The sequence below is a fragment of the Eleginops maclovinus genome, chromosome 10, assembly GCF_036324505.1.
Source record: "Eleginops maclovinus isolate JMC-PN-2008 ecotype Puerto Natales chromosome 10, JC_Emac_rtc_rv5, whole genome shotgun sequence".
In the NCBI taxonomy this organism is placed as follows: Eukaryota; Metazoa; Chordata; class Actinopteri; order Perciformes; family Eleginopidae; genus Eleginops; species Eleginops maclovinus.
Window position 1 is genome coordinate 19,113,089 of NC_086358.1, and position 60,948 is coordinate 19,174,036.

The 60,948-nt window shown below is 40.2% G+C and overlaps 2 protein-coding genes and 1 non-coding gene across 3 annotated transcripts; 1 reads left to right on the forward strand and 2 right to left on the reverse strand.

Moving 5' to 3' along the window:
* Positions 1-35,987: 35,987 nt before the first annotated feature.
* egr2b (early growth response 2b) lies at positions 35,988-38,548 on the forward strand. Its single transcript, XM_063892604.1, has 2 exons — positions 35,988-36,344; positions 36,665-38,548. Exons 1-2 carry the CDS (start codon positions 36,176-36,178, stop codon positions 37,831-37,833), a joined length of 1,338 nt encoding a protein of 445 aa, XP_063748674.1. The 5' UTR covers positions 35,988-36,175; the 3' UTR covers positions 37,834-38,548.
* An 8,081-nt stretch (positions 38,549-46,629) lies between these two features.
* adoa (2-aminoethanethiol (cysteamine) dioxygenase a) lies at positions 46,630-50,099 on the reverse strand. Its single transcript, XM_063892485.1, is given in 3 exon segments — positions 46,630-48,075; positions 49,521-49,729; positions 49,732-50,099. Coding segments are annotated over 3 exon segments (786 nt in total). The 5' UTR covers positions 49,856-50,099; the 3' UTR covers positions 46,630-47,622.
* A 7,651-nt stretch (positions 50,100-57,750) lies between these two features.
* On the reverse strand, positions 57,751-57,823 carry trnak-cuu (transfer RNA lysine (anticodon CUU)). Its single transcript has one exon. It is a non-coding gene; the product is annotated as a tRNA-Lys (tRNA).
* Between the last annotated feature and the right edge of the window lie 3,125 nt (positions 57,824-60,948).

Below are 60,948 nucleotides of genomic sequence, written 5' to 3' on the forward strand. Positions count from 1 at the left end.
CCATTATTACAGCCATGATGCTTTTGGGTAAAACCCCTGGTGACACCACAGCTTTATATTTGTCTTTCTCATGACTTTTGTCAGCTGCGGACCCTCTCTGTTTTCCCCTCTGCCAGCGCAGACTGACTTCCTGCTGCAGCAGAAACTAGAGGCATCATTATTGCTGACATGTCGTCATTCCTGTCTTGTTCTGTCAGAGAGACAAAGAGCTGGGAGATGGACGATACGACTCTGAGTCTGTGTGACGACACACTGACAGCATCTTTCTGCATCTAGAGAGCAACAGCACCACCGGACAGCTCTTTACAGAAAACACAAGACTTTAGTCTCAGTCTCTGCTCTTTAGTCTCATAGTTTTCAGTCTTAAACACAGACATAAACAGGGATCACATTTGTGATTAATTATGACAGGGTAAACCAATTTAACTCCATGCACCACAAAATTAGATGAACTCAAAACATGTGCCAAAAATATAGATTAATGCCATAGTTTGGCATATGCATATTTAAGTTTTTTTTTCTTTCTACATTTTAGGACCAAAGGACTAGCAAACAAAGCAAGATGAGCTGATTTACTCTGTGAATAGCAGTCCTGGGGGATAAGAAGAAAAGACACAGCAGGGGGCCAACACAGTACACTGGTAACTGTAAGGAGGCACACACACACACACACACACACACACACACACACACACACACACACACACACACACACACACACACACACACACACACACACACACACACACACAGACACACACACACACACACACAGTAATGTGCCTGAACAGAGGTGTTTTCAGTTATAAACCATAACCAAATCCCTCAAAGCATTAATGCATTAAAAACCTTTGGCCAAATCTTTATAAGGCTAGGTCCCATCACCACAGTTAGCCTAGGACAAAGGTTTGGGGTTTATTGAAGTCATCAGGGTTCATCCTCTGGGAACAATGAATATCAGAACCAAATATTATGGCAATCCATCCAATATTTGTCCTAGACTTTTCACTCAAAACCATGACCGTTGACCATGTTGTGGTGCTAGATGAAAGGTCATTTAAACAGCACAGTTAAGATATGCATAAATGTCCTAACCATCTAATCAGTCCATGTAATAGTTGTACCCCCAAAAGGCAATAACTGCATTTAAAAAATACATATTCACCCACCCTGTAGCAACACAAATTTCCTGGGGTCATCAAAACATTTCGAGTCATCCTCTGGGGATCATGAATACCCCGTCTGTCCAGTAGAAGTGAAGGTATCTAGCTCTGGGCCAAAGTGTAGGTCAGCAGGATGGAAAGAGTGCCTCTCAGGGGAAGAGAAAGAGAGCAGCAGGGGGTAACAGGACATGTGGAGCTGCAAGCTGGAGGGAGGCATGGTGGAGTAATACTGACTGTCACCTGGGAGACAGATGGATCCCTCAGTTCTAACAACACTCCCATACAGGTTGTCAGCGGGGTACAGTGTGCTGCTGAAATTGCACTTGAATCAAATTAGTGTGTACATATACACTGCCGGGCCAAAAAAAAGGTCACACACTCTTATATGTCGTTGGATCGCCTTCAGCTTTGATTACGGCACGCATTCGCTGTGGCATCGTTTCCACAAGCTTCTGCAATGTCACAACATTTATTTCTGTCCAGAGTTGCATTCATTTTCTTTTGATCTTGTAGTGATGACGGGAGATTCGGACCACTGCGCAAAGTCTTCTCCAGCACATCCCAAAGATTCTCAATCCATGTGTGAAAATGATGTCTCATGCTCCCTGAACCACTCTTTCACAATTTGAGCCCGATGGATCCTGACATTGCTATCTTGGAACATGCCCGTGCCATCAGGGAAGAAGAAATTCTTTGGGCACGTGAACCTAGACCAGACCAACTGCAGCAGCCCCAGATCATAGCACTGCCCCCACAGGCTTGTGACCCTTTTTTTGGCCGGGCAGTGTACATAGATGTTGTTATAGCATGTGTGTGTGTCTGTATGTGCAAGTGTAAGAATATTCCCATAGGCTTCTGTTAGATTCATGCACAATAATTGAATGATATGTTACACCATTAAAAGGTTTTGATAAAACTCATTTTTGGGAAGTCCTATATATATGGTTACATTTTTTGTGTCATGGTTATGTATTTTAAGCTTTCCCCGTTGTTATTACATGGCACATACAGATGCAATTGTCAGTTTTAACTTGTAGTTAATTTGCTTGATTCAAACAAAAATGCTATCATGTTTGAGATGATGTGTAAATACAGATGAGGAGGTGTGATGAAGGGCTGTATGGTTCCCTGGCAGAAGCACTGCATCAGTTCCTGTCTGTGGTTGAACATTAACAGGCCCTCCATCACTGCTGCCACTGTGAATGGGCGTGAATGTAGCTCCTGCTCCCTGCTGCATCCTGAGGCCCTGCTGGGGCAGACAGGAGACGTCCAGTGTCTCATCATCACAGAGCCGTTCAACAGGATCCTCTGTCTTTGTTTGTCTGGACGGGACAAGACAAGGATGACGACGCGTCAGCCATAATGGCCTTGTCTGTAGTTTTCTGCTGCAGCAGGAACTCAGTCAGCGGACAGCAGAGAGGAAGGCAGAGGAAGTACGGAGGAGGACGAGAAGCATTACGCTGAGCTTTCAGGCACTTTAAATCATACATCATCATCGTCAGCTGCCTATACTGGAGGTTTGAACCATATAGGGTTGATCCTAGGTGTTTGTAACTTTAACCGGTTTATTGTGTCATTATTTTGTTCGCTGTAGAATTAAAATAAGACTTTAAGTGGGTTTTTTCTTTCTCATGACATGTTTCTCCTCTTTTTCCATTAGATATATATATATATATATATTTATTTTTATTTTTTTTGAAGTTATCCAGTTAAATGTTAGCCTTCTCTGAATGTATTGCATTTTGTGTAGATATAGAATACAGTCTTGAGATCGGTAAACTTCAGTAAAAACAAATCGATTTCAGATCCAAAAAACAAGCATTTGGAACTGCCCTCATCTTTTATTTGTGCTGCTTTCAGGACATATTTGTCTTGTCACACACACACACACACACACACACACACACACACACACACACACACACACACACACACACACACACACACACACACACACACACACACACACACACACACACACACACAGGTTATCCATCACTAGGACAAGACAGGATCGACAGGACATCAGCCATAATGGCCTTGTTTGTAGTTTTTTACTCCACTGAGGGAGGAAGCTGTGTGGGGAAGACCGAGTATGGAGGTGGAAGACATGAAAAGTCATAGAAATCCTGTCAACAAAGAGTATGCTGAGCCTGCATTGAGTTCATGTTGAATTGGAAAAAAATATAGTGGTTATTGGTCAACAGAAAGAGAAGCCACAAAGACTAATTTTCATCTGTCGTCCCTAACAGATGTGAAATAAGCAAAAAGTCACTGGTTGTTTGCTGTAGTGGCACAACTTTTTGAGAAAAAGTGAAACTCATCGATAGTGAAACACTAATGTTTTAAGTGTGTTTTATTATTGATTTGATGTTGTTCATTACAGACCTGTATTCACGACGTAGTTTAAAGCATAAAGGCTGAAATCGGGAGGAAACTGCTAGACTGTTCTTTCCATTTTTAACCAAAGGCTTAACCTTTTCTCAGTTTCTAGTGTTTATGCTAATCAAGAGTTCAAATTTCACACACAAAACACAGGCTTGATAGATCTATCTGTCCATCTATCTGTTGCTTTGGACAAAACTGTACACAAGCTTGACAAGGTCACAGCAGGAGAAATAATAATTAAAAGAAAAGTCTCCTTAAACTTGTGTATAGATTACCTCACCCACTAGTAATTCAGCTCAGTATGACTGAATCTTGTCCAGATAACGTCTCATTGAGTTGCCCTTAAAGAGTTATCCTTCAGGAGTTTAACACTTTGTCTGTGCAGCTTCCTGATACACTGTTAATGTGTATGTGACTGTATAAAGATCAGAGCTGAAAAAGGTTCAAAGGTTTTATTGGTCATATGCACAGCATATACAACGTATATGTTGGCAATGAAAATCTTATATCCCATGCTCCTCCAACAACTCAACATACATGGTGCAAATAAGATAAATAAAATAGTGCAAAAAGAGAGAAGAATATTTACAATAACAACAATAAAGATTTAAGGATGTGAAATATATACATATGTGGAATACATTGAGAGTATTTAAACACTTTACACTGTTGAATGAGGAGGTATGGACAGATGCATATATTACGTATAACAGATACAGTGGGGCAAAAAAGTATTTAGTCAGCCACCAATTGTGCAAATTCTCCCATTTAAAAAGATGAGAGAGGCCTGTAATTTTTATCATAGGTATACCTCAACTATGAGAGACAGTATGAGAAAAAAAAATCCAGGAAATCACATTGCAGGATTTTTAATGAATTAATTTGTAAATTCCTCGGTAAAATAAGTATTTGGTCACCTACAAACAAGCAAGATTTCTGGCTCTCACAGACCTGTAACTTCTTCTTTAAGAGGCTCCTCTGTCCTCCACTCGTTACCTGTATTAATGGCACCTTTTTGAACTCGTTATCAGTATAAAAGACACCTGTCCACAACCTCAAACAGTCATACTCCAAACTCCACTATGGCCAAGACCAAAGAGCTGTCAAAGGAGACCAGAGACAAAATTGTAGACCTGCACCAGGCTGGGAAAACTGAATCTGCAATAGGTAAGCAGCTTGGTGTGAATAAATCAACTGTGGGAGCAATTATTAGAAAATGGAAGACATACAAGACCACTGCTATTCTCCCTCGATCTGGGGCTCCACGCAAGATCTCACCCCGTGGGGTCAAAATGATCACAAGAACGGTGAGCAAAAATCCCAGAACCACATGGGGGGACCTAGTGAATGACCTGCAGAGAGCTGGGACCAAAGTAACAGAGGCTACCATCAGTAACACACTACGCCGCCAGGGACTTAAATCCTGCAGTTCCAGACGTGTCCCCCTGCTTAAGCCAGTACATGTCCAGGCCCGTCTGAAGTTTGCTAGAGGGCATTTGGATGATCCAGAAGAGGATTGGGAGAATGTCATATGGTCAGATGAAACCAAAATAGAACTTTTTGGTAAAAACTCAACTCGTCGTGTTTGGAGGAGAAAGAATGCAGAGTTGCATCCAAAGAACACCATACCTACTGTGAAGCATGGGGGTGGAAACATCATGCTTTGGGGCTGTTTTTCTGCAAAGGGACCAGGACGACTGATCCGTGTAAAGGAAAGAATGAATGGGGCCATGTATCGTGAGATTTTGAGTGAAAACCTCCTTCCATCAGCAAGGGCACTGAAGATGAAGCGTGGCTGGGTCTTTCAGCATGACAATGATCCCAAACACACCGCCAGGGCAACGAAGGAGTGGCTTCGTAAGAAGCATTTCAAGGTCCTGGAGTGGCCTAGCCAGTCTCCAGATCTCAACCCCATAGAAAATCTTTGGAGGCAGTTGAAAGTCCGTGTTGCCCAGCGACAGCCCCAAATATCACTGCTTTAGAGGAGATCTGCATGGAGGAATGGGCCAAAATACCAGCAACAGTGTGTGGAAACCTTGTGAAGACTTACAGAAAACGTTTGACCTCTGTCATTGCCAACAAAGGGTATATAACAAAGTATTGAGATGAACTTTTGTTATTGACCAAATACTTATTTTCCACAATAATTTGAAATTAATTCATTAAAAATCCTACAATGTGATTTCCTGGATTTATTTTCTCATTTTGTCTCTCATAGTTGAGGTATACCTATGATAAAAATGACAGGCCTCTCTCATCTTTTTAAATGGGAGAACTTGCACAATTGGTGGCTGACTAAATACTTTTTTGCCCCACTGTATGTATGGCAGATGTGTATAATATATATATGTATGTGTGTACTATGAACAGATGTGAGTAGACATTCACAGAGCTCAGGAGTTCAGCAGTCTTATAGCCTGTGGTATAAAACTGTCCCATGAGTCTGGTGGTCTTGGTCCAGATGCTGCGGTACCGTCTGCCAGACGGCAGCAGACAGAACAGATTGTTGATGGGGTGATGGGGGCCCTTTATTATCCTACCGGCCTTCTTCCTACACCGCTGGGTGTAGAGGTCCTCCATGGATGGCAGCTCTGTCCTGGTGATGTGCTGAGCAGTTTTCACCACCCTCTGTAGAGTCTTACGGTTGAGGGCGGTGCAACTGCCAGACCAGGCGCTGATGCAGCCAGTCAGGATACTCTTGATGGTGCACCTGTAGAAGTTGCAGAGTATCCTATAAAAACATATTGTACCCAGGGTAAAATAAAGGTTGCCCAAAACCCTGCTGCACAGCCCTGAGGTATTGATTGCTGATAAGTTATGACCGGCGTGTATTGATCCAGCAGGACATCTGTCCACAGCAATGAGACGCTGAGACACACCTCAGCCCTGACTATGAATATTTCAAACGAGACTTAAATTCTCTCCTCAACAATTAAGTAATTGTCTGCTTTTAGTAAAAATAAAACATTCCTCAGTTTATGCAGGTTTATAGACGTAAATGACCCATAAGATGTGAAATGTATGTATGACCAGTGTTTTGTAGTGATAAGAAATGATCTGGCCTCTGTTGTGACCACAGGACATTAAGAACAGCAGATTCCCTATCTGTATGCGACGATGGAAGGTTCCCAACAAGATTGAGAAATTACATTCAATGACCTCATTAAGGGGGATAGAGGCAATCCATCCCCCTTCTCATGGATATCCCGGGATCTTCCACACTGAAGAGAGCAGAGATCTGCTACCAGGCTCACATGCAAAACGATGACGATATTGTATCCCTCTAATTTATATTATTGGTTGTTTTTGATGAATAACAAACATGGAATGTACACACATTTGACTGAATCCTACTTTTTATCTTTCCCTCTTCCATACAAACACAGACACACGTCTCCTCCTGCACTTTACAGCGAAGCATGAACAACCAAACATCCAACAGCGAAAGTAGCACTGCTATGCTAGTTAGCAGGCTAAGTGGCTATTTAGCTAATCAGTTGAAGCACATTTTACAAAAAATAATTTTAATGGGGAACCAAAAACTAAAATTAAGTTGATTAAGTAAGATTAGCTTGTTAGTTATAGAACCAGCATACGTTTATTGTCTATATGCCACAGCAAAATCATCTATAGCCTACCTGAGTTCACTCAGAGGCTATATGATTATGGAGCATTTCGGATGTATCACTAAATAGATATTCCCCCTAATTTTCACAAGAAAAAGTGAATGAATTCTAACACTACTTTGATTTACAGAAAGGACCCTTAACCCTACCATTATATGTACATTTACAACAACAGAGTTTACATATAAACAGCATGGTGAGCACAAAAACTGAGGGCCTCCTACAGTATGTGCAGGACGTAACAAAATGTGAATACACACAAACACAAAGACAGCAAAAAGTGACTATTGCCTACTTACATCTTATAAATATATAACAAGGAATTAAACTTCACCCGTAGAAGAAAACAGCGTGGCCCAGGGTGCCGGTTCCAAGGGAGAAGAGAGATTTGCACATCACACAGTTAAAAGTTTCTCAATTACTCCCTCAGTGATATTACAGCCTAAATGTTTCTTTGGATAGAGTATATTATTTGCAAGAAAAAAAGGAATGGAGATTGAATAACCACAAAACCAATAAGGGAAATGGTTTTAGGAGTTTCTGTACATTCCTTTATCCTGAAGAGAGGGAGAGATTTTGCTATTTTGTGCCCATCAACCTCAGATCCCATCAGCAGTAGCATTCAATATAACAGTAAATACATCAGCAGCGGCTCCGAGGCCTCTACAGCAGATACACAACACACACAAAGACGATCAGCCGAGACAGAGGGATTCTTGATGATTTTCTAATAGGGTTTATTCCTCTTTCCTGTCATTAGTCAAACGATGACAAATCCATTGGATCTCCGCTGTGTGATGTTATATGAACTTCACTAGGGAAACTCTCTCCTCTCCTGCCCAGATGAGCCTGAAATCTGAACCCTCACATTCCCTTTTTTGCTTAATTGAAGCATTGAGAGGCAAATTAAACAATAGCCTGGTGTAATTAAATCTCAGCAATACCCTGTTGTGTTAGTTTAAGTCTGTAATGATGTTTTTGCCGCACTCGTCTCTCCTGTTCCCCACCAATTAAAACCTGCTAAAGAGCGTGAAGACAGCTGGATCGAGTTCTGCTTAATGCCAGTCTTGTGGTTTTTGTGCTGTCCTCCAGTGGCACTGAAATCCAATAAATGGTATAATCGTGGTTCCTTAATGACAAGACGCAGGTGCACAGTGATTTGTTTTCCTTGATTTGGCATGCAGGATAAGATTTACACACAAGAAAAAAGTTGAAGTCGGTTAATTGCCACGGAAACGGCCAATGATGTGATACTAATGTGTGAAGGTTTCAAGACGCAGCAGCTAATTCAAGAACAATAGCACATTCTGTGCCTCAGAGGAGTTAATGCTGTGTATAGTAACTGAGACACATGAGCTATGAGCTCCTTAGTGTATGTGAAATGGACGTTTAGCAGCATAAAACCGCATACACACATAACTACCGCATGAAAAAAACCAAAACACCCTTAGGGTAGATTTTTACAGCTAACCCCCGTCATCATAAGCTCATGTTGAAGATTTCTATGTTTACTGGGATAAGATCAAAGCCGGTGCACCAAGTTATTTTATATTTTTTTATTTCGTACGTATGAAAAATGAAAGTATTTATGGTCAAGTTTGGTTTGTCTAGCTATATAGCTTCTGAGTGACTGCACATCTTACAGAATATTGAGTGAAATGCTCCCAGAACGGACAGGATCTCCAGAAGATGTGACAGACAGGAAGTAAATACCGACTCTCAGTAGCCAGAGGTAAACCACAATGACTAACCTGATTCATCAGTCTATTTAAGCACAACGGCTAGACACAGCAAAGTTCAGATTCTTGTTAAGTACAAATAATGAGTCAATTCGAGAAGTGTTCATTTGAACCCTCAGTGTAAAGTTCATGTAAGGAAAAGGCTGCCAGACCATAATTAATATTCTGCAGGGATCCTAACAGAGTTTACTTACTGTCGTTTTTGTAACTTTTTTTTGTCTGAATCCGGTGTCCTCCGTATCCTGTTTTTTGTTTTAGTTGGCTTAAAGTTTGGTTAATTCAGTATATTGTATAGTTGTGGTAAATTAAAAATCTTCTTTTGCAGTTTTTAGTCATCAGAATATATTGGACATTTCAGTCAAGCTAGCCTAGCTAAAAAAACACTTTATTTCTTGTTCCTCCCAAGCCCTTTGTTGTCATTGTTAACTCTAACTTAAGAAATGAAGGTATTCCATGTCCTGCTGACTTTTTTCAATGTGTTCTGTCGGTGTGCTTGCATTATTTTTCAAACTGCCGCTCTGGAGACCTTCAGTTAGCGGCTAGCAACTCCTATTTAGCTAGCACAAACCCTAGGGTTCACAGAAGGCTGGTTAAAAAGCAGCAACAGAAATGTACTGATGGCCCCAGAGCAGGTGTCTATGCTTGCAAAATTAAAATAGGGTGGAAAAAGGAGAAATACTGCCTGATATTACTTTCGCAGCCCAGAACCCAAAACTAACATGCATAGCACACGGAACTGCTCAGTCAAGTTTTTTGTCAAAAGAATTCAAGACAGATTTAGCTAGTTTCTACTATTTAAACTATATTTTAGCATTGTTTTTTAATGGGATGTATTATAATATTCATTATATTCCACATTGTCAATGTCTGCCTCATTCTTTCAGCTCACTTGCCTAGTCATCAAACACAAACTCAGATTTCAGAAGTTCAGATTTCCACAGTTTTGTCGTCATAGTTTCAATAATAAACGTGTCAGGAAATAATCATTGTAATGCTTAAGAAATAACCACATTGACTTTTAGTTGAACATTACAAAATAACTTTTCTCGTATGCTTCAGTTATAAATCCCACAGCCTCTAAATGACTTGGAAAAAAAAAAGAATAGCACTACAGCATTTATATGCCTTGACCACACTCAATACAATGCATGATGGAAATCCCACAATGTCACTTCCATTAAATGTTACGTTAGCTGCATGATCTAAGCTGTATGACTTTAGCTGCATAACGTTGGTTATCTCACTTGCAGCCAAGTAAGACACAGCCTCATGTACCTAATGTGCAAAAAATAGATAACGTAATTTTTGGAACATTGACATGCCCACACTTAGTCTTGACAACTAAGACATTTTATGTTTGATATTTTAGATGTTTTGTGCAGCATTTTGAACACACAGTATTTGCCCTGAATTCAGACATATTTGGAATGATTGGAAACTTTAAAATGTACAATATAATCTTACAAGAAGTTCGATGGATGCAGTATCTTCTCTTTTCTTCTCTTCTCTTCTCTTCTCTTCTCTTCTCTTCTCTTCTCTTCTCTTCTCTTCTCTTCTCTTCTCTTCTCTTCTCTTCTCTTCTCTTCTCTTCTCTTCTCTTCTCTTCTCTTCTCTTCTCTTCTCTTCTCTGGGTTGGTTGTTTAACTAGTGTCTGTACAACTGAGTGGCATTCAATTATGAGCGCTATTATCAGCCTGGAGGTTAGGGCCGCGTCTAATTCACTCCTACTCTGTTGTCACAACATTAAGACCCCCCAACCCACCTGCTCCTCCTCCGTTATCTAAACTACACACATCTGATAATAATGCCTGATTATGATGTCTACACCTCTCCCCTTCACCCTCCCCCCCACAACTCATCCCCAGCTAAATGAAAGCAGGGAGTGGATGAGCTTCTCCTATGCTGCTTTAACAGCATTAAAGTGTTTGGGCAGGTACGGTTTCCTATCAATTTTATCCAGGAGGAAACACAACACTCACCAACATCATTAGTGAGCAGACATAATGTAATCACTCATGGACAGGGTGTGTGTATGTGTGTGTGCTAGGCAGGGGGTTGGTAGGTCTATATTACATCCAGCAGCAGCGGCAGTTATTAAAAGTGAACTTTTTACAATTTTTTTCTGTGATTGTCTCATGTGCGCATGAGAGCACATGTGGTTGTGTGTGATTTGCATGTTAATATAAGCTCATGGTAATTAAAGGTGAAGTTTTCAAGATATGGGCATCAAGAGGTTTGGAGGTCAGAGGTCGCACATTTATCACAGTTAAATGTCAGAAACACAGAGTGGGTGGGATGCAATGGGTGCATTTGTGTATTATAGCATGTGTGTGTGTGTGTGTGTGTGTGTGTGTGTGTGTGTGTGTGTGTGTGTGTGTGTGTGTGTGTGTGTGTGTGTGTGTGTGTGTGTGTGTGTGATCACTGCAGGATGATATGAGATACCTTCTTTTTTTTTTACCTGTCACAAAACAAGAGTGTAGGAGGAGAGGAGGAGATGAAGGGGGGAGGAAAACAGGATGCAAGAGAAGAGAAAAAGAAACATTAAGAGGAAAAAACAGGACAGATGAAAGGAAAAATTAGGGACAGAAAGATTTGAGGAGAAAAAATGGAGAGAAGTTATTATAGAAACGTGGCGCAGAGAGGAATGGATAGACTGAATGAATAAAAAAATCTAAAGAGAGAGGCGCAAAAGTGGAAGAGGAACGGTAAAAAGGAAAGGAGAAAAGATGAAATTAGGGAGGAAAAACAGGAGGGACAAGGTCAAATGAAAGAAAAAGGATGAGAAAAGAAACAAATAAAAAGTCAGAGTGAAGATGGAAGTAGAGGAGGAGGACATGAAAGGAGATTTAAGATTAGGGAATGGTTAAAAGAAATGAATGGAAAAGTATACAGAGAAAGAACGAGCGGAGAGCAGATAGGAGAGGAGAGGGTGATATGGTGCAAGGAAACAAGGAGGTGATACAAGTAAAGGGGAGAGAAAAAGAGATGGGGAGAAACAGAAAGAATTGAAGTGGATGGGCAGAAGAGAGGAGACGAGGTGAGGAGGAATTATGATGACACAAGAGAGGAGAAAAAGTGGGATGGAGAGGAAAGGAGAGGAGAGGGGAAGCGCGAGGAGAAGTGGAGAGCCTCTTTATGTGTGACGCATTCAGTCATAATACATAAAACCAATGCACCATTATACTCCACAATACTCCACAATGTGTGTGTGTGTGTGTGTGTGTGTGTGTGTGTGTGTGTGTGTGTGTGTGTGTGTGTGTGTGTGTGTGTGTGTGTGTGTGTGTGTGTGTGCTGAAGAGGGCTGTTTGCCGTTCGCATGTTCATGCAGTAATTTTGTACTTGGGTTTTTCTGTCCCTGGGGTTGTGCGTCATTGATCAACCTCTAATAACTCAACACGGTTTATTTCCATTAATTTGTTTACCAAGTTATGTTTTCATGGGCATAATGGCGGTCCCCATCTTAGTTCTGGTATGTCATAATCTTGATTGAAAGGGAGCCCGTCTTTAACGCTGTATCCAGTTCTCTTAACCGGATACAGCGTTAAAGACGGGCTCCCTTTCATTTCTATAAAAGTTGCTCAGTGCTCAATGGCCCAACTCTCGAGAACAAAAATACACAGAACAAACTGAAACTTTGACTTTAATGTATCATGCCAACTGTAGGAGCCAAAATGCTTGTTTTGCCATAGCTTATTATTTATGTTATAATCTTCATTTCAGTTTGCACTACATTTAAAACCTATTAGTTACCACTTCCGGCAATTGTCACATGGGTGTGGTTTAATGGTATTTAGGTCACCGGTTTGATGCCGGTTTCGTGGAGGACAGAGGAGAGAGGGGTGAATTTGCTCTGACACTTTCTGTTGACCGTGTGGTCCTGTGATGAAATATTGTATGTTTTGTTTGTCTATTAAACACCATGCCCGTATTCTGATTATGGAGCGCGTCACAGCGAAGATCACACTTTTAGCCTCTCAGCCGAACTCATAGGCAGAACACCAACAGATTTCACATAACTATATTAGGTTAGTTGAAAGTGATAATATTAAAAATGACTATTTAGAAATATTAGGTTCAACTTTATATTAATGCTTTGAACTAACCTAATAGACTTATGTGAAATTTGTCAACATAATACATTTAATTAAATTCAATGTTTCAGTTTATTCAGTGTACCCAGATCTTCCCTGAGATGATCTTCATCCATTTGGCCCATAGAGCATGCACACTAACTTAGGTAATTTTTCCTAGACTTCTATATAATTGGACTTCTTTTGCAGGATGCAGGTCAAAAGCACTTCAACAGTTGCTTCACTCTTTAGACACAGAGTTTGCCACTATGTGCAATCCTATGTGGATTTAGCATGTATTTTTATGTTAACACTTCATCATTTTATGTAACTCTGTTGTTTTTTATTACAGAAGGAATTTGTATCCATGAAAAGAAAAGTTTAGTGACTGTTTTACTGTTTGAACTGCATGGTTTATTCTGCCGCTGCTTTTACATTTTTATCTATTACTGTAGCCTACTGTATGTGAAGTGAACATTATTTTAAAGTATAAATCATCTACTTAAAGATAAATAAAAGCTTGTAACTATTCATTAAAAGCTCAAATTGAAAAGCCGATTATCTACACAAGGAAAGAAAACTTTATGAAAGGGAAAGAAAACTTTCATTCAACCCCCAGCAGATTGAAACAGCTTAAAGACCAAAGGGCATTATCGTTACATCTTAAAACAAAAAAACAAAGACTGTAGACGGGCCCTGGTCTTGCTTCCTTTGCCTAGTTACAGCACAGACAGAGACAGTGAGGAAAGCAGAAGCATTTTAATGGATGTCAGGAAAGAATCAATATGGGTAAAATGATGGGTTATAGACAACCGCAGCTGCCTTAAATGTTGCCCATGAATCATAGCATTAGTGATGGAGGATCAATGCAGCTGAAGATAAACTACTGCCAGATCTGGTCTCTACAATCGTGGCTTGGCTCGTACAACCTTTAACATACTAGTTATTTCCCTGGTGCAGATCCGTCAGTCATGTGTCGCCCTGTGTGCTGTCTAGTATGAATGCCGTCTCAAATTGCTTTTATGAACTAGTCATAAAGCATTACATACTCACTATTGAGCAGCTGTAACACAGAACATTGTCATTATGGAACAAAGTCATCATTTGTCATTGTAGAAGGCAGATATAGATTGCTGATCACCTTTATCTTTATAGAGTATATTAAGACCTATGTTGCAAAATTCCACAGTAAGAGTAATAATAACTCCAGATCCATTTGTTTGCTTTGGATTTATTCAGTTATTTGTACAAGAGTGACAATGGCTGTACTGCACTATAAGGGGATTTTACACACACACACACACACACACACACACACACACACACACACACACACACACACACACACACACACACACACACACACACACACACACACACACACACACACACACACTCAAATACAATGGTAACATATAATTAATATTTATGAGAGGAAAAACCCTCGTTCGGACCAGACGCTGCTGAAAGGGTTAATGTCAGACACTCATAACCAGACCTGAAGAATATTCAGAGGGGATTTCCTTTCCCACCCACCACTGTGATTGTTTGTGTGTGTGTGTGTGCGTGTGTGTGTGTGTGTGTGTGTGTGTGTGTGTGTGTGTGTGTGTGTGTGTGTGTGTGTGTGTGTGTGTGTGTGTGTGTGTGTGTGTGTGTGTGTGTGTGTGTGTTTGTGTGTGGTTACTGAGCTGCACAGTAAGCATCCACGCATTTCAGTGCATCTTGAAATTGACATTCAGTTTGTTGTTTGTGAGTGGATAAAATGTGGGTGGAAAAATAATTATGCATATTATCAGATCTATACAAGTTGTACAGGAAACCTGCTGCAACAACTTAGTCATATCTTAGTTTTTATCAGACAAATTATTTGAAAAAAAAAATGCTGTTTAAAAAAAGCATTTAACCTGTTCCATCTAAAATTGAAAACAAATCCACCCTAAATAAAGTAAATTATTCGGAACAATAAAGGCATTGCGTATATCTACAAATAAGCAATGAAATGCTTGGTGCCTTGTCTGGATTTTACGTTTTACTTAAATAAACTATTACCCGGGTTTTTTTCTTTTCTAGATTAGATGCTAACCAGCTTTATTTCATATCATGTATTATTTTATTATTAAAAGCATTAAAAACCTTCTTTACCATGCCATTTAGGTCGATACATATGAAGATGTGACATTTGCTATATTTATATATAACTTTATTTACTTTTATGGCAATAAGTTTATAAAGGATTTAATATTTAATACAAAAAGGATTTCTGACAATGTGAGAATTGAGGATCCTAGCACAGAAAAAACCTTTTGTTGCCACACAATTGAGCCTTAGACATGTGGTACTTTGGATTTCCATTTTAAAATGGTACATACTGTATTCCGGTAATAATTCTTAAATTCACAAGGTTAGTTGGACAGTGTTTGCATGGCAGCAACGAGCTAGATGTGCTCTTGTGTTTTTGCTTTATTTATTAGAGATTTCTTAATGAGTCATTATGAATAGATCTTCATACTGCTTCAGTGTAAAGAAGATTCTGTTCATTTATGCTTTCATTTGGAACACTGAATATGAAGACATAACCCTCCCCCATCGGTGACAGATCCACCTCTTATCATTCACGTTTTAGTTGAATAATATCTAAACATTCATATTCCTACTCATTCATTCTCATTGAGCCAGAGAATTTGGAGATATGGATTCAATATTTCCTGTGGCGTAGCGACCCCTCCTCCTACCCTCTGTCACCTCCTCATGCTGTCTCCGTCTATCTTCTCACTTCTTACTCTAATATGATTCATACCTCCAATTAGCATACAATCAGCCTTCATAACATTATCTTTATTTCTTTCATTCATATCATTTAACTGTACAACGAGCCCGGGGATATTTGATTTGTCATTTTATCGACTGGGACTAATCGATTTATGTTGAATCATCCAGCTAACCAAAGAAGAACGAGAAAGAAAAAGCGTCCATGTTGGGAAGCTGATGGATGGTCTGTTTGTGCGTCTGACAGTGTGCTTTGGCGGAGCTTCTTGGGAACTTCAACACTGGGTTTAGTTGTGTTTAGAGCCAGTCTTGACATACAGGGGTCAGGGTTTAGGTCCTGGGTTTGGCAGAGGTCAGAGTTGAGTTAAGTTTGTTCACCTTTCGACCCCCAAGTTCAGCCAGTCATTAGTAACTGTCCTCAGCTAGTAAGCTGCTTCAAACGCCTCAAAAAAGGTGAAACATTTTCTATCAAACAGAAGGATGGAGCCATATGCAGCCATATGGACAACATGCAAAACTCAAACAGGAAATAAACTGTCAGACACCTCAGGCCACATTAGCAGCTGTTAACATAAAACCCTGAAAGTGTGGGTAAGTAAGGAACCAGGTTTTTGACAAAGAGGAACACATGGAATAAAGAAGACAATATCTCTGGCTCTGTTGCATTATTATTATTTTGTTATTAAATATTGTGAGTTCAACAATGCAAGTGAAATACAAATTCACTGGTGTAGCCAAGCTTGAATCGCTCATTAATACTTGGGACATCCACATTTTTCCTCACTGTCACCACCAAAAGTTCTGTATGAGTCCTTAGAATCCCCAGAATTTCTAAATAATAAATCAAAATCAAACTCACCTAAATGATAAGTTATCACCCTGAGGCTCGATACAGCAAACTGAATAAATACGCCAAGTCAAACAAAAATGTATAAGGAAGTCTGTGCTAGTTAACATACCAACCAATGAAAGAATGCTAATACTTTGTGTCAAATGTATATAATAAAACATGTGTTTTTCATTAGCCACCGGTTATTTAAACAAAGAGAAAAAAACAACATCACACAGACTGCATGCTACTCTATCCGAAATGTAGATATTCAAAACTGCTTTTCATTTACTTCATTTAGTACATTCTTATTATTTATGACAGATTTTTTATTTGCAGATTTATTTCACATTTGTATACTATTTTTTTAAGTCATTTTACAAATCTTTTTTTGCAATTGTGGAAGGTGTTTTATGTACAGATGGATTGCTGATCTGGTCACACAAATATATTGAGATAAATGAACTTCCATGCAACACGTTCAGTGTTTGAATAGAAATAGACAGTTAGATGAGATGTGTTTGTTTATCATCTGGCTTTTTGTGTATTAGTATTTGATCAAAGGTAACCTCAGCCTGAACATGATCCACCAGTTCCCAAACCAAAGGGTCCAATTAACCAATTAAGTCTCCTCATTAGCTCACATAGCTGTGTTAATGGACTTGTTGAGCAGAGAGAGAGTCAAAGCAATAACTTGGTAATATGATTACACACCGTATCAGAAAGAATAGAGGGGGGGAGTAAGGAGAGTCATCACACTAATAATCTGTGATTATGTGTGTGTGTGTGTGTGTGTGTGTGTGTGTGTGTGTGTGTGTGTGTGTGTGTGTGTGTGTGTGTGTGTGTGTGTGTGTGTGTGTGTGTGTGTGTGTGTGTGATCGTGTGTGTTTCTATGGACGAGATTATATCAGAAGCTAATTTATAGACAGACATTTTTAATAAATATGGGTTGTATTTTAATTTGTAATATCAAGTTTCAATATGGTGATAATGGCCTCAGCAGGAGAGGGTCTCTGGCCTGCACCGTACATGTGTAAAGGAACCTGTCATTACTATTAAAAATACTGGTGTATATTTGAGATTTAAAATCACACTGAAAAAACTGAAACGTAGTCTTAAATTAAATGTATAAAGTCATCACATTTCACATAACTGTATGAAGTTAGTTGAAAGTAATAATATTTTTCTAATTAAAACTTTAAATAATTGCTTTTAACTAACCTCATGCAGTTATGTGAAATCTAATACATTTAATTAAAGACAACCCTTCAGTTTTTTCAGTGCAGAATGCCTTTTAGCAACGAGTCGTTAGGCTAGTTAGCTATCTAACTCTATCATAAATTAGAGGATGGTGTCCATTCATTTAGAAAAAATGCTCAAAGAGAGTTTAGGAAATGAAACTGCTCTCAGATTTATATTCAGAGTATTTCATGCATATCCCTAAACACCATAGCAGTTCCTGTATTCACAATCAGAAACCGGGGCTGATGTGTCTCTTTCTTCAAGAATGATTAGCAGGACGTCATATTTCAAATTAAACAGCACAATCTATCTCTCATTTTAACAAAGCATGAAATTGTGAAAGTTAAAGTTAATGAAGATGATCAGACATCATAACGTTATCAATGATGTCATCAAAGTAACGGTGGAGATACACATGTTTAATAATGCCAGTCTCCCATTTAACAGCCTGTAAAGTTTTACAACCCTAATTCAGAATGCACAGTGTGTGTGTGTGTGTGTGTGTGTGTGTGTGTGTGTGTGTGTGTGTGTGTGTGTGTGTGTGTGTGTGTGTGTGTGTGTGTGTGTGTGTGTGTGTGTGTGTGTGTGTGTGTGTGTGTGTGTGTGTGTGTGTGTGTGTGTGTGTTTACATAGATCAGTGGCTGCTCTCAGGCTATTAGAGGAGGGTCAGGCCTCGGAGGGCTCCAGTGGTTTAATGCATTAATATGTCTGTGTAGATATTATGGTTCTAATGGGCTTTCACTCATTAAAGAATTTGCTCTGAAATATTGCCTTGATAAGACGACACAGTTATAAAATCCCAAATAATTGCTTTAAATGGAATATTAAGAACTAATGCTATATTGTATTTGAAGGTGAAGATCAAGCGAGTCTGGAAACAGGGATGTTGCACTAACCTATATATTATACAATTTCTTCCTGATATCAATGTGTGACTGAAAACATATAGAACATGTGAACCCTACATAATCACACAAGCATTTACATAATAGTAAATGAAGGGTTCATGTTGATATTATTTCTGCTTAGTCTATAATATGATTGCATTAAAATCAGTTACTGTAAAAATCTAAAAGGAGACCGCTGTGATTATGTCATTCATCTTTCATTATTTTCATCATACTCTATTCATTATTCATTTCGTTTGTCTTCATCAGCACTTTCCCCTTTGCTGTAACAATGTAAATGTTCTCGCTGTGGGAAGAAAAAAGGATAAGACTTCAAACAAAGTCAGTATGTCTGAACTGCGCCCACACGTTCCTAAAGTCTGAACTGAGGGAGATGAGAGGCCTTGTCACCAATATCTGTAATATTCTGAGCCAAAGCAGCAGTTCATTTCTTTTGGAGGGACAACCATGGATGTATGAAGAAAGGATATAGCATTGGAGGCTATGAATCCTATATGAAAGTTGCTCAGTGAGGCATGAAGCCAAAATGGCCTGATCTGGGCCCATGCTTCTTTCTTAAGCCCCGCCTCCCAAACACTCCCTCACATCAAGTCTTGGCTCAGTACAATGAATGGTTGATTCATGGTGTATGATTTTGCTTAAAAGCTGTGATATTACAGCAATTTAAGTTTCTGGGTATAAACACCATCTTTTTAGATTGGCTGCTGCTCACGGTGCTGCATTTCTCAGAGGAACTTTCAGGTCTACCAGAGATACCACATTTTATCTCTAATACTAAACCAATATCAGTCTGACCCCGTTAGGAAGTCATTAGACGTAAGACATATACTTTTCAATCATTAATCAATGATCCGTCAAATTGACTTATTCAAATATGATGCTTGCAAGACTTTAAAACCCTCATTTTTATGGACCCTTATGTTGGTGGGGTCATTATTAGTTGCAAAACAACAACAAAAGCACATAAAGGTGAAGACACAGAGCTGATGTGGGACATTAATAACTGCTGCTGCGGTGGTTAATTATTTTGATGGACAGCAGCTTATTGCTGAGAGAAGCTCCACATATGATTAATGCTCCCGTCGACTAATGGATAAACTTCCACCATGTTTGTACAACCTGACACAATACACACAAAACAACACAAACACACACACACACACACACACACACACACACACACACACACACACACACACACACACACACACACACACACACACACAGGACATGGTTAGCACTAAGGCCTCGTGTCTCAATGTGACTGCTGGTAGTAAATTAAATAGCGATTAGTTGAGGCCATTTTTTAGGCTGTCTGACACCAGATCAGCTCCTGGGAGGTGCCTGGAAGATGAATGGAGCGCTCCACAAGTACGAAGTCAACAGGTGAAGATTAACTGGCTTTAATGATGCCATTTGCTTAATGTCTTCACCATTTACTTTCTGTTTGTCTTCTCTTATACCTCTAGAAAAAAGGAAACTGTGATGAATAGTTGGCCGAACGTTCTGAGAGCTGCCTGTTTAGATTCATTTACATTAAATACACAAAAATGATGGGCTAGTGCTGGAACATATATCGCTATTATATCAATATCGTGATATGAGACTGGATATAATCTTAGATTATCAATATTGTGATATCATCTCATTTAATTTTTTTTCAAATATGTACAATGTCTCTTGATATTTGAGAAAACTACCTTACTGATTTAACGAGTTATTATATCCACAAAACAGATCATTTGTCAAAATGTTCCTTGGGTTTTGTGAAAGAATCAATGGTCAACCCTTCAATATTGTAAAAATATCAATATCAAGATATTTCATAAAAAATAGTGTGTTGTATAATGTTCTTGATATCACCTTTAGGATGAACCTTACCATACTGTAACCTTAACATCTTGACATAACATAAGGGTTTTAGGACAGAAGCAGGAATAAAGTTAGAAAAAAGTCCTGCACTCAAAATGTTTGGTAAAAGGTATCAGAAAAGAATAACCTACATAAATGTAAAATGTCAAAAGTCAAATTATAGGGAGATTGTGCTCATGTGAGGGATATATTATGGTTTCATCAATGTCTGAGCAGCATGCTCATGTTAAAGCTGAAGGAGGTGGATATGTTTCCCTCCCTCTCGTTGAACACGGTGTGAAGTGAACATGACACATAACATCACATCACTGTGGAATGGTGATGAACTCTTTGACCTGTAACACTGTGTGGTTAGAGACCTCCATTAGTTCAGCATCCCCATCATTTCCAGTCACAGCTCTCACTCTTAAACTCACTAAGGGAGGGCTATTGATGGGGCTATAAGAAAGACACACACACACACACACACACACACACACACACACACACACACACACACACACACACACACACACACACACACACACACACACACACACACACACACACACACACACACACACACACAAACTCACATACACATGCAATATGGTTATGCACCTATGTGTACAACAGATACGCACTTTCTCTATCTTTCTCTAATGACCTAATCTTTCTGATATGAGGAAGGCTTTTTTTAACTCTTTATTGCTGTTACAGGACATTAGCATTAATGTTTTCTGATGATGATCCAGAAGTCAAATGTCAATGGTGGAGCCCGGCTCAGTTTAATGACTGAGGCAAGGGATCGCTTTAATGAGTGGAAACCAATTAACTCTGACCCGCTGATCTCTGGCTGCTCCCTTGTGATCCTGCAGACTGCTGCGAATGATAAATAGGAATTGCGAGATTCCTTCTGCAATTATATAGCCATCGCTTAAAAAATGGGATTTTGATCCCTGGCAATATCCTATTAAGCCTGGGGAATATACTCAGGGTTACATTAACTGACGAACATCCTGAAACTCTGAAATAAATCAATCAGTTTTACACATTTTTACCAATAAATAATACAACTGGGCGTCATGTCTAATCCTCAGTTAGCTTTTTTTTACATAGAAGACACATAGAGATTTTTATCACTTTAATTGTTTTTTACATGTTATATATATATACTGTATGTTCAGTGGCTTATCTTGAGCTCAGGGGAATGTAATGTTTCCAGCCTTATTGATTTGGAAAGACAAGTACAACAAAGGTCATTAGCATTATATGAAAGAACTCTGATATCTCAGCAGGAAGTCTCTGTTTGTCTGTTTTTTATATTTAACAAATTCTGAAAAAAAAGTCTTGTTTCCATTTGAACTTTTCAGATGTTTGCTTTCATGTCAAGGTGTGTTTTGCCAATATCAATGCAAACACAAGAGCTTATGTTAACATGCAAATCATACAGAGCCAAGTGTGCACACACGCACACAGACATACACAATCATTGGCGCAAATGCTGGATGTATTGTAGACATACCATACACACACACACACACACACACACACACACACACACACACACACACACCCTCCCACAGTTGGACATCCCTTACTCTTTGCTCTTTTGGATTTTGTTTTTTACTATGTAAGGCCCAATCATATCACTTGCTCACCATATCCTTCATGATCTTCTTGGAAAATGTCCCTGCATTCAGTATATACAATATGTATCCATTTAACACAGCCTCCACTATGATCTAAATGTTAAAATGTCAAACCCTGTGAGAATTACTCTGTTTTCTTTTACACTTACTAATCCATGCACACAAACAGAGTTCAGATGAAGGTGACTCAGAAAATCAAACTGCTAGAAATGACACCAATCACAGGAAGGACAAATGTGAGAAAGAGGTTTGGTTGTTGGCATACTGAGATAGCAACAAGGCAGCGAGGACGGCAGAGAGCGGTCTGGCTGTGTAGAAGACAAGGATCAGGGAGGTGGATCCTCCAGCAACCCTCCAGCAGAGAGTGAGTAACAGCAGCTCTGCCGACTCTTTTAATGCTTCTCTAGAAATCAAACATGATTTTACCCACAATTCCACACATAGTTTTAAGTTAATATACAGATTTGTGCATCTGTATGTTTGTTCTTTGCCTTTTTCCCAGATGTCACCCCAAAGCATGTCCCTATGCTGCTGCTGTGAGCTGGTATTAGCTGTCAGAGTTCAGCGCAGATGGAAATGCTCTCTTCTGAAACAGTGGCGAGTGGCTCATTTCACAGAGTGGATTGTAGAGGGAGCAAAAAGGGGGGAATTTTTTCTCTTTCTCCAAAATAATATTCATACGTATTTCCGTGTATGTGTGTGGGTTTCAAGTTTTGCTTCATCTGAATGTTTTATTATGGGGAACATTTTTCAAAGTCAGAGTAATCACATTGATGCAATTTGACAGCATGGGGAAGTACAGTGGCATTGCTTTTCACCTATACAATGTTCAGATGTTTGGAGGTTTTTCTTTGTAGTTTGTAGAGTTTTTAGCGGGAGAAAACTGAAAATAATAAAATTAAATATGAAACACAAAGCTTCCCATCTATTATATTCCCCAAAAGACTTATCACAATTAATTCCAGAGGCATTATAATTCCAGTAAAGCATTATTATAAATAGCAACAATCAGATTATGGTAATGTTCCTCTGCGCTGTCTTGTTATTTCAGTGCCCTCTTTCTGAAATGTCTTTGATGGTCACCCTCAATAGAGGAAAGAGCCACCTACACCGAATTACCAAGAATAACAGAAACCTCCCACGGCCCGAGGAGAAGAAAGAAAATCTGCCGGCCCAACAGCAGCCATCTCCCACATGGTCATCTTCATCCTCCTGTGTGAGCGTGTGTGTGTGCGTGTGTGTGTGTGTGTGTGTGCGTGGTGCGTGTGTGTGTGTGTGTGTGTGTGTGTGTGTGTGTGTGTGTGTGTGTGTGTGTGTGTGTGTGTGTGTGTGTGTGTGTGTGTGTGTGTGACTGTGTGTTGGGGGTGCGGGGTGACAAGGGGAATCTGAGGATGTGGGTGGACAGTGACAGGTCCTGAGAGTGCAGGAAGGTAGAGAGACAATACGAGGGAATGAGAAGAGGAGAGAGGGCAGAGCAGAGTTTTAACACGTTCATGTTTCACGCCTCATTTTTACAAACACTCCGTACTGTCAGCATTTTCCTTCTTATTTCCCATTCACTTCTCCTTTTCATAATAAACATGTTTGGGTTCATTTTTGGTTATATTTTCTCACACGGCTGCAAAACTTCTCTATCATTTCCAAGAAAAAAGCTGAAGTGTAAATTCTTAAGAGGTTTTTTCAGAAGTAAAATGTGTCAATGTATTGTTTTTAAAGGAAAGCATCATGCTATGTTTTTGGATTGTCTAATTTATCTGTAATACATGCAAGTAGCTCAACAGTATGAATTCTTACTTGTGTTAAAATCCTCTCAGTTCTCCAGACATCAAGATTTTAGCCACAAATTCCTTTAGAAATCAAAACTACTAAAGAAAACTAAAATAATAAAATGTGTAAATCCTTGCTTCTATAAGTATGAGATTACATAATTCTGTTAACACACTTAATAGGAAATCTTTAAGGGAGCCAAATCTAGTAATATGTATCTGTTTATGAATTAATCCTGTAACCTATGCTATGTCTAAAACAATGTCACAAGCCTATGAAATGCTTTTTTGGTGAACCAATAATCAAAAATATTACGTTTCAAATACAGAATAAAAAAAATGTTTCATAGTTTTTACTTGATGGATAACTTGAAGATAAATAATTTAAAAGTAATAATTGTAACAATCACGACATGAAAAAGAAAACCTCAAAAATGAGTATTTAAGAATATCCTAAAACAATAGTGGCGTTAATGAAATTATTATTAGCTGTGTACAGAGCAATGGAAGAGCCGATTCAAAGTCCTTTTATAAAATAATCTTTTATTGATATTCACAGTTTTCCTATTTCTTACATAGTTAACAACAATACATTCATTAGAAGTTCAATTGATTCAGTTATTTTACTCAGTTGAAGTCATATCCCTGAGCTCCCCATTAAAACAAAAAGCTTTAATAGTTATCGTCTTCTTGCTGTAACTTTATCACCCATAGCGACACATGAAACAACACAAATATAAATATATAACACCATGCAGATTTGGGGCCAAATCACCAAACTTTATTTGCTGTTAACAGGAAAACAGTGGAGCACAGAGGGATTGTGTGAGGGAGCGCAGTGATACATGTTGATTGATCTTGTGAGGAGTTAGCTGGAGGGGTCCGGGGCCCCCGCTGCTTTCGGCCCTGCTGACACTGGAGCTGCTGCTGGAATAAAGCATGGTGTCGGAGCGGCCGGCGGGCGTGGGCGCACCAAGCGCTCGGCCATCAAACCCCAAAGGCCTCCACTTTGTCCTCCCTCCCCCTCCCTCTTCATTGTTTTCTCTTCTTACTCCTCTTTTTCTCCTGTTTGCTTCATTTCTCTTTTCTGGACTTCCGTTACTCGCCTCTACTTCCTTTAATTCCTCCTCCCTCCTTTAGGTCATGAGATACATTTTTTTCTTCTTTTTAATTCCCTCCTCTGAATTTTTCCTCCTCTCTTTGACTCCTTCATTCCATTATTCCTTTCTTGCCTTCTTTACAGTTAACCATATATCCTTTAACCTTTCCTCTTCTCTCCTTTAGATCCTTCTCTTTAAATGTTTTTTCCTGATATTCCTTGGTTTCTTTGTCTCCTCTTAAATTCAGATTCTCTAATTGTTTTCCATTCTTTACCTCCCTCCTCTCCCTTAACTCATTCTCTTCTTTCAACCGTCCGCTTCTCCTCTCCTTCTCTTTTCCCCTCATTCCTTTCCTCACTCTTTGCTTCTGTTGAGTTGAGTTTTGCTACTCCCACACTAAATGTATCCAACTCACTTCTCCATTTCCTTTCCTTCTCTCGCTGATTCCCTCTTCCCTTCTGTCTTTACCCTATTTACTTCCTCTTCTTCTTTGGTGTTATTGTATACCTTTCTGTCTATAAAACATCAGCAGTTAGTGAAAATGTCCAATGTGAAATCTTCAAATGTCCAAAAGTGATACCATCTCTTCAGCAATCTCTTTCTTTTCTTTGCCATATCCTCCACCTCCTTCCCTTTATTTCACCTCCCTCCCTTCCCTCCTTTCTCTCCTCCTTTCTTTGCTTTACTCCTTCCCTTTTTATTCCATTATTTTCCTATCTATACTATATATATATATATATATATATATATATATATATGCTGGACACGCCACTGTCTCCTTCTGTTCTCTTCTATTATCTGGCAGGGCTTTCAGTCGTCTCTCACTTCTCTGCCACAGTGTGCAAACATTTTTGTGCCCGTGGGCGAGACAAGAGAAATACATGCAGCATTATCTGAGGACGTCCCCGCAGCCAAACCGTTTCCTCATCTGAGTTTGTGGAGGCGGACGAGAAACATTCCTGAAAACGCGAAACATTCAGATGAGGCTTATTAACGCTGGGGCTTTTCAAACGCTTTCAGTGTTCTGCACAAACTTAGGAGCTTTTGTGGTGGCTCGGCTATTGTCAATGGACTGCTCACAAAACCAGCATCTCATGTGTGTTGGACTGAGCAGACTCACTGTGGTCCAAACACACTGCTGTCAATGAACTACTGTATACAGGGAGCATCATATGATGTGCATTGTTAGCAGGTCAAAGATTATAAATGCATTGTGCAAGAATACCACTGATGATTAAGAGCATTTAAGGACTGATGGGAAGTTAGAGAACAGATTTCTAAAATTAGTCAGTCTCAGCTGCCACACACACACACACAGTCAGAGTCTGCACAGGGGGTGTGTGTTTTTATTGCAAACAAATGTTCTGTCAGGAAAAAGACATGTCTTTCAGCTGTTTGTGTCTGAAAAATAATAATACAAATACAGTGAGGTGTATGCTCTACTTTTAATGAGTTAATGTTTGATCACAATGTGGGTCTTATTTTTGGCTATTGGTTTTAACATTGCACTCATCAAAGTTATTGTTATGATTATGGTAACACTAACCTCATGTAGAACTATACAGTACCAGGTTTCCTGAGTGCGTATAACTTTTTAGAAATGTAGGAATATTTTGAAAATCCCTATTCTGCTTTTTGGGGTTTTCCATTTCCTTTGTGTGCTATAGGATGTTGTGCATGTATATGGTCTCTACATCCCTGTGTTTCTTCCAGAGGGAGTTTCTCTGATACATACAGGTAATGATGTCCAGGTTAAATACCTCTTGTGGACATCTGTGTCTTTGATAATATCTTAATAGTATGTGTGAATTAGCATTAAAGAGACCAGTTAATTCCCTGTCAGCGTTCATCTTCACGATCTGGCAGCACATGATCTACAGCTAGTGACAAGCGACACAATAAATACGGCCTGTAAGACAGGGGACAGCCTCATTAGTCCCAGCTTTCATTACGGCCTGACAGCAAGTGTTCGTGTGTGTGTGTGTGTGTGTGTGTGTGTGTGTGTGTGTGTGTGTGTGTGTGTGTGTGTGTGTGTGTGTGTGTGTGTGTGTTTGTGCGCGCTAATGTGCTAATGTGCCATCCTTTCATTGCTTCTAATGCACTATTACTATTATACATACACGTATGTGTACATGTATATTTAAAGGTGTGTGTGTGTGTGTGTGTGTGTGTGTGTGTGTGTGTGTGTGTGTGTGTGTGTGTGTGTGTGTGTGTGTGTGTGTGTGTGTGTGTGTGTGTGTGTGTGTGTGTGTGTTTCATTATCATTTGAGTTCAGGCACTGGGAGAATGTTTAAAGGGTTTTCCTATGGACACTCTTATCACTGTGGCCTTAGCTGCTCTGTCAGCCAATATGCCACATTAATGTGTGTGTTTGTGTGTGTGTGTGTGTGTGTGTGTGTGTGTGTGTGTGTGTGTGTGTGTGTGTGTGTGTGTGTGTGTGTGTGTGTGTGTGTGTGTGTGTGTGTGTGTGTGTGTGTGTGTGTGTGTGTGTTGTAGATTCATTTTTCAATGTGCAAGGCAATCCGATAGACTTCAACATGTGGTAATGCTACAGTAAGTATCTAGCATAACCTTTGCAACCTTACTGGTTAGGTCAAGGAAATACAACTTGGTTAGGATAAGAAACAATAGTGATTCCGCTTTTTTTTTTAAAGGAATTATGAAATATCCATCAACCTGCTTTGTAGCTCTTCATTCTGTTATTTGACTTTTTACTCCTATCTCATTAAACTCTCCATTAAAAGCAGCCCTGGATGTAGAGGGAAACATGTAGCATCATAGGGTAAAGCGGATACTGACCAAGCTGCCATATCAGATGAGTTTCGAATATGCAAACTCTGAGGCCTGACTTGAAGTGTTTATTTTATGGTTAGCGATTGACTCTAGGGATGATGGCAAAAGTGGGGTGCAGAAGTTTTCATTTACGCATTTAGCTGGAAACTGTTAACCAACTACTGAGCCACTGAATGTGCACACTTACATGAAAGCTACTGAGATACAAGCTAGCAATAGCTGGTCACTATAACTAATTGCTAGCTTTCTGGCTAACTGGCAGTAACTAAGTAAACAGATCCTTTGTCCTAGCAATATTTTTCAGACAGAAAGGTTCTTGTTTTCGGTTAGTTGTTGTTGGATCCTTGATGTTTTTGTTAGTGAGAGAGAGTGTTCAGGTTGTTTTGCCTTGCTTCACTTTGTTTATACCTGGTCAACTTATAATAAAGGACTTTTCTTTAAAGATAGGTACGTTGGTGTCCTGCACCAATGTTTCTTGGGTCCTACCTGCTCTAATCTCCAGCGTGACACCCTATCAAGTTGCAGCCAGCAGTGCATTGGAGACGGCAGTGTTTCCACAGTGGAACCATGCTGTGCAGTGTGATGTGAGATCAGTCAGACCACAGCACTGCCGTATAGTGAGGAGCAGAGGTGGATGGTGATGGGGACGATGACTGTACACATACAGCTATGACACTTTAATCTGGAACTTTACAGGGGCGGCTACATGTTTGTGTTTTAGTAGGGTGGGAGGCTCTACTGACACTATTTACAATAAAAAAGAAGGCACAACTGACAGAACTCGTCATGTTCAGAGTTTATTTTGGGGGACTTAAAGGACTTTTAAGTATGACATAAAGAAATAAAGACAGGCTGTGTGCCTTTACATGTGTGTGAACTTGTGGTGAACCTCAAGTTGTGGGCTATGAATGCATTATGGTGAACCTCTGCTACAACAACTGTTAGCTCTAAGCTAGCCCGCAGTGATGCACAGTCTGTCTTGAGTGTGCCTGTGTGGTTGTGTTCAGCTCAGCCTGACTAAACTGGATTTATTCTATGATCTCCTTTTTTCCTTTCCTGCTGTACATGTATAAAGCAGATTTATAAGGCTGAAGTCTGAACAGTTTAACCCCCTTCAAAGCTGCTGTTCCGGTCTTCGGAAACAAGGCACATCTCTGTACAACGTATAACAGAGGTTTTCCACTCTGCAGCTCTTCTTTTATCTGTTTCTCTCTTTTCTTTTCTCCTCTTTCTTGGACTGATATCAGAGCGCTTCCACTAGCTTTCATGTCTCACATAGACAGTGATGAAAGCTGTTACGCAACAAAGCTAACAGTCATGGTTGCAGCAGGAAAGCTGCTTTAAAGGAAAAATTATGGATTTAAGAGCAGTGACTTAGGGGTAATGATCTTCCACCTCCAGAGGTGGTCATTGGTGTGTCGGTTAGAAAGACTGTCCTGTTGAAGTGTCTTTGAGCAGGACATTGAAAGACCTGCTGCTCTGCATCAAAGTGTCTGCTCAATGTTTCAAGTGCAGTGCATGTGCTGTGTCTTTGAATTTGTTGAAATAGGTCTGTCAGACTAGTTTGAACAAAAATAGCACTAAAAAATACAAGACAGACACAAAAAGGCAGAAAACAGAGCACATAAATATTCACAAATACTGCATATATTTCACAACATACAGTGTCTATATTGTGGATTTATTTTAAAGGAATAGTTCAGGATACAAGTAATTTTGTTCTTTTCAAAAGAAGATAAGATAATTAATGTCAACCTCATGTCTGTGTGTTGTACAAAGCTGGAACCAGGAGGGAGTTAGCATAGCTTAGCATGACTACAGGAAGCAGGGGGAAACAGCTGGCTTGGCTTTGTCCAAAGATAAAACGTATAACCAAGCCTGCCCTCTGCAGAAAATAATCATTTGTAAAATATATAACATATGTATTATTGAGCTTTAGCAGTTTGGTGGGTGTACTGTTCTACCTTTGGACAGAGTCAAGCTAGTTGTTTCCCCTGCCCATAGTCTTTATACTAAGCTAGGCTAACCATGTCCTGACTCCTGCTCTGTAATCAACACAGAATGAGAATGAGTTATTATATTTCCCAAAATATAGAACCACGTTGATTTTTTCTATAGTATTCTGTACACCTTTTGCAATATTGAACTTATTTTTACTGGGTTGTAATGTATTCCCATTATTGCTACTGTAATTTACCACAGGGGGATTGTTGATATCATTTTACATGTATTTTAAAATAAAAGGGAAATAAAACCAGAACAAAGAACTAAAAAATGTGAATCAAAATCCATACGCATATACAAATATCTCTAAAAATACATGCTTTGACTTGAAATATCCTCTGCATACATTTTTGCTATTGTAAGTGTTTGCTTAAAGGTTTTATTATTTCACTGGGGATTAATGCTGGCTCCTGCTGGATGAGATATTGTTTGTGGGATGTATTTTTCACGTTGAGGATTTTTTTCCATTGTATCTTTACTAGGCAGTAGGAATAATAGAAATTGTGAAGGATGTGGGAGAAGCATCATCTCACAAAATGGTCCAAAAAAAGGTACACGGGGTAAACTGAGGACAGGCCATGTGAACGTTCAAAACATATAAAGTTTTTTAAGAAATCTAGATAAATCGATTAATTCAAATGAAACAATAATACTATATATAAGAACATTTCAAAATACAGTATGAAAAGAAAAAGGTCTCTTGTCGCCCAGTAAAAAAATGTTCTCTGGGATATTTGTGGTTAAAACTGTCAATGTCCTATTTCAGGTGTACTGAATATTTTATTTTTGTTGTATTTGTCCAGACAGCCGCTCAGGTGTCAGACTGGCTGACACCCTCCTACCTAAATGATGCTTAAATTTGAAAATACTGCTTGAAAACAAATGTCAAGTCAAGTTTTTAGGCTGTTTTGTGAAGCCATGGTTTAAGGAAGAGTACTCCATCATATGGACTGTCTGATATTAAACATGAAACTATACGTGGGGCATTGAAACACTTTCAGAATACTGTCAGTGCTCCAAATATGGGCATTCAAAGTCAACAGGCCTGCATGTGGGGGCAGCCCTGTTGTTGTTGATCTGTCACTTAAGGATGGGTCAGATTTAAATCTAAACCAAATTAGCTTTCTCACTTTGACAGCTGCACACTCATCGTCTCTCTCCACCCTTACAAACATCTACACAACATGCATGCACTTGGTGTACTCCCACACAGAGAAAGTATGTGGGCAACAAAAGCAAACTGTATGCAGTGTGGGTTTTTTCTTGATGTGTGACAATTAAACAGGCAAGGAATTGTTTATTCACTCAACTAAACTCATGGCAGGGGTAAAACATGAGTGGGAATTATTGAAAGTGAACCAGCTCGTATTTTGTGGAAGAAAAATGATGATGTGTATTTTTTTTAGAAAGGTGTATTTATGCTGGATCAAGACTTTCAAATGCAGAGAGCGACCTGAAGTGACCTGAACATGACATTAGTATGCTTTGGTTGTAATAAGCCTTTGCTTTCTTAAGTTTAAAGAAAATTAGTTTTTTTTCTCATTAAACTTGACCCAAACTTACTTATGGTGATCATTAGACATAATTCATGTAGTCTAAGGTCACTACTGTAAACTGATTGTAAACTAACTGTTTACTCAGGCACACTGTCAGTATGTATAGTTATCAATGGTGGAATGCAACTAAGTATTGTTGTTCGGGACAGGTCTGCCTTCTGTTGAGGAGGCAAAACTAAACAAGGAGAAGCAGGGCTCAATTTTATTCTCCATACATCTGGATCAAACTACCAGAAAAGGTTTACTGCAACTCCTACCTCTTTTAAATCCTATAACTGTTCATAAATTATACTCCTCTGTTACTTTTATTCTTTTATTTATACATGTCTTATTATATCTAGCTTTTTCCATTTGTATTCTCTTGGCTTGTTAGTGTTTTTTAAATGAATATAATTTTATATTGTGTTTATGTTGCACCTTATTGCTTATTGCCTGTTCTTGAAATGTGCTACATAAATAAAATTGCCTCGCTTTGTACGGTTCTAGAGTGCTATTTTGTCATTCTTATACTTTATTTAATGTTATGCTGATTCATATTTCCACTCCACTATATTTTGGAAGAAAAGTATTGTACTTTTACTCCAATGCATTTATTGAACACTTGTAGTTACTAGCTACCATTTATATTTAAAAACGCATGTCATTCTTTATATGATATGATGCTGTACTGTATTTGTATCTAAAATTGGCAAAACTTTGACAAACTACAACATTTAAATGTTCTTACATGTATTTGTCAGTAATTCAAACCTTTAGAATTCAGGACTTTTACTTGTGATGGAGTAATTTCAGACTAAAGTATTACCGGTAGTAGTTTTTATTTAAATAAAGGATTTGGGTACTTTCAACACCTCTGATACTGATATCAACAGTGTTGGTCCCTTCTGATTATCTGGATCAGCCGCCGACAACCACAGATACATCATCTGTCTGTCGGTATATTTTAGGGACCGTAATGGGACTTCCCCCGGGCTATTGCTGCAGTATTTTAAAATTAGAAGGTGAAGACAGATGACATATCTTGCACATTTGTGATAATTATAGATTATTATGTCATCAGACTACTCAATTTGTAATAAGGCATCATAAGAAGACAATTATATTTATGTTGAGATGCGTAATCTGTAGCCAGCTAGCGGTGTGGCTGATGTCATGGCGATGTTGGTCGGTCAGCCCACCACCAATATATCAATACAATTAGATGGATTACAAAAAATGTGGTACAGCAGTTCATGGTGTCAAGTAGCGCCATACAACTTTAAGTGATCATCTGGCTTTTCCTCTCAATAATGTTGCCATATTTGGTTGCACTGAAATATCTTGCTCATTATCAACATTCATGTTCTCCTCTATTCTCTTCCTTACATGTGGTTCAGTTTTGGTGCTAATTTGCCAATGTTATCATGCTAACATTTTTAACTAAGGTGGCTAACATTGTACCTAGAAATCATCAGCATGGTAGCATTCTAGTTGTGAAAATCTACAGGGCGGATCAGGAAGTTCAAGAAGACTCTTGACCGGCAGATATAATCCAGGCCAAAATGTTTACTGTAGTTACTGTATGGGGCTGTATGGGCACTGAACTCAACGGCATCCAACACCTCTGAGATGAGTCTTTATGGTGTTCTTAGCAGGTCAGAGACTACATTACCAGCTCCAAAAATTATGTTGGAAAGCCACTCATCCAGTCGAGCTACATAGGACAGCTCTCCCCCTCCAAACAGAAACTACACACAATGCACTACAATTCAACATAAATTGACACATGCAAAAAACAAAAAGCACACTGAGGTTAAAACGAATGCAACATTTTCCTCATGGTGTTGCACTTCTTGGGCAATATTCATGTATTTTTCTTAACCATAACTATGTATATTCTCTAACCCTGAGTGTTTAGTTGACTCACTAACTGTGGCTGTGACTCGGCATGCAAAGCGCTCTTCCACCAATCCAAAGGGTGGTTTGATCCCAGCCCCTGCAGTCAACATATCAATGTGTCCTCTGTATGAATGTGTGTGAATGGGTGAATGCTGACTTGCATTATGTAAAAGTTGTCCCAATGACTGGAAAAGTTCAATATACTGTAAATGCAAGCCATTTACCAAAGGCTAAAGCCTTTAAACTACATTCAACAGCATCTGAAAGTGCCATACGGTTAGACTTCAATGTAAAAATGACTTAACACAAATCCATAGCAGCGGAATTAATTGGAAATATCTTTTAATAGACATCTGTTTCCTCTCAAAGTGGGATATCCCTTACTCTTACTGTAGCTCTATTGAAACACACCAGCTTTTAGTAATTTGATTTCAAATGCCAGGAACAGTCATTTATATCATCGTCTCACCATATCTTTCTTGACAGGTTTTAACATGCTTTGCTGTGCCTGAGTTTATACCATATGTCCCTATATACAATAACAATTGTACACTTCCACCAACAAGACAAACCATGTGAGAATTTCGTTTTCCACTCCTTTCTTTCCCACTTCCAATCCACACACACACACACACACACACACACACACACACACACACACACACACACACACACACACACACACACACACACACACACACACACACACACACTCAGGACATGGCTTTAATGATAGGTCTGTTATTGACAGGCTTTATTGACTAGCGTGCTGATTAATGTGTAGGATGTGTGTGTGAATGAGACACTCTGAAGCTATTTAAACACTTGTCTCATTAATCACACGTTATGTTGGATGGAAAGACACGTAACTACTTGTGAAGCAGGATTGATGATATACCAAAGTATGAAACACAAGCAGGAGGAGCAGTGGTGGTAAAAGTGGTGGTAAAACAGTTGTTATAAAAAGTGAAAGAGCTTTAGAAGGTGTAGGTCCTGCACAGAAAGCAGACATCTAAAACAGAAATTAGCTTTCATTGTGCCGTCTGAGAGTAAAAACTATCCATCCATCAGTCCATTTGTCTATCCATCATACCAAAACAATAAAGCAATCAGAAGATGTCTTTATTTCAGTAGTTCACCATAATCTCTGGTGGATAAATGATGAGGATGACTTAATCTCAATTTATGATCTGGACTGGTGATGGATGTTTTTATAGCTATCTGTCCCCTGATGTCAAGAATGCAACTTTGTAATAATATTATGTGTTGAAAAACACAGTTTTGTTTATCCATTTGCTCAATAAAGGTTTCCTTTGACATCATCAATGAACAGTGAGTGTGTAGACAAACGTCTGACACCCTCACCTCGGTACTAACTATATTTAGATCACAACATAATGTGTCTCAAACACACAAAATGGAAACTACATTCCACCAAATTGCCCAGTATTATCTGTTGTCTGTCTGTAAACGGTCTCCACCCACGGAGGGACTTTTACCAGATCCAACAGAGAGAGTTAGGGGGGGGGGGGGGGGGGGGGGGGGGGGGCACAATTCCCCATGAGGCCACAGGAGGGCACACAACTCTCTCAGGACTAATAAACACGTCTTTAAAAATGTGCATCAAAATACTGATGGAGTCGAAATATGTAGAGAGAAAAATATACTTTTTTCATATCATCAACAGTGCTATTTTATGTTAGTTTTATTTTTGTGTTCTATTTTACATATTTGCTGTTATTTTTTGGAGTATAATTCAATTTTCTCTATTTTTATATATTTTAGAATTGGGGCAAGTGGGGCAACCATAACAAAATCATACATCCCACGAGGGTAATACATAATTTCCAATTCTCGTAGATATAAAAGTTGTTTTTATAATACAATTAATTAAATATGTCCTTTTTTATGCTCCAATGTTATTTGTAGCATTCATTCGGCTTTGTTTATTTCAAATGGCCCACCACCTCCGCTTTTTCAAAAATAAGTTTACTTTCCCTGGCTGTAAATATCTATAAGGGACTATATTTAGCTCCCTCGGTGAACCAAATCTCCTTTCCTAGAGCATAGTCAAATCACCCTGACAGAAGTTTCCTAGCCGTGAGCCTCGCGCAGGTCTCTGACCGGATCATTTGCTTGTGGTTGTGCCAGGCTTCTCTCTGATCTGATCGGTAGAACTCGTCACTTTCCGATGATCATATTCCGGAATCAAACCAAATATGGAGCATGGGGGACGTTCCCCTGCTTACCGGATTAGACCTTGTATGGGTTAAGAAACCGGAATTCCTCTTTCTATTTAGAACGATATAAAATACATCAGAAGAAATGCATTACAAATATTATTTTTTATAGAAATGTTAAGAAACAAAGATTTGTTCGCTTACTTGTTTATGTTGTTGTTTTATAAGAGTTTGTTTCAGTTTATCAGCGAGTGGAAACAGTCCGTTTTATCTCTCCTGCAGCAGCGGGTGCTTCCATTGACAAGTGATTCCCTTTGAAATCGTCACGGAGCCTTCCAGCCAATCCGCGTCGGCAGCGCCTATCTCATCGCCCCTCCCACTCCTTGTTTGGGTAATGACGTAGCAGTCGCATTCAAAAGGTTCCCCATATAAACATACTAGTGCCAGGGACCCCTTCCCAAAGAGAGTTACTTTACGTGGTGTTGACATTCACACCAGAGCGCATGAGGCGCAGACACGCGGAGCTCATCCTCTCATACCCGGTGACAGACAGAGACATGCAGTGGTGACCCAGCGCTACACACTCTGATTTGTTAAAACCTTTTTTGGAAAACAACACACAAACAAGAGAGAGCGAGCACACGCGGCAGTGTAGATCGTTACAATGACGGCTAAAACTTTGGATAAGGTGCCGGTGAATCTCGGGGGGTTCTTGCACCCCGCAGCAGAGAGCGTGTACCCGGTGGATGACATCAGCTCCAGCCTGCAGACCTCTGTGGCTATCTTCCCTAACGGAGATTTAGGAGCCCATTACGACCAGATTAACATGGCAGGTAAGATCACACACTTTGGAGCGTATTGAAGAAATGTTCATCAAGGAAAATGTGTCTCTATGTCAGTGTTTCATTGATTATAAAAGTTATTCCTCATACCATTTTATTTTTTAGAAAGCAGTCAATTGAAAAATAGTTTTGCAATTGAATTTAATATAAGAATATCCCTCCAATATGTTTGGTATATTAAGGTTTTAAGACAGGATTTAGTGCGTAATGTAAAAAAGATTCAGCGGCTATCGCTCAATTTCCTGTCCAGTGTGAACATCTTAATCAGGTTTGTGTTGCCTCACTAAATACCTGATGATTTGTGTCCGCAGATGGCTTGATGAGTGCCGATCTGAGCATGGAGAAGCGCTCTCTGGACCTCTCATACTCCAGCGGCTTCTCTCAGCCTGCGCCCCACCGAAACCAGACTTTCACCTACATGGGAAAGTTCTCCATCGACTCCCAGTATCCAGGTAACTGGAACCCCGAGGGAGTGATCAACATCGTCTCGGGCATCTTCAACGTGGCCCAGCCGCCACCTCCTCCTCCTCCCTCCTCTTCAGCGTCCTCCTCCCCGGTTTCTTCTGGATCTCCAAATCACTTCTCCAGCGGAAATTTGAGTTGCAACATGGCGGCTCAGAACCAGGCAGAGATAGATCACCATCACCACCACCTGTACTCCCCTCCGCCTCCGTACTCCTCCTCTGGCTGTGGAGAGATGTACCAAGACCCCTCTGCATTTTTGTCCACCTCCACCTGCCCAATCTCCTCTTACCCGCCGCCCTCTTACTCCTCGCCCAAGCAGCACGGCAGCGACGCGCCGGGGCTGTTCCCCATTATCCCCGACTACTCGGGCTTCTTCCAGCCGGCTTGCCAGCGGGACATGCACCCTGCAGGTATCCAAGATCGGAAACCGTTCGGTTCATGTCCACTTGACACCTTCCGTGTCCCTCCACCTCTGACCCCTCTGAACACTATCAGGAACTTTACGCTGGGGGGTCCAGGTGGTGGTGGACCCGAAGGTGGACCGCCGAGGCTACCCTCTGCCTACAGCCCCCAGAACCTGCCCCTGAGGCCGATCGTGCGGCCCAGAAAGTACCCGAACAGACCCAGCAAGACGCCCATCCACGAGCGGCCGTACCCGTGTCCGGCGGAAAGCTGCGACCGGCGATTCTCCCGCTCTGATGAACTGACAAGACACATTCGGATCCACACCGGACACAAACCGTTCCAGTGCCGCATCTGTATGCGAAACTTCAGCCGCAGCGACCACCTCACCACGCACATCCGCACGCACACGGGAGAAAAGCCGTTCGCGTGCGAATTCTGCGGGCGCAAGTTTGCCAGGAGTGACGAGAGGAAGAGACACACTAAGATCCACCTGAGGCAGAAGGAGAGGAAGTCCTCCACTGTGTCCTCCTCGTCCTCCTCTTCATCCAGCAGCTCCGGCGTGGAGCGGCCGTCAGGTGCCATCAGCACATCTGGCGGGATGTGTTCATAGTTTCCCGAGAAAATGTTGTTTTAACCATGGCAGCGTTGCGCACACTAATCACTTAAAGAAAAAGGACTTTTAAAATAATGATTCGGTGTGTTTGACTGTTGTTAACTAAAGAGAGCAGCATAAAGCGCAGGATGGGAACAAACAAGACCTTCTGTGCAGTGGTGCGCTTTTACGCATCTACCCATTCCTGCTCAAGAACTGATTGGGAGACTGACACGAATGCACTTTGCCTGTACAGTCTACTGCAAATAAAACAAATAGCCATTAATCCATAAGAATATATGAGGGCAGTTGTAATATAAAGGGGAGTTTTTTTAATTTCGCCAAATCAAAAGCCAACTATAGACGCGCAACAGGCTGCGCGTATAAATGTGAGATAACTGCAATAATGTTTTAAAGAAAAAAACAGTTTAAGTTATTGAATTGAAGTGTTCATTCTAACATGATTGTTAATGACTATAATTCCCCTTTAGTGCCTTGCTGTGTGTCTTTTTGTACACTGACTGATTCAAGGACACTTCTAATGCAATGTATATTTGTCCTTTAATATGTAAAGTTGGAAGAATATATTTTTGTACACATTTCGTCTCGTCTAACAGTTGTGGATCACGTGTAAAACAATGTTGGAATGTAAATATGTTGAACTCATACCGACTTGACCCTTTTTTCTTGTGACGTGTCTTTTCAGACTTATTAAATATATGTGAATGATAAACACATCTCAGTTTGTTTTATTACTCATAACTCAGGCGTGATCCGTGCATCAAGCCCAAGCGTATCTGCAATACATTTCTTTTATCTGTAATTATAAAAAAGACTGAAGCTGTTGATGTTGGAAATTTCATTTGGGTAAATCCCACACTGCGTCACTATTGGCATTTCTGACTCAAAGTGTTCACCCACTCACTTTTTATTTAGGTTACCGCTTTGTTATAAACCGCTGGGCTCTGACTTTTGTCAGAGGAAGGGTGACATAAATAGTTTTTAGAAACTCTGTGGCTGAACTATCATTGAGATGAACCCCTGAAAAGCAATATAAGGGATTCGTTATTGAACATACTGTTTAGAAGAAAGGAGAAATAAACGTGTAAGTTACAAGATTACAATATCACCATATGTCCATACAGGCAGCAAGGATTTTAGGAACACTGCGGTAACATGTCCAAAAATCGAATTTTTCACATTTAAAATATTCAGTTTATCTATATTCTTTTAAAATATGTTTTCCAGTATAAAAGTCCTAATGTTGTTTCAATGCCTTCCAACTAATTGTTGGCAGAGAAAAATTAAACATCTTTTATATTTATTTCTTAACTCTTTATTTCTGTTTGTTGACCTGAACTTCTAATATATTGGTTTATAAAACCCCATAAAAATTTAAATAGTCAAATGTTTTCCCCTTTTAGGATGAGCCCAAATCCCTTAAATAAAATATTGAGTGCAATACTTTATTCATTATTTTTAATTTTTTTTAATTTGGAACTCAGTAGAAATAAGCTCCTTTAAAATTGTACCAGCTGCATTTTGTAAATGTTTTCTTTTTTACTTTTGTGTTTGTCATGTATTTCCTCTGTCCGAATCATTTGTTGAAAGCTGTTTCCATTCCACTGACACTGGGATGTGGTTCTTTTCACTTGTGGTGAAACAGCTTTAACTTACCTTAAAGGTTCATTACATAACAAGTTATGAGTCAATCATGACTAAATCCTACATTTTACCAGTGCACAATATAATTTAGCCATTCATATTATGTGAAAAAAAAGAAAACCTTATGGAAAAATGATATCTGTAAGGAATAAACTAAAGTCTCTATTCAACAATGATTTATGTGTATTGTTACAATATTTGATTAATATATTAATGATGAAATCTCTGATGGGTCATTCTGCTGTTCATTTATTCCACTTTCCCAAACTCTTATTGTGTTGATCTGTGATACTGTTGATATTATTGCTATAAATCATGTATTTTTGCTCCTTCTCTTAAGGAATAAAATGTAATTTCAATGTGTAAATGAGCAGAATCCAGGATGAAAGGAGTGACTGAACTGTGGTGAGGTTGGTAAACTTTCCTTTATCTAACACCTTTTAAATACAAAGTCACATTTGTTTTGATTATTGGTGAATTATTAATGGTTTAGGTTACTTGTTGGACTGTATTTTACTAGCAATGACACTGTAAGAGAATTCAATATTTAGAAGGGTCGAGGGTATAGTAGCTCTGGAGATAGGAAGTTGCAGTTTTCTAATAGAGGTATAGGTCGCCCCCCCCGGACATACAGATTAAAGAGATATAAATCTTCTTCTTTGACTTCTGGAAAGATGGAAAACACATTTCACTTTTAAGAAGCAGCATGAAGCCTACTGTTATCTGTAACATCTTTATTCTTCTGACGCCAACTTGACCGCAAGTCCAAATGACCGATACTGTAGAAAGTCATCATGAGCTGCACAAAGACCTCACTGTTCTACTACACCCCCCCCCCCACCCCCCCACCCCCTTACTGAACGTCTGCTCACACTTCCATTTAACCCTCTTTATTAAGCATTTACAGCATCAGAAGTAAATCAAATACATGGTTTATAAGGCCTTACCAAATAATGTAATTGTAATCAAATATAGGGACTGTTTCAGTGTGTGTTATTGTACAGAAATGTGATGAAGAGTTTCTTTATATTCCAATAGCCTCCACTTCTTGGTGTCCACAGGAGGATGTAGTTGTCGGTAAAGAACACTCAGATCTGCTCACACTTTACAGTGTGTGTATAGTGTGTCCTAAAATAATTATTCATAGATTTATGCTGGTTCTAAATGCTAATTCAACTTTGTTTGTATATCACCTTTCATTCATAAATGTAGCCCAAAGCGCTTCATGAGTCAATAAATACACTTTTACTTCAAATTACCACAATCTACAGATAACATGTGGAAAATAAATCAAATTCAATGGATAAAAAAACACCAAGGGCTGAAAATAATCTAAAAATTTATGACTTCAAAATAAAAACTGTGTATAAAATGACTTCAAATTGACTTAAAGTCCAGCGACAGCTCTATAGGAAGAGATGTGTAAATGTTCCTGATAATCAGAGTGAAGTACTACACCTTCTCCTGTCTTATTATGTTGTTGAATTTTATATTATGGAACATTTCCTAATAAATACAACCAGTCTTTAGTGAGTGTGACACCAAAGCATCCGACCATGAGAAGAAGACACACATCTGAAATCTGAACCAGCCGCTACCAATAAAGGCTTTTTTTGTTCATGCTGCACCACAAGTATTCCACACACTGATAAACCAGCCTGATAGACTTTGCTCGGAAAATTGAGGATAATTGCATTTAATATGGGCTGCCGCCGCCACTGACCTGACTGACTGTCACTGTGTCGGAGGGTAGCCAAGTGACAAGTGTATGTGTGAACATGCAGACATGAATATTAGGACTGTAGTGGCAAACAGATCCTTGACTTCAGTAAAAATACATATCAATGCACAAATATTTGATAAAAAGTTAAAATCCTGCATGAAAACGCAAAATTAGAGTCCATAAGTGTAGGCATTTGCAATTAAGAGCTTGTCATATTCATCTTCTTAATTAAAGTTACTATGTCGTGGAGTAAAAAGTACAGTAATTCCCTCTGAAATGTGCCATTAAGTAAATAGTACTTAAGTGCAGAAATAGTGTAACGGTTACTTTCCCCCACTGGTTTTGAATGATATATTCTGAGAGATATTAAAAGTAAACAGCAGACAAACAGTTTGTTTATGCAACACAATAAAGCTTCACAACGCTGCTGATGGAAACAGACACCATCCACTTAAACTAATCACTTTGAAAGGTCTTACAGCAGATATACGTTTGCTACATTTAAAACCCATACTTTGCATACATTTTAAGACCTGCCACACATCCTCTGTAGTGTCCGGACGTTGACCTCATTCCTCGCCTTTTCCTCGTAGCTCTCCCCGTCTGTGTGTGTGTGTGTGTGTGTGTGTGTGTGTGTGTGTGTGTGTGTGTGTGTGTGTGTGTGTGTGTGTGTGTGTGTGTGTGTGTGTGTGTGTGTGTTGGGGGTCAGTGTCCTGCTGCTGGATCCTCTCAGCCTGCTTCTTGCAATGCTTTAAGGACATGCCTCTATTTTCTTTGCACTTGTTCCACTTTCTTCTTCTAAATGTTAAAATTAAACGCCTCCACGCTATCTGCATCACCACCTAGACTATAACTACCCCCCCTCCCGTGACTCCTTTCTTTCCCTCCAAACAGATTGAGAACCAATTCAATCAGGAGAGACTTCATGTTTGTTTAAAGAACATTTATTGATACATACACCAGGTGATAGAAATGTTATAGTCTTTGGCGATTAGACCCTGATCCTGATATTGTATATCTGAAGGGGGAAACGCAGCCTTGAGCATATAGGAACCCCCCTCCAGAAGGGGTTTGATGAGGACTTTGGATTAGCTCTCCTGGGAATAGCATGAACACCTGAACTCTCAGCTGACTGCAGGAGAGAGGAGAACAATTTTAGAGCTTAACTGCAGCACGATCATTGGCTGCTAGAGATTGAGGTGAAGTGTAATTGATTAAAGAGAATGCCCATGAAGAGCTGATTATATGCAGCTGTGGGGTGAGTGAATGTACATCCAGTCTTCCTGAAAGAACTTGCGCTGAGCTTCTTGAGAACCAATCGACTTGTATGTGTACTTTATTCAATTGTTTAAAGTGAACATATTATTTTTTATTTTAATGCTACATTTCTATAGATTAGATCCAAATTGTTATAAAAGGGGGACATTGCATATTGTGGATGCATCAATGATGTAAAAAAACGAGCCTTATTTCTTACATTATATATTTGTTACAATAAAGATGTTCTCACTGCCTTAGAGGACCATACCTCACTTTCTTTATTGGACTTTTTGTCCTAAGAGTCTTATTCAACAACATCCAATAATCCTTGTTAATGTTATGTTGTCACATCAAATAAAATGAAATTTGATGTAGACCCTTTCAGCGCTAGAAAAAACTCTTTCTCCAAGGATGGACAGACACATACTCTATATAGACACAAATATTGGGACACTCTGTATCTATATCTATATCTATCAGTTACCACCACTGTCATATCATTACAAAATATAATTTATTTAGCTTTGACAGTTTTTTACATTATCTAGATGCCTGTCTTATTTTTAAAATATTACATGGGCTTGCACCTCCTCCACTGGATGAATTTGTTCAACAGAAGAGCAGCAGTGGCAGGGCAACTAGGGCAGCCACCAGGGGAGACTGTGTTGTACAGTACAGACATAGTAAATTTAGCCAAACAGTCTTCTCAGTTCGGGCCTCAAATTATTGGAACTGCCTTCCACACAAAATCAGAGACAGCACCAGCTATCAGTTATTTAAAACAACACTTAAGAGATGGATTAAAAACAATCAAAACTGCACTCATTAATAGCTGTCTTAATTCATTCTAGGCCATTTGTATTTATTCTGTCTTTACTCTTTTGTAATGTGTAAGTTGATGATGTGTTGACCTGCCGGGGGACTACGGACGAAAATTAGCTTTGGCTAACTCCGGCACATTTACGTTTTTAGTGTATGTTTACATTGAGAATGTTAATTAATGTGCACTGTCCCTTTTCAAATAAACAAATAAATAAATATGGGGGTTGTTTTTGTGGGGTTGGCCCCTTAGTTCCAGTGAAGTGGATTCTTAATGCCTCCTCTCACCAAGTCATTCTGAATTATTCTATGCACCCAACTTTGGAAACAGTTTGGGGAAGGCCCTTTTCTGTTCCAGCATGACTGTGCCCCAGTGCTCAAAGCAAGGACCATAAAGGCGAGGACAGATGAGTTTGGTGAGGAAGAACAGGACTGGCCCGCACAGAGCCCTGACCTCAACCCCACTGAACACCTATGGGATGAACTAGAAGGGAGAGCCAGGCCCTCTCGTCCAACACCAGTGTCTGACCTCACAAATGCTCTTCTGGATGAATGGGCAGACATTCCCACAGACACACTCCAACATCTTGTAGAAAGCATTCCCCCGAAGAGTGGAAGCTGTTGCAGCTGCAAAGTGGGGGGGGGGGGACCGTCTTCATATTAATGCCAGAGAACTTGGCATTTGGGTGTAATGTGTAGGTTTCCCAACACTTTTGTCTATATAGTGTATCATGTTTTTTGTAAAGATTTAAATAATTAATAGTTACTACATAGATAATCCATATGAAAAATGTTTATGTTTGAATGAAACCTGTCCCAAAAACTCAAGCTAAATAGAGTTTAGTTTGAAAAAAAAAAACAGATAGGGGGAAACACCTTTTGTAACTCACTGCTGACAGCATTAATGCCACTCCAGGATTATGAAAACATGTTACATGTTGTGCTCATTGACTCAAAGACTTTTAAACAGGTACACATTGAAAGAGGGTGGAGTTCTGCTATTAGATGCTTTGAACTGTACTGTCTTCCTATTGGCTCACAGACAGGGGTCCTGATGTGAGGTCTGCAGTTAGATCTTCTGATTATACGCCTCAACATGACAGGTTGTGATATGATAACAGTAGAAATAGCAGTTAGGTGGTGCTGTCTGAGGTGGTTGTGTGAGAGGACCTGACTGACTGAGCCTGTTGTTAAGTTGGTCATTATCTTCAGAGGTTTGGCTGATGAAAATTAGTTGACTTCATATGGAAAAAACTTCACAAAACCGTCACAAATGTACCCAGCACAGCAGTGAAATATACACTCTGCATTTAATTCATCTTAGATTGTGCTAGATCCAAGACAGTGACGCTAGAGCCATCATTGACATAATTAGTTACAGCAGTTTTTTCCAGCTATTACAATTCTAAAAACAGCTTTTTAAGAACACATTTAATGCACGCTTTGAGAGGCCCCCGGCTGTGGAGGCACAGAAGGCCCAGGATCCCTGCTCACTGGTTTTAACCAGTGCAGATGTGTGTAGATCTCTGAAAAGGATCAACACACACAGGGCTCCTGGACCTGATGGCATCCCTGGCCGTGCTCTCAAGGTGTGTGCAGTTCAGCTGGCAGATGTGTTCACAGACATTTTCAATAGGTCACTGCTCCAGTCTGTAGTCCCCACATGTTTTAAAGAGTCCATCATTGTCCCTGTCCCCAAAAAGACAAAACCCATCTGCCTCGATGACTACCGCCCAGTTGCACTCACCTCCATCATCATGAAGTGCTTTGAGCGGTTAGTCAAACCTTTTATCACCTCCTCCCTCCCTGACTCACTGGACCCCCTGCAGTTTGCCTACAGAGCAAACAGGTCCACGGATGATGCCATCTCCCTCACCCTCCACACTGCCTGGACCGGAGGAACACTTATGTGAGAATGCTGTTCATTGACTACAGTTCAGCATTCAACACCATTGTGCCCTCCAAGCTCATCATTAAGCTCAGGGACCTTGGGCTCAACAGCGCCCTCTGTGACTGGATCATGAGCTTCCTGATGGGCAGATCCCAGGCAGTGCAGATGGGGAACATCACATCCTCCACCATGACCCTCAACACCGGAGCCCGTCAGGGTTGTGTGCTCAGCCCTCTCCTCTACTCCCTGTTCACGCACAACTGCGTGGCCACACACAGCTCCACCACCATCATCAAGTTTGCTGACGACACGACCGTCATCGGCCTGATCACAGACGGCGACGAGACGGCGTACAGAGAGGAGGTCAGAGCCCTGACATCTTGGTGCCAGGACAACAACCTCCATCTCAACATCAGCAAAACAAAGGAGCTGATTGTGGACTACAGGAAGAGGCAGAGAGAGGCACACACACCCATCACCATCAACGGGACTCCTGTGGAGAGTCAGCAGCTTCAGGTTCCTCGGGGTAAACATCAGTGAGGACCTGACATGGACACATCACACCAGGGTCATATCCAAGACAGCTCGACAGCGGCTCTTCTTCCTCCGCAGGCTGCGGAAGTTCAACATGGACTCCAGGATACTCTGCAACTTCTATAGGTGCACCATCGAGAGTATCCTGACTGGCTGCATCACCGCCTGGTCTGGCAGTTGCACTGCCCTCAACCGTAAGACTCTACAGAGGGTGGTGAAAACTGCTCAGCACATCACCAGGACAGAGCTGCCATCCATGGAGGACCTCTACACCCAGCGGTGTAGGAAGAAGGCCGGTAGGATAATAAAGGACCCCCATCACCCCAGCAACAATCTGTTCTGTCTGCTGCCGTCTGGCAGACAGTACCACAGCATCCGGACCAAGACCACCAGACTCAGAGACAGTTTTATACCACAGGCTATAAGACTGCTGAACTCCTGAGCTCTGTGAATGTCTACTCACATCTGTTCATAGTACACACATACATATATATATATATATATATATATTATACACATCTGCCATACATATCTGTTTATAGTACACATATCTATATATTATACACATCTGCCATATACATCTGTTATACATAATATATGCATCAGTCCATACCTCCTCATTCAACAGTGTAAAGTATTTAAATACTCTCAATGTATTCCACATATGTATATATTTCACTTCCTCAAATCTTTATTGTTGTTATTGTAAATATTCTTCTCTCTTTTTGCACTATTTTATTTATCTTATTTGCACCATGTATGTTGAGTTGTTGGGAGAGCATGGGAGATGAGATTTTCATTGCCAACATATACGTGGTATATGCTGTGAATATGACCAATAAAACCTTGAAACTCTAGAATTATAAATTTCACAAGGATTGGTCTGCTGACTACAATGGACAACACTACAGGACTAAAAAGGTGATGTCCCATGATTATTACCATGTGTTTTATTGTTGCACATACATTCAACATCAGAGTAACAGCATCATTTCGAAGTGGCTCGTAGACCTGGTGTCTGAACCAGGCCAGAGGAGTCGCTGTCTGCACAGATATAAGCTAATGTAACATACACATTGGAATGATATAGTGTTTATCAAGCTACATGTGAAAGTTTGGGAAGAAAGTGTACACGTGTTTGTTTGATATATAGGGAAATGGTCTAAAACAGCTACCGTTTTAAAATATAATTTATTTTCATAGGCTATTCATTTGGACTGGGTTTTAAGACTTTAACCGGTCTTAAATATGATGCATCACAGAGGCCATATCACTGTGGATTAAGTTACAGTAGGTGAAATGACAGAAGAACACATCACAGAATACGTAGCTGAACAGCAGTTTATTACCCATCAGCTCATCAGGCCTGTGTAGGAATGGAATAAGTTAAACACATAAGATAGAACTAAAGTAAATATGAAGTGAGTGCATTGTGGAAGAAGAAACGAGTGTCTACCATTGAAATGAAGCTCTAAAGTACACATTGATATTCACAAATAAGGCAGTTGTGTCGCAGGCTTTGGCATTGAGACACGTCACGATGTGGAAGAGTGAAAAAAATTAAATGTGAAGGGCTTTCCAAGCCTCACAAACACAGAGATCCTAAAGACATCCCATCATTCACAGAACGTTTGGCTGATTACATTCATGTGTGTACAAGGCAACATAATCGTCTGCAGAAAAATACCATATTAGGAATGCAAACTCCAACTCAGTTCTTGGTTCCGAGAATGACTTGTGTAAGGCGGGTCGAGGTCTTTATGTGTGCAGTTCACTCCTGTTTCTATGAGCCTCTAGCCCCCCGGAGCAAGGCACACAATCCCTTTGAGTTCCAGGTGATAACCCTTATGTGTGGGAAACTACGTCTCCTTGTAGACAGATGAACATCACTATTGTATCTCTGCAGTTCCTCGGATCAGAAAGAGACTGCAGGGCCTGGGTACGCTTCCCCCCCACACCAGAAGTCATCTGGCTGAGGTATCTCTAGCAGCCATGTCTCCTCTTCCTTCTCCTTTCCCTGCTGCTCCTCGTTGCTCTTCCCCTCCGTCCCCCCCTGAGACACAGTTTGCAGGACTTTGTAGTAGTGACAGTCCCGCCCGTCGTCAGGATTGTAGGGAGGGGCCAGGATATCCAGAAAAGCAGCAGGCCCCTCCACCGTGTCGATCTGGTGGAGGTTATCCCGCAGAGGAGTGAGCAGGCATGGACCGCTGGTTTCTGAGAGCTCTACGACTGAGCGGAGCACGGAGCGCCGCAGGGAGGACGTCTGGTACATCGCCAACGGAGGCTCCAGCTGAGGCGGGGCGCTGCCGTCGCTCAGGTTGTTCTCCAGCTTGTCGAAACAGCGGACGCTCACCTTCCCATACAGGACCTGAACATGAAACAGGAAAAGGTTACCATGGCTTGTACTTGTAAGTGGTTGTTTAAAACACTGTTATGTAATGTAAGGTCTTGCTGTGCTCCTCTCACTGGACGTAGAACACCTTCCATTCTCATATTAAGGACCGACGATGGTATTCTCTTTAGCATGCATAAAAGGATGTCCCTTGATTTCAAATATATCTCTCTGAATCAGGGTCAAAAATCATAAAATCATATGATAACCAATACATAACAGTTACCCTGTTGTAGTGCAAAAAAGTTCACTCTGAAAAGGTTCCCATTTAATGAGCTATCTTTGTACAAAATATTATGAACAACCTGACATTTTTAAAGAAAAATAAGTGCCAATTTAACAATTTTATGCATCAGTTTATCATTTAAACATGTGCATTACAACTTACAGATCACAATGTAGCTACAAAACACTTAATCACCGGTGTCTGGAACTGAATAATGCATAGTTTATCTTTTGCAACACTGACATGACTTTGGGTAAAATGTATCCTGTATGATTATAAACAAGTTTGTGGAATGAATAAATTTAAAAAAGAATATCAAATCACAAGAAAAAAACACCAGCGGGTAGCCAGTTCTATGTTCAGGGGCCCATGATGTTGGTGGTTACAAGAAAGGTTAGGACATGGGGAACCCCAACATATGTTCAGTCGCTGTTTTTAAGTTGATATTATTCTCTTCGTAACACTGTTTGAAAGGTATAAGAAATTAAATTAAAAGTGTGTTAATAGTAATATTATTATAATATGTCATGCTCTCTGGGATAGAAAAGTAACCACAAACAAAATGTAATATAAGCTCTAGTTTCTCCACTTCGGTTTTGACAAAGGTGACAACTTTAGACCTATCACGCATGTAGGGTTCGATAACCAGTGGTGAATTAGAATTGGAACTAAATTATTTAAGAACTTCATGACATTTACTTTGTAAATTGAATCACAAACCCAGCACAAGTTACCTCTCCATTACTGTGGGACACAAGCAATGGTGGAAAGTTACTAACAACATTAGTAGCTCTGTACTTAAGTACACAATTGAGGTACTTGTACTTTCATTGTATATTACTTTATAATTGTACTCTCCTACATTTTGCAAGTCAATGTTGTAGTATTTACTCCACGACATTCACTTTACAGATGTATACTAGTAACTTTATACATTTAGATTTTAACTCTCAATACTTAGGGAAAACTTGATTATTATACATTTCAAGTACATTCTTGATGCAGTACTTTTACTTATATTGATTTTTTTTCTTGTGTGGTATTAGTACTTTTACTCAAGTAAAGAATCAGAGTACTTCTTCCACCTCTGGACATCAGCTTGTTTGAGCTAGCTGTCTGTAGCTAGCTTCAGCACAGTGACATAGAGAGGCACCACAGAGGCGGGCTGAAGGCCACAGACTGTAGGTGTATTAACCTTCAGCATCCCGTTCATGCCCGGGTGGTCGTGCAGCGGGATGGAGGCTCCGCTCCTCAGCAGGAACACCCCCATGCTGAACACCTCCGTCTCGCAGATATGCATGTAGGTGACCGGGGGGCTCTGGAGCTCCGCTGCCACGGTGCTCGAGTTGCTTTTCCGGGGATCAATTTTCAGGTCAGCCGCCCTGACCGCGGTCACTAAAGACACAAGTTCTCTTGTTGCTCCGCGAATAGTTTGTTATCCCCGCTGGCGGTAGGCTTCCAGCCTTCGAAGGTGGTGTGTGCTTGCTTTGCTATTTTCTGGATGAGAGGAGTTTTGTTGTCCCGCGGCATCCTGGCTGCGGAAAATAACTAACGGTTATCTGTGAGCAGGGTCCCGACGCAAAGAAAACAGTGTTAAAATGCCTTTCAAATGGTCTAATGTCAGCAAAGTTTCTCCAGATTTAAGAGGTCAACGTTCGAAAAAGACAAACGACGACTTAAATAAAAAATAAAACGCGTTTCATGGTGCTAATGTCTAATTTTAGCCGCGGATAACAGCTCCCTCCAGTCATTTTCCACCCACTCGCCTCCTCGTCCGCGTTCAGGAGTCTGGACACTAAACTAGTAGCATTGTGGGATATGGAGTTTTATCAGTAAATGTTTAAGTCAATTTATTCACGTAACATGACAAGTTAATTGCTGCATGATCAGATCATATTTATCAGAAATACGTGTCCCTTTGTTGGATATAGGGCCAATACCAACAGACTCCAAACTATGTAGACCTTGAAGCCTGAATTTCAGCAGAACTACATTACCCAGAAATCCGGAAATCGAAAAGAGTTGCAAAGGGAAAGAGCGAACAGGCCAATGAACTCCGGGAAGCCCTCCTGTTTAACATCACATCCTCTATCGCTGCTACTGCAGCCTTCTCACCTTACAAGTTCTTAGAATTATAACCAGGGACTTCTGTTGATCAGAATCAGGATTTGAGTCCACAGATGCGACTAACTTGCACTCGTAGATGCCCCTACCACATACTGTGGCCGATGTCAACCTAAATAAAACATTCCATTTAATGAATACATTACTAAACTATTACTTTGTAAAAAAATGTAAAAAATGTAAAAAACATAAAATACATTTTAAAATATGTGCTCCATAATTTTCCTTGACCTTTTTCTAATACAATTCAAACAAAATGTCATGTGCTGGGTACCTGTGTAACTTCACCCACCTGCTCCTGTATTCACTGGCCCAATGGCTAGGGAATGTCCAAATTTGACCAGCTCTCACTTTTTTAGGCATGTGAGTGATGTAAATCTACTAGAAGTGTACACTCTGTGGATACAGGGACTTGCAAGAATGGAGTCAACATAATTCTTAGTTTTATCAAAATGCTAAGTGACTTTTGAGTTCCCTCAAAACCGTGATAATATCTCTAGGGCTTTTTTATTTGTGAAATGTAGGAAGGCAAGATCCCTGTTAGGGGAGGCCGACTTATCATTGGCTACACAAAACATAAAAGCATGACTGCAGATAAGACACCTACAGAAAAACAACTGTATGATATTAAAATCAGATAAGTAAAACATTCGTATTCATATTTTCCTATACATATACACAAATACAGATAGTTTAATGACCTATGGGATCATTGTGTACTTTGCCTGTCATCTCTGTTTAGAGCCGAACAAAGTGACTTTGGTTAACCCAGCTACACTGTCTGAGCAACTGTCCTTCACTGAATGCATCTGTGCCTGTGTCTGTTAGCTTTGCACATGCGGCGCAATTGGCACAGTTGTGTTTAGGTTTCAGTACCTCTTTACATGTGTGTGTTTATTGTTTGAGTAACTGCACGTATGTGTGTGTTGCATTATGTATGATGCATTCTGCATGGCGAATGAGGGAGACACAAAGCAAGTAATATCCTCTTGAGAAATAATGAGGCCAGTTCATTATGGGTTCTCTCTTTCTCTCTCTCTCTCTCTCTCTCTCTCTCTCTCTCTCTCTCTCTCTCTCTCTCTCTCTCTCTCTCTCACACACACACACACACTTCTGAGTGGTTGACACATGAATATTGTCATTGCTCTAGGAGATGATACTCTGTTGCTTAGAGACCGCTCGTCATTAGATAAGGAACGTGGTACACTAATTCAATCCGTTTGAGGGTCGCAGAGGGTCAAACAGAAATAAAGTAGTCCAGAAAGAGCACAATAAAGAATTGAAGAAATAACTAATTTCTTCAATTCTTTATTGTGCTCTTCGCTGACTGGAGTTTTAGCCAAAGAAACATTGCAGCAATCAGCTCATTGACTGAGCTGAACCTCGTTAGGTGTAGCTTTTGGGACTTATTCCAAGTAATACCTGAGCTGGGTTTAGGGTTACACAATCACACCCCGAAACAGTGTCACTTTAAGTCTCCTTCCGTATGATAATACACATGATAAAGAATAAAAACTGGGCATTTGATGTGCAAAAACTGTAGTTAAAAAGTTTTTAAAAATAGTTCTGCCTGAGCTTTATACTGAAGTATCATGATGACACCTGGACCATATTTATAATGTGGTAGAGTTAATATTGTGTGCGTTTGTTGAACTACAAAGGAAGCTAATTTAAATGGTTGGAAATGATGACAGGCACTATGAGAGCACTATGACTTTGTCTTTGTCCATGGATAACATTACATTATGAGGAAGCAAGTGGAGGTCAATGTATTGTTATAGTATCACTCCCTCTCCTCCTGACTTGAAGTCTGGCTAAAGCAATCACATGTTGCCAATTGTAAATGGGATCCCTTTTCAAGGGGTGAATCAAGTAGTGACCCACTGGGCACCAGCAACACGGTACTGAGTAAGTCCAATGGACAAAGATATGATCACTGAGCCTTAAAAAGGATTATAGGTTCAGTTCAACTTTTGAGGAAACTGTCATGCAAGCAAATGTAGTCTAACCAAACGGCAGTCTAAAGGCTGCAGTGGGTGCTATTCTACGCATCTTATTTGGCCTTTTTAACTGCACTATCCACTTTGCAGTAACACTATACAGCGCGGGGGAAAAATTAAGAGACCACTCCAAATTGTTCTTAAATATTTATCTCTATATGTATGGCCGCCATTCCAGTGTCTGTTGAATTCCAACACAGAGAAAAATTGTCAGTAGTTTATAGAATACAATACAAAAAAATTAAGAAATCATTTAACCCCAAAAACATGTCTATAAATAATAAAACAAGAGAAAATGATAATGCTGAAGTGGTCTCTTATTTTTTTTTTCCGGGGCTGTATATTTCCCTTCTGTGGGAAGAATTTCTGAATCAGTCTTTCCATAAATATGCATTCACTTTTTCTGCTCCTGAATATCCTGAAAGGGCATCACACCATCCTGAGGTTATGTTGCATAAAATAATATTGTTTGAATTATGCATTCACTGAGGACAATGTTGTAAAGACCCCTGATTGTTTGCGATCATATTTGCATGTTCTGTTGCTCCTCGAACATAAAGCCAACATTATTCCCGGGCTGCTTAAAATGTGCATGACTGACATTGCAGAGAAGTCAAGCAAGCTTCACGACGCTGCAGCCAAGGAACTCTGAATGGAACAAGGCATTCTCTGCTTGTCCGCAATTTGCATAGCAATATCAAAAAGTACACACACAAACAAGTTTAATGCACAATTGGAGGTCACACTACCAATGTTTATAAGATTACAGACATGCACACAGGTACATACTATATGTGCATAATCACTTAACTATGCACAAATACAGGTGTAAATGTACAAGCTTTTGCATAGACACACATACACACACATACCGTATACAGTATATATTCACACACACATTCCTCTGTCCTCTGGAATCAGCATATTGAGACAATGAGACAATGATAACAGCTGCTTATGGATCACTTAGTGTTTCCAGTCAACGTGGTCTTTGTGTCCAGTCAATGCGCCGCCTGTTCTCTGTCATCATTATTTCGCAATGTGTTCCACGGTGGAGAACATGAGGAGTCTTTTATTTGTTGCCCCCCATGGCCTCATTGAATCAGGCCATCATTGAGAATGAAGCCAAGTCTGTTGTCCGTCAAAGAATGCTAACAAACTGGGCCAAAGATGAAAATTCATTAGCTCGCAGGAAAAAATGTCTGCATAACTTGAGTGGAAGCGGCAGTGGACGATGCAATGCTAATGTTTGTTCTTTCCATCAAAAAGCTGCTTTCTTCAGAGGTTTTCTGGGGATTCTGAAGGTCTGACGGTGAACTGAGCCTACACAACCACATCAGAATCAAGAAATGCAAATTGTTTGTTGTGTGCATATTATAAAAAAAGGTGTTATTGTTGTCCGCTTGATGCACATACATTTTGCATTTGTACTAATATATAATTTACTGTATATTTCTATGTTAATAAGTATTTGTAGGGTCCCTTTCTTATCCCACATAGTCTTGTTGTAAATGTTCCTCATTTATATAAACCTTTCCTATTTTTAGTGAAAACATAAGCCAGCATTCATTCATTCATACACTGGTGACCCAGGCTACCAAACAAGCTGCTTCACATGCACACTCACACCCTGATGGAGACCCCAAGCACTCTTCAACTTTAGACTGCAAGAGCTAGGGGTCGAAACCACTGACCTTCAGGTTTGTAGACTTCTTTAATCCCAGCCTTGATTGTGAAATTGTAAAAGCTTGTTTCTCCCCCAGTTAGGATTGAAACTGAAAACCATTTATTTGCAGCAGATGTTTTTAACCCACAGGTGTATCTTGACTCTGTGATGAGTGCTGTGATGATAGCATGAATCAAGACTCATGAGAACAATATTTATCAAGCCACATTTACATCAAGATGAACAGATTCAAACTGGGAAGAGGAAACAGGTAACGCTCATCAAGCAAAATCATCATTCAAGTACAAAGAGTTTTAGCTTATTTTCACTCTTTATAAGAGACGCAAACACTCTGCTCAGTTTCCTAATAGGAGCAAGAAAAGGATGTTTGAGAACCACTGGTATTTCATTTTCCATCTTTTCCCATCAAAGCTACAATTTACACTCTTAAAGAATTGGCAGGTACAGGCAGGATAACTTACCTGTGATTGTCACTACTGAGGTTGGAGCAAGGCACTGAACCCCAACAGATCAGCTGTTGATCTACTGTGCAGCTTCAAGGTGTGTATATGTGAACTGTGGTTAATGAAAAAAAGAGAGCATTCTTCTCAATGTAGTAACCAACGATGTATTAGCGACAGCTATAGCATCTGATTTTCACTCCATACAGCACTATATGTTAATATGTGACATTAAACTTGAACAAAATGTCAAAAGGCTAAAACAATTATTCAAAATATTGTTATTTTATGTTCTGCGCTGGATGGACTCCTTAAAAAGTTGGTATAAATTACTTTGAGAAAAAACATTGTTGTTTGATTTGGTCTTATCATGCAGTGTGTGTTACTGTACCAAGTTGGTACATGTGCACACACACACACACACACACACACACACACACACACACACACACACACACACACACACACACACACACACACACACACACACACACACACACATAGACATTTGTTCAAGTTAATTGATTGTCAAATTATACTTATTGTATGTTGAATTGTTTGTTTTTCACAACTTATTAAGTTTTAATATAGGTGGCTCTTTGAATGGCTATAGAAATCGCAAATATTCTGAAATCCAGTAATAAAATAAATGCAACATTTGATAGGAAAGTAGTAGACGAGTCCTTGCTTGCACAAATCAGGCTGACGCTGAAAAGGGCTGCTTCTGATGGCTTGATGGGTAACTGGCTAGTTGTTCCTATTTGTCCTGTTTAATGATTGAGTGGTTGGGGTTGGGATACACACTCCTGGGAAACACTGGCTTGTGAAAAACAATCTCCACATCCTGGTAAAATCAACTACATCTCTATCAATCAGGGCTCAGAGGAGCATGGGTAAAGTGTAAAACAATGGGGCGGAACCAGCCCATTTGTCACTGATGTTGCTGCCTTGATAGAAGCTATTACCTCTGTGTAAACGCTCGGACTCCACTGGGTCCTGTAGTGGAGTGTGCTGTTAGCCTGCAGTGTTGTGTTGTACTGGAGTGACTTTTTGGATACTCCAGGGCCTTATCTTTGGAGACAAGTCCTTCAGATGTGCTGGAAACTTCAGTCAGTCTCTTTCTCTCACACTTTCAACGTTGCTTTTTGACTATTAGTTATTACTGACACACACACATCCCTTTAATAAATGATTGCTCCAGTGATTTAAACAAATTCTAGATTGTTTTGCTTCATTACACAGTGTAGACAATGAAAAGGGTTAAGTAAGGTGGGAGTTCACACACTTATCTAATATAAGATGGTGAAAGTCAAGAAGATGAAAGTCAATGGAACTTTTGTTGGCTATCCCTGCAATAAGCACTGACTTAGCGCACATTTAACTTATTGGAAGGACTTTGCAGCGTTACTAGAATGATCAGTCTTGAGGCTGCTAACAGAAAAGAAACAGCACCCAACACAACCTCAAGGTTGCGCAAAAAGTGATTTGTTCAACTGATAATACACTTAGCAGATCTCTACCCTGCCTAAAGATATTTACATGAACAGGGCGAGGGAGGATCCAAACCAGGAAAAACCTTTTCTCCCTGCTCTGTTTTGGGAAAAGGTACCAAATACACCAGGCCGGCACTGAAGACTCAGGAAGAGCTTCTACTCTCGGGCAATTTAGATTTTGCCTTAGCCTGCTCCCTGAGTTTTGTTGTAAAACAGTTTTTTGATCCAGCTTAATGTTAATCAAAGCTTGTTTTGTTCACTCAACCTGCCTGCTGTTTGTTCTCCATTCCCGTTCTCTTTTGATTGGCTAACAAAGCTGGTCAAAGCTGTGTCCAGTCTCTTCCTTCTCTCTTTAACCATCATATGCTGCATTTAAACAATGTCCTTGTTTATAAGGTTAATGTATATTTATGTTGTGAATGTTTTATGCATCTGCCCTGTACTGCTGATCAGTGTGGGGAGAAGTCACTGATCTGTAGATTGAGGCAGATTAACAGACTGACATGAGATCAGTTTCCATCTTCTAAGCAAAAAAGTAAATAAGCCAAGATAATAACCAACATTTCTAACTGCAGTGACGGTATTGTGTTATATATAATATACTATATACATTGTGTATATGGTTATTAAAATGAATGGTCATAAACTCCAGAACAATGTTCTTCTTTAATTTCTTCGTGCACACCGGAATATTCTGCCAGGGTTGCCAGATCTATCCTCTCTTGAGACTGTTTTGTAAAAGCTGAATTTATAAGAGAGAAAAACAATCAATGATGGGAAGCCAAATTTAGCCGACAGGTTTGGACGTACTCTGATTTTTTTTACTGTCAGTGATGATTGGGGGAGGGCTGATTAAAGCTACTGTAGTGACAGCAGAGCGGCCCATTGCAATGCTAATTCTGTTCTGCACGTCACATTCAGCAGCCAGAGACTTCCCAATCACAGACCTGCTAATTCTGGGTTTTCCTGAAAATGCTGTACACATTAATTACATAACAAACCAGTAAATAATCCATCCTGAGTTCTGAATACACAGTACATACAGATAGTATGTCCCCGGGCGCTGCACAATAGCTGCCCACTGCTCCTAGTACTAGGATGGGTTAAATGCAGAGGACACATTTCACTGTGTGTGCTCTGCTGTGTGCATGTATGTGACATAAAGAGGGTTTCGTCCTCCGATTCTATCTATTCTATAGTGCTCATCCTTGATCTTAATCCTCCAGCAGTTAACACAATCTGTTCGATATGGTGTTTTGGCCAACCTTTGTGTTTGTGTGCCATGCACTATAGATGACTCACAGTTCTACAGCACAGGTCAAAACCCACTTTGTTCAAATTGGCGGGTGTAGGGCATTGGAAGCAAACAATTTATTTACAGTACATAAGTTCGATGTTCCCTGGACATCCTGTACAGAGTTGTGTCTGGCCAAAGATGTCCCATGAAGAGATACCTGAGAGTAATCCTGTACTTACTTACTACTTACCAGCAGTGTGAACCCGGAAATGTGGAGGACCCCAAAGTTTAACATTAGATAGAATCGGAGGATGAAACCCTCTTTATTAGTCACATACATGCACACAGCAGAGCACACACAGTGAAATTGGTCCTCTGCATTTAACCCATCCTAGTACTAGGAGCAGTGGGCAGCTATTGTGCAGCGCCCAGGGAAAATTAGAAAGCCCAATGTGGGGCTCGAACCCACGACCCTGAGATTAAGAATCTCATGCGCTACCGACTGAGCTAACCGGGCAGAAATGTATGGTATGGGTCCCGAGCACATATTAACTGCCCGTGCTACCTTTATGTTGGGCATTTTGCACAATTGGCAAAAGTTGCATTAATAAGCATATGCACACAATACCCCAAAAAGTTGCTTGGCAGATTTGGACATTTTCGGTGTGGTTTTTGAGGAATATTGAGTATGTTGAAGCAAATTCTAAACATTTTAGGAAAGAAAATGAAAGTTTGGAGTCCTCTAAAACTTTCAAATTGACCCAAAAGTCATCAAAATCAGGTCAACAGGAGTACAAATATGGCCACTTTCTGGTAAAACTGAAATGTTAGATCCTGAAATAGATTCAACAGCCTCAATAACCTCCAAAACCACTCCAAAATTGTTCAAATCGGACAAACTATTTTAAAACTATTGTCTGTATGCTATTAATTGCACATTAATGAAACTTATAGTAATTGTGCAAATTGCCCAACATATGCAAGTTAGCAACCGGCAGTTTCTATATGCTGGGGGCCCGTACCATTTCTGAAATAAAACTTTGGGGTACTCACTAGGACTCTATGAGCTGGTTTGTTTTGACATGCAGGCTATTATGTGACATATCTTCCTGTGTCAGAGAAGATCTCTTATCTTGAGGATAATCTTAAAACAAACCTCAAGTTGAGCAGGACTCCCCCCCAGTTGAGGGTTGATGATTCTGGAACTTGAGGAGGGGGTTGGAGTGTGTGTGTCCCCTCTGTCTTAGGGGCAGGAAGAACACACCTCCTCCCACCTCCTCTCCCCAGCCCCCCCTCGGCCAGTCCCTTTGTTCCCTGATGATGTATGAGACAGCAGCTCCCTTGGAGTACCACAGGAACACGACAGTGGAGCAACAACGCTGTCCCATAATGGAGACTGATGGGACGGCTCCCACTCTCTTCACTTTGTCCACTACTAAGATTGAGCTGGCGCAGCACTCCAGGCTCCTACGGGGCTCTTGGACAGCTCCGAGAGGGGCCCTCGTAAGAGAAGACTCAACCTGACGGCGGCTCACGTCTGTTTGCCGCGCTGGGTCCTGCCACAGCCTGACAGGTGGATGGATGGATGGATGACGTATGAGAGGATGGAAGGCCGGGTGGATGGACAGGGACCTGCACAGGTCTTTGTGGGCCGGGGGCCAGTGGAGGAGAGGTGAGGGGGATCCTGGCTCGTTGGTTCCTGTTGGACATTCCTGAAATGGCTGAGCTGGCAAAAGGCGAGAAAGCATCCTTCCTGAAAAGATTCTCTGAGTGAATGAACCTGCTAAGGGTGGTTTGCTTTCAGTAAATGTCACTCTGCAGCATATCTTATGAAAGCATCAAAAGAGGAAACTTTACAAAACAGAGATGAAAACATTCAGCAATAAAACTGGTTCAGACAATCATGTCCCTATTTATCCATCGTCTGATTAAAAAGAGTCTGATGCATTTTCTAAATGTTAGTTCAATTTGCAATACGAGGAAAAGAGAGTGGGCAGTGTTGCATTCTATTAAAAGTCTGGCAAAATCCCTACTGTCTAATCTTTCCAACATCAACATTGTCTTGAGATCAGTCTACCATCTCAGATTCCAAGCCTCAATCTCACTTCTGAAACTCTTTATTCTTCACCTTGTTTGACTTCAAATGCTTTGTTCTGGAAGATGTAGTGAATCAGCAGAATGTCTGATGGCCAAACAACTCTCTAAAGGCTTTTGAATAAGTAGTAATCGAACATGTTTTAAAACTTTAATGAAGGACAGAAGTCTTGGAGTTGATGTGTAAATGTGACAAAGGCTTTTTTTGGTGACCACCTTACCTTTCCTCCAGCACCCACACAAAGTCAGCATTGAAGGCCACCAGAGATAATGTCTAATGAGCCCATTGGACTTTGACATATGAATTTCAATGAACCCATGATCTTCCGGTCCCAACACCCTCAGATATGTCCAACCCACTGGTGGTAAGGCCATGATGCTTGATTCAATGTTCTGTGTTAAAGGTTTTAGAGCATAGCTACAGAGAATGCACGTAGTCCTCTTATTGACTGTGTGGGCATGCAGTGGCTAAGCTTGGCTTGGTAAGCAGACAGTTCAAGAAAAAAATGAAATATCCATCATGTGGACTCGTAGCTGGAGAGATGTCAGTTTACCTCCTGGGCTGCCGAGGTTTCCTTCAGCAATGCACAAACCCAACTGCTCCTGGGACCCGAAACATGGCAGCCTAAACATAACTTAAACTGACTGTATACAGGGTTGGGAGGGTTACATCGTCTTTGAGGCACCACAGTTTGATCATATGAGGGTTATGGCTTTGGAAATACCACATGCCAACTTAAAGAACTGTGATTGGTTGGATTTAACGCCCTGTGATATTGAATGTCTCTATGCTAGTGGAAATTGTTGAAAAAAAGATTCAGTAACATACCATTACAATGCAAAATCCCTCAGAAAGTGAATAGATTTATTCTTTACCAAAGCACAATATAGCCTGATCATAAGAGTCATCCGTATAGTTCTGGTAGATTGAGAAACTGAACCACATAACAAAACCTAGGCTGTACATGTAGGTGTGAACATTCTGTAAATACCTACTGCAAACATTGCATTTGCATTGAGCATGAGGAGAGTGTAATCGTGATAGTATTGGTTGTTCTTCTGAAGTCTTTCACAGTATTGTTTATTATTGACCTTTCTGCTTTACATTCATTTATTGAGCTTTTAGACTTTGCTGTTGCTATGTGTTTAAACTGGAGAAACATTAAGCAAAGAAAAAAAAAAGAAACATAGTGCAAGACATACTTAGATAGGTTAGTATGTGAAAATCATTCTTACTGTAGCAATGCTTTGAATTACCTGAGTGATCAGATTAACACATTTGTCAAACATGTACAGGACACAGTATAGCACATTTTAACCTCTGCATTTAACCCATCCTAGTACTAGCAGTGGGCAGCAATTGTACAGCGCCCTGGGAGCGACAGTAGGGGGGTTAGGTGTCTTGCTCAAGGGCACCTGGGCAGTGACCAGGAGGAGAACTGGCATTTCTCCAGTCCGGCCGGGGATGTGAACTGGCAAACAAGTCCCTACAGACTGCACCACTGACTCCCATAGGCCTATGCATTAGACCCATCCTAGTGTTAGGAG

What these genes read in the sequence shown, in the direction of transcription:
- egr2b (XM_063892604.1), top strand. Translation starts at nt 36,176, where the DNA reads ATGACGGCTAAAACTTTGGATAAGGTGCCGGTGAATCTCGGGGGGTTC. An exon ending in CGACCAGATTAACATGGCAG is followed by an intron (nt 36,345 to 36,664) that starts GTAAGATCACAC and finishes TTGTGTCCGCAG; the next exon opens with ATGGCTTGATGAGTGCCGAT.